Below are 60,948 nucleotides of genomic sequence, written 5' to 3'. Positions count from 1 at the left end.
GACCTGCATCACCACGTCGCCCAAGCAACGCCGCCACAACCTGCATCACAACTGACCAAAACCATCCCCGATCCAGGAAACCCATCGGTGGGGATCGTACTACCGGCCGGTGCAGCCTGACCACCACCATCTGAACCATCCCAGCCAAACCAACTGAAAAGCCAGAGCGCATTCTTCCGACGAAATCACCATAGGCCGTAGTTCTCCCGTCCGGAAGCAACCCCATGATGGCAGGAGGCTAGAGGCCATCCCAACATTCGGGCGCCGCCGGACGAGAACAAGAATCGAACGGCGTAGGCCTTAGGGTTTCTGAGGTGAGAGAGAAACCTAGAGGAGAAAAAATATTATATGAGTGAGGTTATTTGAGGAACTTGAGTGAGATTTAGTGAGTAAATTTAGAATTTGAAATTTTGATAGGAGATGTAAAAAGCATAGGAGGTCAAGTGAGAGAAAAACTCCTACAAATTTTGATTCTAATCATGGTCACTAAAACTAAACTTCTTCAACCATCTGAAAACATCTAAAACCCCAAGGCGCCGCCCACCTTGTGTCGCCTTCAAGCTCCGGCATCGAAGCCTCAAACTGCCATCTATGTTGCAAGGCAAGATTATAGTCTGGAACTGTAGAGGAATAGTAAACACTGAAACCCAATGTGCCTTGATTAACTTGTTACAAGCCCGCAAACCATCCGTGATCTTCCTGTCAGAAACCCTTGCCAAAAAAGACCTCATTGATCATCTTACCAGGAGTTTGGATTTCAAGGACAACATCTGCTTCCCACATCAATTTGAATATCAGGGTTTGGCACTACTCTAGAATGAAGACACACATGTTGAATTGCCATCAAAATCATCGCACCATATTGACGTGGTAATAGGTAAACCTGATTAACCAATTAAGTGGAGGTTTACAGGAATCTATGGACTGGAAGCAAGAAGAGATCGGACTCAAATGTGGTCTCTGATACAAACACTAGCCGAGGAAGCTTGCAATCTACCCTGGTTGATGGCTGAAGATTTCAACGAGATCATGTCGCAAGCTAACAAATCAGGTAGACCTTCTAGATCCCAAGCACCAATGACAACTTTCAGACAAACAATGGCAAGCTATGGTTTCATTGACTTGGGCTATGTGGGCAGTAGATTCACTTGGAGTAATAAGTTCACCAAAGAATGTTTGGATTGGGGTTTTCAAAACTCTCAATGGTATAGTTGGTTCCCATACAGTAGGGTTATAACCGTTGATCGCTTAGAGTCGAACCACTAGCCTTTACTTATTGAGGTAAATGCTGAGAAACTCAGGCATAGAAAGTCCAAGAAACTATTCCGTTTTGAGGAAATATAGCATGAGAACCCTTAGTGTAGAAGTATCATATAGAAAAGACTGGCACAGCCCTTGACCGGCAGAAAATAAAGGTCATAGGTCAAGACCTAATGCAGTGGCACATTCAAGCGTTTGACAAGCAAAAAAATGAATTGCGTGTCATCCAAGAGAAGTTGAATCACATCATGAAAGCTCCCTATCCGCCGGAGCATTATGAAGAGCAGAGACAGCTGCATATCAGGCATAGTCAACTCTTAACTCAACAGGAATAATACTTTAGACAAAGATCTCGGGCTACTTGGCTAAAGGATGATGATCGTAATTTAACTTACTTTCATCGTCATGCTAGTAATAGAAGAAGCAAAAACATGATAAAAGGTTTGAATGATGCACTCGGTTAGTGGACTGCTGAACTTGCTTATGTAAATGTTAAAAGGCTGTTGCTAACCTATTTTAGGGGTGTTTTCAACTCTAAGGGCTATGACAATACAGCCATACAAACCATTATACTAGCCATATCACCAAAATTCACAGTAGCAATGAATAAATTTCTCATGCAACCTTACTCCAAGGAAGAGTTCAAAATGGCACTCCGTCAAATGCATCCATCACAAAGCCCGGGCCCTGATGGTATGTCTCTTTTTTTTTTTTTACCAAACATATTAGAATGTGGTTGGTTTTGATGTCTATAATGCAATGAGAAGCTCCTTAGAGAAAAGGGAGTTCTAGGATCAATCCAACTTCATCTACCTATGTCTCATACCAAAATAAAATATCCAAAGGAAGCAGCTCACTTCATACCTATTGCCCTCTACTATGTGATTTGTATAATTAGTTCAAAAGTTGTTGGAAACTGGTTAAAACAGTGTTTACCTGACATCAACTCCCCCTTACAAAGTGCATATATGCCTGGAAAATTAATTTCTGATAATACGTTGGTTGCTACAGAAGTTGCACACTTTATGCATAAGTTAAGACATCAGGAGACAGGTTTCTTTTCTCTTAAGTTGGATATCAGTAAAGCTTATGATCGGCTTGAGTGGCCTTTCATTCAAGCCATGTAGACAAAGTTGGGTTTTTGTACGCAATGGATTGAGATGATTATGAAATGTGTCACCAGTGTGAGCTATGCTATTCTCTTCCAAGGAGAGCCTACCTCTAGAATTATGCCTACTCGTGGAATTAGGCAAGGTGACCCATTGTCACCATACTTATACATTTTGTGTGCTGAAAGTCTTTCAGCACTGATCACAAATGTCTTACATAATAATGTAATCACAGGACTTGCTATATGTCCTCAGGCCTCCACTCTCTATCACTCATTCTTCGCTGATGATAGTCTTTTATTTAGCACAACCAACACAGAGGAAAGCATGTTTAATATATGGACTTAATTAACGAAGACACAAGGGAGTGGATTCCAGCCTCCGTTAATGCTCTTTTTCCGCCACATATTGCTGCCAAGATACTGAGCATATCTTTGAGTAGGAGAACTGGTCTGGATAGACATATCTGGAGCTTGGAAAAGAGAGGATTTTCTTCTACAAAGTCAGCCTATTGGATAGCTAGATAACAAGTCCTTCAAAATGTTTTAACCTCCACTTCAAATGGAAACCCTTTCCATGAACTTTGGAGAAAATTGTGGAAGGCAAAGGACCCCGGCTAAGTTCAAATCTGCATTTGGCGGGCATGCAATAACCTATTACCAACTAGAGGAAGACTACTTCTCAAGGGTTATCAAGATGATGTGAATTACCTACTTTGCAGCTCCATAGTTGAGTCTGTTTCACACTTATTTTGTAAGTGCTCTCTTACTGAAAGCATTTTGTTTGCTCCTCCTTTCAACCTGCACCACATTATTCTTCCTTTTCTTGATTTTAAAGAATAGATGTTGGAAAGAGCTAGGCAACTTAAACCTGATGTTTTTGCAAAGCTCCTCATGATCATATGGGCGCTATAGAAAAATAGGAACAATACTTTGTCGCAAAACAAAACCCAAATAGCTCAAGATCTTGTTCTAAGCAGTTTTGCTTGGCTGGAAGACTTCCAGAAATTGCATGCTACTAATAAAAAACCACCTGCACCGAAACAGAGAAATTGGAAACCTGCTGCAAAAAAGCGACTGACCTTGAATGTTGATGCAACTTTTCTCCCAAATCATTTTTAGGGAGGCATTGGTAGAGTGCTGCGTGATGTCAATGGACATTTCAAAGCTTGTTTTGTGCGTACTATACCCCATACTACATCTCCAAAGCAGTGCGAATTGCTGGCAATAAGAGAAGGTTTGGACCTGCTCCACTCCCTTCAAGAACATGATGTAATGGTGCACAATGATTGCATTGAAGCCATTTCTAAAATTCAATGTTGAGATCATAGTCTACTGGCAAATGGTGGAATCATAAACGATATACAACAAGTCTGGAGCCAATTGGCAGGAGTACAAATCAGTCATACATCTAGAACCTCTAATTGATAGGAGCATTTTAATGTGATGTTTTAATAATTATTTTCTCATATTTTACTTAATTATTTCCTTAAATAAATCAGTTTTAATTTAGTTTTTATTATCTAGGTACATTGGAATAAATGACAAGGAAATGAGCTGAAATGAAGAAATTGAGTTTTCCTGGTCTGACTAGGAATCCTGATAAGGTTAGGAAACCTGAAGGCATTAGGAGACCACATGGCTTGAAGATGACGTGGGAGATATTATGGGAGATTAAATCTGATTTTTGCAAGGAGAAAATCAAGAAGATTACGTTGAGAAAATCTTGGGAGAGTTTCAAGGGATTGTGCAACAAGAAAAAGCTCAAAACAAGTCCAGATTCATTCCTTAATTCCCTCAAGATATGTTGGCTGAAATTAGAGAATAAAATATGCAATTTTAATGTGAAAATCAAGAGAAAATCAAGGGGAGGATATTAAGGATAATGCCATGAAGAGATTTAAGGGAGAAAAGGTCCAAAACAAGTCCAGATTCATTCATATTTTCACTCAAGACTATTTTGGCCGAAAATTAAGATAAAAATCAGATAAAATCTTGGGAAATCAGCAATAATATATTTGGAAAGATTATGGAATTATTTTGGAGCTTTTTGATTGGTTGAGTGATATCGCAGAGCTGACGTGGCATTAATTCATTGGTTGGAGCTGTGTGGTGCAACCAGAAAATTCCTTAGAAATTAAATTCATGAAGCTTTGCCTTCCCCTATATATACCTGTCTTTACAACATCACCACACCAAACACACCACAAAACCACCACACCACCACAACACCAACACACCATCACACCACCAGACCACAACACACCTCTCTCTATTAGAAAAATTCTCTCCATTCTCTAGTCTTCAGAAGCTCTGCGTCTCAACCAAGGAGGAGAAGAAGTCATGCAATACATCAAGATCCTATCCGCCATCCACCCTTGGGTCGTCCCTAGAAGATTGCTTGCTTTCAAGGATCTTCGAGTTCTTCGTCTCAAGGCCATGTCATCCATCTTTCACGGTGTATTTCATATTTTCTTTCTTTTCCTTTGTTTGATTCGTAGAGTTATAGATTCTAGTTAACATAACGTTAAGGGAAAAGTTTAAAGCCCATTTATATGTTTTGAAATAAAATTGTGATTTTTATACGTTGATTCATATGTTGCTTATGTGAGATTGCTTGATTGATTTTGGATTACAGAAAACTTTTGCATGTTTGTGTTCTTTGGTGGCCAACTTAGGATATATGCATGTAATTGGAGCTAGATTTAAGTAGTAAAGGCTTTGGACAAAAGTAGAAATTAATTAAAGAGGATTGCAAATAGGTGAACTTATTCATAACTAGGTTGTGCACTTTGGTTGACATCCTTTCTCTATGCTTCATGCGTTGAATGTGTTCTTGATTAGCTAGCTTTCTAGACTATGATTGCATGTTCAATAGGATTGATTTATGTGCTTTCACTTAGATTAATTATTCAAGGAAAGTAAAAAATGTGAAATCGTTTGCTTTCTAACGTTTCACATTGTCAACTTCTCTCTCATGACATAGAAGATCAACTATAGGAATTGTGATTGGATTTCTTTCATATGATTGTGGATTTGATCTTTGTTCCTTGCGTTCCACCCTTGTATATGTGTTTTTATATTTTCTTTCTTTTATTTATTTTAATTTTCAAAACTCTAATTCTTAAATCCCCCTTTTATTTAGTTATTTGTATATATTTTGTAAATATTATACTTTGCATTTATTTTAATTCTTTATTTGTTTTACAATGACAGGTGTACCCTCAATCCCCGGTTAGAACGATCCCTATTTACCATATACTAACGATGACATTTTCAGGGTTAAATTATGCGCTTATTTTGAGCGTATCACTAATGGGGCTGCACACTGTTTAGCAGCAATAGGCTTTGAAGCTAATCAAGCTTCTATATGGTTACATCAACCACCAGAGTGCATCACTGATGTATTCCAACATGATTGTACAAGGCTCCTTTGAGTATTTTAATGAAAGCTCTGCTCTTGATTAAAAAAAAATGGTCACTAAAACTTAAGAACAAGACATAAAAAACATTGGCTCGAACTGGAAATAGAAATTATATATATACTAAAGTAAAATGAAGGGTGATACTATCGAATGAATAATGAGATGATTATTTTGCCCTTGAATTTATGCTAATTATAACATTCAATTTGCTTTTTCAGTTTCATAGATTCAGCAACCAACATATGTCATATCTAGGGCCCTTTTCCTGCTACCTTGGTTAAAGTGGTTTGAGCCACAAAATTTTTGGCTGCTAGCCCTGTCAAGGAACTCCTGGAGAAGTGATGAGTTTTAGGTTTATTGAAAGGTTGTTCTCTATGTTTGGCTTTTGGCTAGAATGAGAGATGATTGTTTAAAACATCAGTTGTATATAGCACTGCCCTCTATTTTGTTGTGTCCTAATTTTGACCTATGATATTTATGAAATGTGATGTCGGATTTGTTAGAATTGAGGTGGAGATGGCCAATGAACTTTTGCTTAATATGTAGTTTTTTCTTTTTCTTTTTTGTTAAGAGAAATTGTTGATGTATAATAGTTACCATAGGAACTATCTGTTCAATGGTCTGTCTGACTCTATGCATATAGTTATCATTTATGAATAGAGAGAATAACACAAATGGTCACTCAACTTTTACCTATTCGACACTTTGGTCACTCATCTTTTAAATATATCACTTTGGTCACTTAACTTTAACTATGTTATTCACTTTAGTCACTTTGTTAATTTTTTTCATTAAAAAAAATTATTTTCCACAATATTAATGATATTTTCGTCCAACCAATTGTGAAATATTGAGAAATCTGTATTAGAATGATTGGAAGAAGCGATTAAAGTGAGATAAAATGCCCCCTAGGTGACTAAAGTAATTGACAGAGTAATAGTTGAGTGACCAAAGTGATATATTTGAAAATTGAGTGACCAAAGTGTCGAATAAGTCATAGTTGAGTGACTATTTGTGAAATTCTCCCTTATGAATATGTTCAAATACAAATGAGGGATTACGTTTAAAATTCAAGAAAAAATTAAACCTACAGCATCGCCTAGCCTGATTTGCTAGTAAAACTTAAGAACTCAAAGTTCATATATCTGCTTTTGGAAGAGGAACGTAAAACTCCTAATATCTGAAGTTCTAAATCTAACCGTGACCCTAATCCCAACTCAAAGTCAATGAATATGTTACTGACTTCGTGTTTTCATTTTCAAAATCAAAATTTAGTAGGGTAAAAATATATAACATTAGCTATCACTGAAATTGTTTGGCATCACCAGAAATGGCTGAGGGTGATAATGAGGTTGTGACATTGAAATGAAAGTGAATTTCGAAAAATGAAGGTGAATTTTTAGAGTATATAGAATTTATCTTAAAACATTCACAGTTGAAAGAAGGAAATTCGGGGACGAAGTTTATCGAATGACATATATTCATGTAGCAGCTCTTGGTTGAAGCTTGTTTTGCATTGGAAAGTGAAATTTACACTTTTTTTTATCAAACACCCCAAAAAAAATATTTTTTAATGGGTAAGTAATAGTAGTTAAAGGAGGAGGAGGAGACCCGCGCGCGGGGGGTGGTTGGTTTGTAAAATAAGGGCGGTGAGGGCAGCGTTGGGCATGGGATTTGGATGAACCTTCTTTCGATTGGTTTTGTTCGAGTGGGTTATATACTTATATTATTTATTTATTTATTTTGGTACATTGGGGGCCAAAGGCCCAAAAAGAAAAGCAAAAAGGAGCCTAGCTCAGACTACTAGAAAACATTCTAGGGTGAGCTACAACAGCAATGTCATCAAGTAAGGTACCTGTAACCATAACAGGAGATCTTCGGAGGAGACAAATTCTAGGAGAATTAGAGACACTGGCCTTGGCAAGAATATCAACTACCATATTTCTTTCTCTATGAACATGTTGGACTTGAGAGTAGTTGAAATATTTGAGAGTGCATGTGGTGGTGGTGGGTAGGCCTGGGATCGGTTTGGCTTGGCTAGGGAACAGGCCGATACCGATACCGATACCGAGTTTATTCTCGGCTCTGTTCGGTTCGGGATGCCGGAATCTCATCTGCAATACCGATTAATCCCTAAACCGATCGGTTCGGTATCAATTTGTACCAATATGTCTGAACTGCTTTGAATATCAAAATTTCCAGAAACCTGAAAAAATGCAGCATTGTAAATTTGCAAACCTTTCTAATTAGTTCTCCAATGAACTTCATGCACATTTCTGTCCAAAATGCAAATCAAAGCAGAACTTGGAACTACAAAAGTACAAATAACTAAATAAGTGGTTAACCAATCACATAATAAAATCAGAACTTAGAAGTGCATAACTGCATATAGTTCCCAGTTCCTACTATTCTAAGCCTATCGGCTTAATATTACATGAAAATGCCCACAAACTAGTGAAACCACAGTAGCTCAATTGTTCATGAAAATATGAAACAATCAAGTTTAAAAATGAAAACTGAAAGAGTCTATCCTTGGCTCCATGCAGCATAAACCAAAAAGTCAGAAACTGATCACATCAAGGCATCAACTGTTTTCTGAATGATCAGACACCATTTCTTCAGAATCATCTTCACTGAGTTGAACAACTTCATCATCAGTTCCAATACCATTCTTTCCCTTAGCTTTTGGAGAAGGACAAGAGGTTGAAGAGGCTGAGGTTACATGATCTACATACCAAAGTACAAAACACAAGAAACTATAGTCATAACGTAAAAAATAAATGCAAAAACTGAAAAATAAAAAAATAAACACAAAAAGTTAGAAATCTGCACCTTTCCCACACTTTTCATAGAACTCATAATCTTTGATGCATGGTGCATCTTCTATGCAGCTAATATCATTCCCCCTCAACCAACTTTGTAGACAAATCAATGCTTCGACAGATTTAAGAGTCAATGAACTCCTAAAGTTGTCGATTACTCTCCCTCCGGTGCTAAAAGCGGACTCCGATGCAACTGTTGAAACTTGAACAGCCAACACATCTTTGGCTATTGCTTGAAGTATAGAGTACATGCATGGGTCCATTGATCTTCCACCATAACAGAATCGGGAACTCGAACCCTTCCTTCTCATTTGTGAATCCAAAAGGGTCCAGCAAGTTGACTTGATACACATTTACACAAGCATACGTATCATTGTCAAGATAGGGAAATATTGTGCCCAAGATTATCGTACCACGGGGATTAGTGGCTAACCCACAATCCTTGGATAGTCGGAACTAAAGTCACTAAGCAAACAAAAGAAAAAGAAAAAGAAAATAAATAAATAAATATGTTATTCTAAGGCACCAAGTCTTAGCAATGCTCGGCTTTGATTTTCACCAAACCCTAATCAAAACTAAGAGCCTAGTGGTGGATATGCACAAATGAGTCGAAAATTGTAGGAAGTTTTGAATTGTGAATTTACTAAATTAAACGTAACCAAGAAGTAAACTAAACAACTGATTAACGAACTAGAAAATTAAATTTGGGTTTTCAAATTAATGGAAACATGGGAGTGTTGGATGATTCACACTAACTATCTTGTAAACATCGATGCCAATTTCACAAATGCTTGCATTTCCTAAATGTGTCGAGTCCCGTATCTAGTACCGGTTAAGGCTACTAAACTAATTATCCTTTCGGTGTATTAATTATGCCGGTTAAGACCACAATCAACTCTCTAATTTGGGCATTACACCGGTTAAGGCCGCAATATCCAAAATTAGAGGCCTAGAGAGCAAGATAATAGAGACACAAGCAAGCTTAGCTACAATTAAGCTAGCTAATGGTCACCACACTTAAATCCTAGATGCCACAAGACTAATAAGTTGTCAATTTATCAATCTATTCATCACAATTGCCCACAACATAATTTCAAAGGGTGACAAAGCCTAGAAACATGCTTCTAAGAACCAATAAATTCGGATTTAAAGTATACACAATGGAAATTGCATTTATTAAAATTAAAGCATCAATATTTATACAAGATGAGTTAGGGCTTCACAACCCTAACTCCCAAAATTGAACTACTCACTATCCATAGTCAAATATATCATCAATAGCAAACAAAATTATAAAATAGATAATAAGGATGAGAGGGGAGAGTTAGCTTGGTCACTTCTAGCTATGAGCTAGTATGAACCAAGTAATTTATTCACCCAACTACCCAAAATAAAAGTGTGGTGCTCTTGATGATGATTCCTTGAGGGTTGAGTGAGTCCTTTAAATTCCTAAAATAAAACTAGAGAAAATGTAGAAAATGGAGGAGGAGGAGAGGGAAGAGAGCAGCCCAAATGGGCTACCTCTATTTTGTGGTGCGGCTCTGTACTTCTGTAGGGTTCTTGGGAGAGGGGTCGAATCAATATATATGTGGTCTCCTCCTTTTAATTGTGGTTGTCGACTGTTGGAAGAGGTAGAGGAGAGATAAAGTGATGGGTGAACTGTCAGCAGATGATTCAAAGAAGAGAAAGAATAGTCTGCCGTTCATGAAGAATGAGATAATAGTAAGGTCATGGACTGCCACTTGTCATCATGTAATTGGCTACCTTAATTAAATAATTTTGTTTAATGGCTGCACTTTGGCAAGTGATGATGGCTCTGATGGTGAACTTCAATTAATCATTATTCAATGATTAATTAATGAAACCAATGATTAATTAACAAAAATTCTTCTTTTCTTCATTTCTCAATTATTTGCTCTGATTTCACGTTATTTTATCTCGTTTTCACATTTCCGCTTATTTCCTACACAATAAATAAAAATGGATTAATTACATAATAATTGACTTAAGAATTAACTTATTCATAGTATTTTAGATACAATTACATGCATATAAATGCGCGTAATCACAAGTATTTGTCTACTTCATGTGAAACCATAGCCTCATCAAGCTCAGAAACTACTTTCCTCCAATCATTGATGTAAGATTGTCTTCCTCTGCTGCCAGTACTTGTTACAGTGCTTTGTGAAGATGAGCTTTCAACCTCTGTTTGACCTCTCTTCTTTGCAGGGGCCTCCTTTGGTGCATACTCTTCATCTAAGGACATCAACACATTACGTAACTCCCTCGTTTTATTCTGCACATCTTCCAATTCAAACCCTTCATTTGTCAAAAGATGAGTTACATGCCTTAGCTTGAATCTAGGATCAAGGATCAACCCCATAAACACCAAAGGATTCAAATCCCGAAAGCCACCATAATACTTGATGAATTTGGACCTCATATTTGCTGCCATATCACTCAAAACCTTCTCAATGTCTGAACCTATTGCAATTTCAGGTTTTATGAAGAGCTTGCTAATCTTCGATTCGATTGACAACACATCATGAAAAGTGGTATGGATTGTGGGCCTATTACTTGCACTAACTCTTAGAGTTATTTCATAGAACACCCTAAGAAACTGCACAAACACTTCCACCTTATCCCATTCTTCCTCGGATGGAGACCCCACTCTAGGCCTCTTGGTTTTACTTGGAACCAAATTTCCTTCCTCATCATACTCTTCCTCAGGCTTTTTGAAATAGGCTGAAAAGTTGCTGTCCGGTTGCTCCTCCATCCTTGCAAAGGCTGCTTTGAACTTCAAGGCAGCTTCCAACATTAAGAATGTTGAATTCCACCTCGTGGGAACATCCATAACAACCAAGCCTATGCAAGGGATCTGTTCTTGTTCCACACATGCCTTAAAACTATCCAACCTTGCTAGTGAAGACCTAACATACTTCACCCCATTTCTAATGGCCAGCACTGCTCTATTTAGTCTCTTCAGCCCACTACCAACAATCAAATTACAAATATGGGTAGTACACCTAAGATGCATATACTGACCCTCTAAGATTGATTGTGGTTTTTCTCTTTTGTAAATTTTGGACCTAACAAACTCAATAGAACACTTATTGGCTGCTGCATTTTCTACTGTGATGGTTAAAGCCTTGCTAATCCCCCACTGAAGCAAATAAGACTCAATCAAAAGACCTATGGAATTCCCACTATGATTAGAAATAGTGCAGAAATTAATTATCCTCTTATGCATTTCCCACTTATCATCGATCAAGTGTGCTGTTAGCACCATGTAGTTGAAATTTTGAACACTTGTCCAAGTATCAGTGGTTAGGCAGACCCTATAGTGTGCTAAATCAGTTTTCAACTTCTTCTTCGTCTTATCATACAACGTAAGAAAATGTTTCACCAAAGTTTTCCTACAAAGGACCTTAAATATTGGCACTGCAACATGACAAAAATGCCTAAACCCTTGCTTTTCAACGAAGCTAAAAGGAAGCTCATCAACTACTACCATTTCAACACATGCTTTCATAACTTCATCAAGATTAAATGCTACCATTTACATAGAATTACCCTTACTTTTATCACCAGCAAGCACTTTCTGATTTTTATCTATCGCTCTCTTTCCGGGATAATACTTAATTACATGATTTGTTTATGTGCCTAATCATCCCTTGAGTCTCATTTTTTTAAGAATCACAAGCATAGTCTCCCACAGAACCTTAGGACAATATATACACTTAGCCCTCCTAAATTCTTCTACAATATCTTCTTGACCCTTTACTTTAGTGACTTTTACATCTTTATATTCCTTAAAGTGCTCCCACACCCAACTACGTTTTCTATCAGCTCGAGGATTGTTACTAACCTTGTCAGACGAGGAAGATGGAGCTCTTGCTTGAGTGACATCTTCTTCAGCTCTCTCAGGGATTGAGGGAGAGGTACCAGTTGAAGAAACAACTAGCCTAGAATCTACTTCTTTTTGTCCTTGAGATCTCTTCTTACTGTTTTTAAACTGAAACAAGTAAATTACACAACAGTCAGATTAGTGTTAGTGGATTACATATAAACATGCAAATGCAATGCAGCTTATGAAGTTATGAACATGAAAATGAAAAATGAAATGTAGTATGAACATTTATACATAGTATTAACAAATCTAATTACAAACAACTCTATAGCAGACAACCATGGTGCTTGTTTCAGTTGTTTCCAACTTTCCAACATATCCACAAATCAAAAGCCTCCAGCCTAAATCACTTCAAATTTAAAACTCATTTGATCCCATAAGTCCACAACCACACACTGCCCACTGCCCAGCACATCAACAAAAGTTCACTCAATCAGTCAATTACATCTTATCATTATGTGTATATATATAACTACGAAAGAGGCATAATCAAATAATCAATAACAAAGACCGTCTTATCATTGTCAATTTCTTTTTTTCAACTAGTACTTAACTACTTAGCATTATAATTTTCACAAGCACTCTTTAATATTAGTACCTTAACAACAACTCTACCTACATAGGATTGCAGATTTGCAGGGTCTGCTATAAACAACACAAACACCAACTGCTATAAAATCTCTTTGCATATAAAGAACTAAAATTTCACTACTGAAACCTCACAGATCCAACCACTAATCAACCCCAAATTCAATCATGCTACTACAATGTACATAGCATGAATGAAAACAGAAAAATCTGAGAAAGTGAGAAACTTACCCGCAGTTTTCACATCGATTCAGAGTGGGAGGCTTGAAGAATCGAGTTTAGTCAAATCGAGGCTCTTAAGTCTTAACTTCTTCACTCTTGAACTCTGATTTGGTCTCTGTGAGAGGACTGAGAGGAGTGACTGCGTGAGAGCCTTCAATTCTTCAATGGAGGGGAGAGAGGAGTGAGAGCCTTTGATTCTTCAATGGAGGGCAGAGAGGAGTGAGAGCCTTCGAATTCGAATCTCCTCTCTGAGCTTTCGAATCTTCGAAGGAGGGCAGAGAGGGCTCAGAGGAGAGGCTCAGTTTAGGACTTTAGGGTTTGTGTGAGTTGAGAACGGTAGAACGCGAAATGAATTGGGAGTTTTAGGGCTGACATTTATGACAAGTCGTGCTTCCTATTTAAAAGATTAGAAAATCGGGTCGGGTCGGACAATACGGTATCTATTTGACTCATTCCGATGCCTACCCGTTTACATCCTTTTCGGTACGATTCGGTTCGGTAATATGTGGAACTGATTTTGCAAACCGACCCGATCGGCATCGGCTTGGATCAGACGGTTTCGGTCTCAGTTTGTCGGTTTGGAATTCCCAAGCCTAGTGGTGGGGCTCTGAGGTTGTGTTTTGTTGGGCTCAGATTCTTTTCTTCTTCTTTTTTTTTTGGGGGGGGGGGGGGGGGGTTGTAGCGGTGCTTATTAGAGGCTTCGATTCACACCCATTTTTGTTTTGGGTCTTTTTTAGATTCGGATATGGGATTCAGGTTGATCTTTATTTTTTGGATTGGTGTCTCCATTGGCTCTGGGCTGCAGCCCACTATGGATTTAAGATTTTGGATCCAGGTTTAGGGATTTATTGTTCTTCTGCTAACATCCAAGTTTTTTATATCCTTGGTCGTTTTTTTATCTCTTGAAAGCTTTGTAGTTTAGTCGAGGTATCCAATTTAACAAAAAAAGTCTTTTGCCAAAAGTCTGGTTATTCCCTGTGCTCTCTTAAAGCCTTGAACTTGAAGTGAGTCACTTCCTGCTACTGCGGAGAAACCTTAAAGCACAGAAAGAGAGAAATGGCGGCAACGAAGGGCAAGGTGGTTTACAACATTTACAGAGCTTTGAGCCATGGCCTGTCTCCATTTCTCTACCTCCACCTTCACTTGCGTAAACTCCGAGGCCTCGAGCACCCTCTCCGCTGGCCGGAACGCCTCGGCCGCCCCTCCCTCCCTCGCCCGCCGGGCCCACTCCTCTGGTTCCACGCCGTCTCATTAGGTATCAACAAATCCCATTCCTTTAATTTCATTTCATTTGAGGAAAAAACCCAATTGCTTTTCTGATGAAAATTGTGAGCAGGTGAAGGAATGTCTGCGATTCCTGTCATCAAAGAATGCATTCAGCGGAGGCCTGATTTAACCATTCTGATGACCACTACGACGTCGTCTGCATTGTAAGACCCATGTCTGCATTTCCTCTTGCACTCCCAAGTCCCAACTCAACATTTTGTCAAGTTTGCATTTTTCTTTTCTTTCTTTTTTTAAATTTGCTCTCTTTATTATGTGCAGTGAAGTAATAAGGAAGCGTCTTCCAACTAGTGTGATTCATCAGGTACTTTTACTCTTATGTTACAAATGTATTAGTCTTGGTCTCTGTGGCATGACTGAATGTAAAGACAGAATATTTCTGGTTGTGATGTACTCAAACCTTGTGATTGAACTAGTTTGCGCCGATTGATACCCCTTCTGCTATGGACACATTCCTTGGTCACTGGAAGCCAAATGCAATTGTGATAATGGAGAGTGAACTGTGGCCGAATTTGATCATCGGTGCTTCAGAAAAGGGTGTAAGTATTACATCTCAAAAATGTGCTTTCCTGATTTATGTCTAACATACAGCAGTAAGTGAAACTTAGTATAGCTCCAGTATGGCTATTCAAGTTTACTCCAAAGGGCTGTTTGATTCCCTCCAAAGGTTGCACCTTTCAATGCTGATCAGCCTGTTTTGATGTTATGTGTATATATTGTGGTATAACTATAATTTTGGTGTACTTATGTCATGTTTCTGATTTCAGATGACCCTTATATGATCCACTTTCTCTTCAGATCATGCTGGTGTTGTTAAATGCACGGGTATCTACTAAATCTTTTAAACGTTGGTCGGGACCAGTGCTTCTTCCACTTATTTCGTTGATGCTCTCAAAGTTTTCATTGATTGCTCCATTGGTATGTGCTGCTATACATTATGTTGCAGTAATCTGTGTCTTCTGTTGTTGTTGCTCTGATTGATTTCATTGCACGATACAGAGCACTATGCAAGCAATCCACTTTCAGCTACTGCATGCCCCACCTTTTGTCATCAACTTTTCAGGTGACCTGAAATATGGTATGCTTCAGAATGAGAACTTATAATGTTTGCTTGGCTTAACATGTGGAATGCAAATGAAGCTTATGATTAATTCTATTACCTTTTTGAGAGTTTAAATAATATGTTTTAGGTCTTGATTCTTGTCATGACTATATATTCTGAAGAAGGTGATCATCTATCTTAAATCCTGATCCAGATGTTTCTTTCTTCTTCTTTTTTTTCGTTCAGTCGTTGAAGAATTTGACATGTGTGAGGGAGAGATCAGAAGTATAGAAGATTTGACGGTACACCTTGCCCACAGGCAGGTTTGGATGGCTTCTTCCATACATAAGGGGGAAGAAGAAGGTGACTTCCTGCTACCTAGCCTTAATTTCTGTACTGTATATATGGTGTCATACACTTACATGCATGCTAGAGTTTCATTAGGGACCTCACTTGTATCATGCAAGGTCATCCTCATTATCAGAAGTTGGTTTCTTTTTCATACACTCTTCTTGATTGTATCTTGCAATGCAATGGCACATAATCCTAGTTCAGTGCTTTTTTTCATCTGGTTAGTTCATGTTATGATCCATTTGTCTATGTATTAGCTTTCTTGTAGTGAAATTCAGCTAAAGTAATTGTCACTTCCTTTATGTCTTCCCTGAGTATGAGAGTGAAGGAATGTGTTTGTGACATTGCCATTTGAGCAGATATATTGGTGATACAGTAGGAAATCATACATAGTTTGTGATTTTGATAAAAATAAACTTCCGGTGGGTTGGGTTCTTCTTATGGATCGTTATTTACTTCTTTCTGGTTAATTTTCTTTACAATCATTTAACAGTAATCTACTGCGAGTTGATTCATGTTGGTTGAAAAACTCACAAATACTTTCTGCAGTAATACTAGGCATTCACAAAGTGCTCATGCAAGAATATCCCGATCTGTTCACAATTATTGTGCCTCGACATCCACAGCATGGAAAAGAGATTGCTGATGTATGACCACATGCAATTTTATTGGCATTTAATTCTTAATGATCTACTTTTGTCTTCGTTGAGATTTACTACCTGAAATTAATTATTTAGTGTTACATTTATTAATCGTATTTTATACTATTTTCTTAAGTGGTGCAGAAATTGTGGAGAGAAGGGCATGGCGTAGCTTTGAGGTCTCAGCATGATAAACTTGTCGGAGGAACTAATATATTGGTGGTGGACACATTAGGTTAGCATATTTTGAAATCTTCTACCCACTTGAGTCTCAGATAAATCCTATGAAAACATAGAGCTTTCATAGTTAAATTCTCCTACAATTGCTTTAGGAAAATTATGCTTGTAATTATATGTTTTCCCTTGATTTATAGGTGAACTGAGACACTTGTATAGGTTAACTCCAGTAGCTGTAATTGGAGGTTCCTTCTTTCCTAGTCTTTCTGGTCACAACATATCAGAAGCTGCTGCAGCTGGCTGTGCCATTTTGACTGGTGAATATTTACTACTAAATCAGATGTTGATTCTGAACATAAAACACACTGATATATGCTTTTTTATTCTGCCTTTTCAGGTCCACATGTTGGGCATTTTTCATCCATGGTACTGGAAATGCAACGACTAAATCCTCTGTCAGTCCTACAGGTGTGAATGACCTCTATCCTCTATCCTTCAAATATCATTTGTTGAGACTGTTCAAGATTTAGCTCCAAAACTTACAAATGCTTCATAAATTTACATGTAGTGTAATCACTTAGCACGTCTCATCAAAACATTTGCGCAAATCTAGTATAACAAGTTTTAAAATTTATCATTTTCTAGTAGTTTGAACTTAATTCTTTTGAATTCTCAGCCTATTTTCTCATATGTAGTTGGCGGACCGCATTGAAGATAATTCTTTGATTTGCTAGTCATAAGTTCATAAGAAAGCAAACTCTACATGCAGAATCTACCTTTTTATACAGTTGACTTGAATTCAGATTTTTTTTTTTTTTTTTTTTTTGTCTTGCCAAATGTAGGATCCTGACCCTGGAATTTGGAAGTGGTCAGTTCTACCTGAAAACTGTTACGTATATGATCATTTGTATAGGCTCTAGATCAGAGGTTGATAAGATGTCATGTATTCTGTACTCTGTTAATCTGGTTGGTTGAAGGCTTGAAGCTATAAGGCAGACGTGTCAAAGAAGTCATTTACTACTGGGTAGAATGGGCATTATTCGGGTTCATTTAGAGTTGATTTCTTGAAGCATATTTCTGGTGTGTTAGCTCCATTTGCTGTTTTTTTTAGTCTTAATAAGTACACTGTTACACCTGTATTGCCTCTGCTTTTGGGGGGAATATAATTTTTGTAGTGGTGTTTGTACTCGCTGTCATGGATTGTTTAAAGTTTCTACATGGGTATATCATCATCTAAACCGGGGACATGATCAACTATAGCTCGATCTTTGCTCATTTAAAGGACTTGTCAAATGTCAGCTACTTGGGAAGAATAGAAAACACATGTCTTTGATATCTGTGGCATTCTGTGTCAATGGTCGTGCAGGTTTCTGGTGGATTGGAACTTGAAGAAGCTCTCAGAAAGTTATTGAGTGATGTTAAAATTCTAGAAGAACATCGATTAGCAGCAAAACAAGTGTATCACGCTCTGTCAAGTGGAATTGTTGGGAATGTCTGGAAGCTACTAGATTTTCATATTCTCCAACGTGATTTGAATTTAAAAGGAAATAAAGATAGTAAATTAGGGTAAAGTTCATTTTACTACTCATTTGTATGCCTTAAATTTAGTTAGCCTGGGTATTGCTATCAAATTTTGTTCTTTCTTGGGGATTTCTGGTTGTGGGCGTTATTTTGTATTTGTGTCCCCGCTCATTAGGTCTCCTTAGGTATAACATTATGATTTTTTTTTTTTCCTTACAAGGCAAAAAGAACGTTGACAATGAAGAGAGTGGTTTTGTAAACAGGTATGTGGCCTGTATGTCAACTTTTGTAAAACATAAAACAATGGAAGGATAAATGTAAAACAATATACTGTTATCTCCCATGTGTTGGTTACCCACCTTGATTTCTAGAATCCATGAATTGATTCAACTTATTGATACAAGTCTGGAACACATTTCATGCATCCTGGTTCTATTGCTGCTTGACAATTACTCTTTTGAGTAAGAAGAACAAAGCTATTTGGATTTACTAATATCCTGGTTGGGATTGTGACAAGTAAATGTAATACAAATAGCTACTGTTGCTGCTTCTTCTTCTAGGACGGCTGCAATAATCAAATCAAGCATGATGATCATTTCTCAAAAGCCATGAGGGGCAAGAGAATTGGTTGGTTCTTGTACCACCTCTAAGAGAGTGTACTATATCTTCAAAGAGAGACTCATCACAAGGTAAAGATAAAGGACCAGGGTTAGCATGACCATACTCTTCATATGCTTGGTCTAGCAGCTGCCGTAAAACTGGGTGGTTCAGTAAATCCGTCCTCACAACAAACCGTCTCCTCGATTTCCCTACTACCATGGCCAAGTGACCACGGGGGACATCGTGGGGTGGTTTATTTTCACCACCCCGGGAAAGCTTCCGCCTCACCTGCAACCTGTTCAGCTTCACAATGCTGCAGACGTCACCTCTAGAATATTGCTCTCTGGGAGGAGCCTCATCCTTATGAAGTAAGGTTTCAGACATTTTTGTTGTAAGCAGTTCAGAGTGGAGGCAGGTATTTATAGTAGGGGGCTAGGGGCAACATCAAAATGCAGGTATCTTATAACTATTAACTAACTACAAATTGCATTATGTGGATGAGATTTTTTGACTGATCTGGGTATTATTTCGTTAGGTTCTTTACCTCACTAGCTCTTCTTGGTTCTCTGGAATGAAAGTGACCGGTCCAAGTTCAAGCGAGGCAAGTGCATGCCTAATACATATTCTTTTTGTAACATGCCAGTTTAAAAATTTTCCCAACATCTATAGTGGAGGCTATGTTACAAAAATAATTTGTTGCGTTTAAGAGGGACCCGATCCAAAACTCTTGCTAATCCGGAGGGTTTGTTGGTTTGTAGTTTCGTTACAATCAGTTACTGAAAATTGACCATTGTTGGTGGTTCCAGATTTCCAGCAAATATAGCAGCTCCTGCAGACATTAACAGGCTAGGCGTTAGCTTTAGGTAGCTTTTCATCAACAAAACCAGAAAGAATCACCGAGTCCTAGTCCTAGGATGAGCTTTTGTTCTCCTAGTCCAAAGTTTTTACAGGTTCCGAATGTTATGTTGGTCTAAACTCTAATGCCTCAAAATTCAGGCTATAAATGGCCAACTAAGCTGAAATGTGTGACAGAAAAGAGAATGGAGTCTCTATTTTGGGCATTGTCCTGATTAATCACTCTCATCGTCCTTGTCTGTACCAGAAAGACTAAATGAAAGTAGAAATGAACATGGGCATTCTACAAGAGTTCATTGTTTTGCTTTGTCCTCTCTAGTTTTCTATTTATTGGAACATGGAACTGTAGAGTCGTTTCTTTGCCGATTCACGTTACTCGGTGATGCGGATAAGAAGGTTGGCTTCCATGTATCTATGTTTGGGGAAAAATTGACATGTTGCACCTGAATTATCATCAAATGCATTTTTTTGTACTTAAAAATGTTTAGAGAGCGTAGTGATATCCGTACTATCTATCTGTTAGCTCATTTAATACTTCAGTTCATTATTCTATTAAAAATGCCTACATGGCGGCCATGTGGCACTCATAAGAAAAATATCAAGGGTAAAATAGTCTTTTTATTCATTTGGAATTATAGTATTTGATATATTTTGCATCTATGATTTAAAGAATATTTTAACACATAAGGACTTTATGATGACTTTTAAATCAACAGTTGGATGATATGTGTTGTAGAATTAATATTTTAACTAAAATTAGGATCACTCGTCCAACCGTTGATTTGAAAGTTTTCTCCTTTGTATAATATATTTTAAGTAGAAATGTTAATATAACTGATAATATAAGGATGTATAACAACTAATCTGTAAGTTGAACTCATGACCTTCCATTTACAAAATAAACATTAATATAACTAGACCAAATGGTACTGGCTATGTTTTCTTCTATAAAATAGAGTAAAATAAGGTTTGATAAGACTGAAAATGGCTCAACCCTCATTACGGATATGAGATAAGGGTTCTACCCTACTGCCATATGAGCGCTATCAATCTCAACTTTATTGAAAGGAGTCTTTCTCTTATGGGTTTTGCCCAAACCCTATTTCTAAAAATCAAAGGTACGAATTAGATAAAATAAAAGAAAGGAGGTCGAATTTGACAATTTTTCTGTTCTGGGCAATTTAATTATATACTATTGAGTATTAGTCTTAAAAACTCTATTAGGGTTTTGGTGAAGTACATTCTTCAGTGTCTCAAATTGAAGTGATGGCTGCAACTTTGGTTTTCAAGTTGCGTTGAATGATTCTACGGTGGTCTATCTCACGATTCTAGGGAGTTGCTAATATCTCTCATGTTTTTCTCTCTCTCGCTGTTCATTAAAGGTTAAGAATTTTTAGAGTTCAATGAGAAGAGTTTAATGCGCTCGCGGTGACATATAAATCATGAAGGTTTTTCACTTTTTCCTGATTGTTTCATAACACGTTTTACATTGACGATGGTACACAGTAACGTGCTGCCTGGTAGACTATACCGTTTGGACAATGCCCAAGTGGTGGTGGCGAAGTATGATGGTGTTTCAGACCCTTCTCGTGTCAATGTTAAGTATTCAGGTTTGGGTCCAATTTCAAAACCTCCCGTCGACTGAAATCGGAAAAGATTGCTAGAGCATTGGTGTTATACTTGAGACGGTTCTAGTGGTGAATAGGTGCAACATGATGCCTCTCTCATCAATGTTCGATCAGATATGTGCCAGATGGCGGTTACTAGCAAGATCTGGAGGGTGTGCAAGATCCAATTGTGAAAACTAGTTGGAGTATTTTACTCCTGATTGCGAGTTGAATAATCTTATGAGATTTGCGCAAGGCATGTAGATCACGAACAAGTAAGAACAAACTCCACAAGTGGTACATATGGTGTAACCTAGATACGGTTCACATCTAGCCTCTTCAGTGGTGAAGGTGGCTAGGGTTCCGACCCCTCCTCCATCGATTTTCTAGACAAACAAGAGAGCCTCTTTTCGGTTGGAGTGGGCTGATGATGGAGTCTAGGTTGTGGATAGTCTGGGCTTGAATCTAAGTTCCTTGGTGTTTAGGGCCCAAATTCCTTAAACTTGAAGCTAACTGGCCAGGGGTTATTGTCCCATCTTTCAACTGCTTGGAAAGTAGGGCACGACCCAATTTTTGAAGTACGTCATAAACTACCTACCTCAATTAAAGAGTAGATGAAATTATGAAGTTGTAACTTTTTCTGACTAATAAAATTACGGTCTTTCTAAAAAAAGATATTCACAATAGAAGTACAGTACAGGCTAGTTCACGCGCCTGAGAGAAAAACTGGTTTCTTTCTTCCTGTCCGGTGGCGAGCCCTTCATCCATCATCAGACAGGCCTTTGTCGGCCCCATGTGGGTATGCAGTAAGCCGGAGTCCTCGATAGATGTCTAGATCGGATCGAGGAGATTACGGTGGCAGTTCCTGTGGGGAGGAAAGGGGAGATCGTGGTGGCTGTCGGGATTTGTTGTGTCCCTTGGTGGTCTGGTCGGCAGTATGGCTTGGTGGAGCGAGGTCGGCGCTTGTTGGGTGGCGCTGTGGTTGTGATGGTGTGGCTCAGGTCTGATCAGATCAGTCCGATCTGGATTAGTTTTTTTTCGATTTGATCTGGGGATAGGATTTATTTGGCAGAGGCCTGGCGTTGATCATGGCGTCGCAGATCAGGTCTGATCAGATCAATCTGGTCTGGTTTGACAGGGCCGGCGCGGTTCCCTAGCACGGTTGGGAGGGTAGAATTATGATAGCTGCTGTCCGGCGACTCCAACGGCGCGGTGCAGTTGGTGGTATGTCAGTGGAGACCATCGTGGTGGTTGGCCAGGCTCAGCTGGCAGCATGGATCTCCCTGTTTTCCTTGGTAGAGGCTTGGGCTTAGGCCCTCCCTTTTAGGTCCGGCCTGGGTTGGTTGTTTTATTTATATTATTAATTTTAGTTGGTTAGTATTGTCTCAGCTTTGTCGTGTAATAAGTCCCTACATAAATTTTGTAGGGTTAGTCGGGCTAAATGCCTGTGTGTGCACTCTAAGTGTCTTGTCTAGCCTAGCGAAGTGATGATCAATTGTTAAATGGTTTCAACCTCCTAGTGACAGAATGAAACTAAGTGTCGTCAAAATTATTTTTCGGCGGCAACATAGTGGGAAAGCAATAATTTCAGTAATTATGCTTCGTTGTACTCAAGTTATCTTTCCGTTATATCACATCTATGTCAAAGCAAATGAAGTAGCCAGTAGTGCACTCTTTGCTAATTGGTGCTTGTTAGAATACATGGATTTTGTAGAGACTCCTGATATTATTTCGGGACATTCTCTAGATGTTTATTGTAATCAGGGGTTTAGGCTCCATGTCCCCCCCCCCCCCTCTTGTATTGGACACTTTCATTAATCAAGGCTTGACGACAGCCGCACCAGCCCTTTATTCAAAATAAAAATTACGGTCTTTCCATCAAAAGAAAATACACACACACACACACACGCACGCGCGCACACACACACACATATATATACACAAGCCCATTCTAGTGCAGATGTCGATGCTTCTGCAGCAATCAGGCCCCGAAGGCGGCACGAATCTTGCCGAACGGAGGCCAGAGGCATCCCAGACCTCTTCTGGGCAGCGAATCGAGGTGGAAGGTTCTGGGCAGCGACCTCACCCGAAACTTCAAGGTTTTGGGCAGCGATTGCAAACTGGTAGCCGGCGAGTCCACCAGCAAGAAGAAAGTCAAGATCGACCCCTAGCCTCCTTTCGGCAAGTCCCGCCGCGCCGTCGCCGCCTGAATAGAGCAGAAGCATCGACGTCCGCACTTGATCCTATATATATATATATATATATATATATATATACACACAGTCCGTCTCAGGTGCGGACGGTACGGATTTCCTGTTTTCGACCACTTTACGGCCACATTTTTACATCTTAACCGTTCAGTTTTTAGGTCCTAGTGTGTAGATCACCTCTGCAAAATTTCAGCCAATTTGGTGATCGTTAAGGCATCCAAAACTGCAATTTACCATTATAAATACGAACGGTTCCGGTTCGACAGATTCATTCCGTTCGTGTAAAATGCAGTTTTGGATGCCTTAACGATCACCAAATTGGCTGAAATTTTGTAGAGATGATCTACACACTAGGACCTAAAAACTGAACGGTTAAGATGTAAAAATGTGGCCGGAAAGTGGTCGAAAACAGGAAATCCGTACCTAAAATTTCTCAGGTGCGGACGTCCGTACAGAATTTTAGGTACGGATTTCCTGTTTTCGACCACTTTCCGGCCACATTTTTACATCTTAACCGTTCAGTTTTTAGGTCCTAGTGTGTAGATCATCTCTACAAAATTTCAGCCAATTTGGTGATCGTTAAGGCATCCAAAACTGCATTTTACACGAACGGAATGAATCTGTCGAACCGGAACCGTTCGTATTTATAATGGTAAATTGCAGTTTTGGATGCCTTAACGATCACCAAATTGGCTGAAATTTTGCAGAGGTGATCTACACACTAAGACCTAAAAACTGAACGGTTAAGATGTAAAAATGTGGCCGGAAAGTGGTCGAAAACAGGAAATCCGTACCGTCCGCACCTGAGACGGACTGTGTGTGTGTATATATATATATATATATATATTTATATAGATTAAATTTTGTTTAGTCCATGTACTCTGCCTCTCTCATCGTTTCAGTCCCTGACATTCTAATTTCATTCAAAATGTCCCTAAGGTCACAATTTCAATCTAATAGGTCCTCACCGTTAAGATTCCGTCAAATTGGGCTGTTAAGTTGCTGATGTGGCAAACCAAGCCACGCCAACTCAGCTCGATAATGGTGAAATGTCCAATATGACCCTATGATCTTTCTCCCTTCCTTTTTTTATTTTTAATTTCTTTTATTCCATTTTTTTCCTCTTTTCTTCCCACCTTCTTCTTCTTCAAACCCAAACCACCACAACCACCACCACCGAGCTCTCTCTCGAGCTCAACCACCAATCCCATTGCCATCATATATCAGCAAATTCCAAGAACTATAACTGCATAACCAACATATCCAACATCTGATTGACCTATGCGGGGGACATAAAGTTGACCGAGACGGAACACCAGCAGTGGAAGCACCACCAGCAGCGCTGTTAGCAAAAGACCCAGAACCTACATTCTCAACTGCAGAATTTGTAGCTAAATCTGCCCATGAAAACACTTTCAATTCAATCAGTGAGTTTCACTACTATTAGTGACAATCATTGGGCAAAGACAGCTACTTGATTCTTAAAACAGTCTAGTAAATTTAGGGATTATTTACAAGTTCAAAATTTCAAAACTTTTCACAGGATCAATATCAATCTATCGAGACCATTCCCCCCAATTCAATGATACACAATAGTCTAATCACAGAAATTACAATCGCAATGAAAAAAAAAGGATGAGACCAAAGTGAGAATCGAGCTTGGTTTACTTGACAACCATAACCGAAATTTGAAAGTTGCGAGTACGAATCCAATTCCAGGGAGAGAAGAATCGGTCGAAATGTAGAATTTGAATGGGTGAAAGGAAATGAAGAATGAAATGAGACCACCATCATCAAAATGGGTCTTACCCGGCCAGTGATCACCAACTTCAAGTTGCAAAATTCAATTTCATAGAAATCTTAATCAAAATCAAGGTTTAATTTAGAAACCCAATTTGTGAATAATCAATCACAACACAAACCCCATTTCCAAATCAAATTTCTCTTCCTTTAGGAACCAAGAAGACCCCAAAATCCTCACCGGAAAAGAGGATAAGGCCCCAGAAAGCTGAAGAAAAACGAAGCGCCATCTACTACAGAGCAGTAAGAGCTCGAAGTCGCTGGAGCTCTATAATTGTGGACTCCTTCGCACAAAGATCTGGTTGCTCAGGCCCACAATGGTTTGGGAAGACGACTTGTTTCGTCCTTGGTATGCTCAGCCATGCTATTTCAATGGAGGTTGAAGAAGAACCAGCAAAGTCATGTGGGAGCAAATGCCATCTCGGTCGGTGTTCGGTGATTTTGGTTCAGTCATTCAGATTGGGTGTGGTATGAACGAGGAAGAATGTAAAGAGAAGGATTAAATATTTGTTACTCCTCAAACTTTTGTCTGAAAAACAGTTTAGTCCCTCGCCTTTCAAATTAAACTGGATAGTCCTTATTCTCTCTAATTCTCACACAACAGGTCTAAAATGACTATTCTACCCCCAAGATCCTTTTTTTACTTTTTTCTCTCTCTCTCTTTTTTTTTTAATTTTTCTGCTTCTCTCTCTCCCTCGCCACAGTATTTAACAAGTATTTTCAGTCCTCACTACTCTCTATAATTTCCCATCTCTTTTGTTTTTGCTGGTGTGGTCCCACCCCTTACACACTCGTGATTACATTCTCATCTTCATCTTCTTCTTCAACTCTCTAGAACCCACCACTAAATGGGTCTTCGTCTTCCTCGCTACTACTAACAATGTCCTAACGGATTCGCTCCATCATCTTTACTACTGCACTCCAACTTTACCTTTGCTTTTCCAACTTCCTCATTATGTTAGCAATAACAGAATTCGACTTCGGAACCCTCACCCTCAGCAGCCTCAAGCTCCTCGGCGACGTCCACTTGAATAATGGCAGCGTACGTCTCACTCGCGACCTTGCCGTCCCCAACTTTGGCGCCGGCAGAGTGCTGTACTCGAAGCCCGTCCGCTTCAAGCAACCCTCCACTCCATTTCCGGCTAGCTTCTCCACATTCTTCACGTTCTCCGTCAACAATTTGAACCCATCCTCGATCTGCGGCGGGCTGGCTTTTATCATCTCGCCGAACGATGAGGTCGTCGGAGACGCCGACGGGTTCTTGGGGCTCCAGAGCGTGGAGGACCCGGGTTCGGGTTCTGGGTCGAGCTTCGTGGCGGTGGAGTTTGACACGCTCATGGATGTGGAGTTCAAGGACATTAATAGCAACCACGTAGGCCTAGATCTCAACTCCATGGTTTCATCACAGGTCAGCGATCTTGGCGCTACGGATATTGATCTCAAGAGCGGGGACCTCGTGAATTGCTGGATCGAATTCAGCGGATCGATCTGTGGAGAGGGAGAGAGAGCTAGAAAAGCAGAAAAAATAAATAAAAAAGAGAGAGAAATTAAAAAAAGACAGAGAAAAAAATATAAAAAGGGATCTTGGGGTAGAATAGTCATTTTAGACCTGTTTTGGACCTGTTGTGTGAGAATTAGAGAGAATAAGGATTATCCAGTTTAATTTGAAAGGCGAGGGGCTAAACTGTTTTTCAGGCAAAAGTTTGAGGAGTAACAAGTATTTAATCCTAAAGTGAAAAGATAAAAATAAAAATAAAAGAAATTAAAAAGAAAAAAGGAATGGAAAAATAACACAAGGCTATATTGGACATTTCTCTATTTACCTCGCTTACATGGCTCTGAGTTGGCATCTAATTGTGTGCCACGTCAGCTTGTTAACAAAGCTATTGGACAGAGTGTACCAATCAGACAGAAATTGTGAGGTTAGGGAGTTTTTGGATTAAATTGGAATGTCAAGAACTGAAATGAAAAAAGGATCATAGTACAGAGACTAAACATAATTTAATCCTATATATATTTATCCAGAGCGAACCTTTGCTTTCGAATTAAAGTGCACATTTAGAGTTTAGGGTCACTTTTCGGTCGCATATCCACATTTCGACCGTTCAGTTTTTAGGTACTAATGTATAGATCATCTCTATAAATTTTCAGCCAAATTGATGATCATTAAGAGCAAATGCACCCCAAGAGTTGGCAAAAGGCAAGGTTTTGCCTCCCATTTGTGCACTATTCACTAATATTGCATTTGCCTCCTAATTTTTTCATGCACCCCAAATAGGCAAGGTCAATGCCTCTCAATCATTCACTATTTAATCTAATGATTCTTATTTTTCTAGATGTAATCCATTGGTTCCATGTGATCCAATCATTCACTAGTATTCCACCATGTTTAACTACAAGACAAAAATTATCAAAAGTAATTATCTTACATCAACTTCCATGTGAAGCCCGTGTGCCATATTGGTCGACTCAAAGTCCAAGACTTGCCATTGGACTTGGTTAGGAAGGCCACTAGTCGTCCAACAAGTTTGGGGTGCATGCAGCTTTTTTTATTTTTTGCCATTTTGACTGGTGTTGGACATCCAAGATGTATGGGGTGCATTTGCTCTAAGGTATCTAACTCATTTAAACCAATGGACAAATTGAATTTGTCCAACCTGAACCATGTTAGCTTTAAGGCAGTTATCAATGCCTTAACGATCATCAATTTGGCTGAAAATTTGTAGAGATGATCTATACATTAGTAAAAAACTGAACGGGCGAGATGTGTGTGTGTGTATTATTCAAATATATTAAGCCTCATCTCCACTACTCTTGAAAGGCTAGCTTGAACAAATGTTACATCATATGTCATTGGATTTATTTCACGGTTTAAAAGTTGAGCGCATCATGTATTGTTTAGAACGACCGCAATGCTACCCTCTATTTTTTGAACAAATTACAAATTTGTTCAAAAAATTAAGAGATTGTTTTAGGGAGTCTTACAAATGTTGCTCTAACCATCTTGGTAACCATAAATATTATTTTCGTCTGAAAACAATATTTATCAAGAAAAAATCATATAATACGTTATGAACCCTTATAAGTCACCTTCTCTCTCCTAAGATTTAGGAGCTCCTAAATCCTAATGATTTCCTTGTTTAACAACTTAGTCTTGGAGAGTTTTTCTTTTAGCTTCCAACCAAAATTTTCTTAAACAATTCAAATTAAATGAACTTATGAATGGAACCGATAACCAATGAAAAGAAAGTAGGAAAAAGAAAAGAAGAAGGAAAAAAAAAAGGAGTACTAGAGGCTCTTATTTTTATTCATGCATGTATAATAATCAATCTCATGATCTCTTGGATTTGGAATAACTGAGCACTCTAACTGTCTTTCACTCTTTCATATGGAAAGAGAAAAACCAAGAAAACAGTGCAGGTCAGTTAAATCTTCTAATTTGGCTTTATGTCAATACTGAAACTTCTTAGACATAAAATAACACTGCACTTTGTCTCCTTTTTCCAAAAACTCCACCATAATTCGAAAAATTACACTGCCAAGCTTTTGCTCACTTTTGATGTTGTTGGCTAGTCCAGCTTTTGTCTGCTGTTGGATGATTCAGCAAAGCAGTTTGGCTGAGGCAAATTAGAACGCCAATCGCGCCATCAGTCTCTCCCTTTGGTTCTTTTGCATGTGTCATAATTAAAAATCATAACCAACAAGCAAGAAAAGAATAATATAGAGAGGGAAAGAGACTGTAATCTAGGTAAGCAGATCGTTCCCTTTTGGAGACACCATGAGCTGCATGACTTTAGTCCAAAGATGATGATCGCTGACAACTGGGAAGATAAGTTTGTACCTAAATGAACATTCGATTAGATCGGTCACTAATTCTCTACTGAAAAAAAGAAGATAATGATACACTGATAATCTTGTTATGAGACATAGTTAGGATCAGTTAGTTGTTATTTGTACATCAGGTTAAACTCTTGAACGGGTTGTAATTGTCTACTGCAAGGCTCATACCAATAATCGATATGACAAAATTAATGTTAGTATCAGTCGTTTACATAATTATATAGTTGTCAATTGGTATAGTTTTTATAGTAGATCATGAAATAATATCTTCAAATGGTATCTAGACAATTACGAATTATAATATTTATACTCTCTCAAGGGAGTCTCATAGTACCTAGATTATTACACCATTAGCTATGAAAGTGCCTCTGTCCTCTCTTTCATCAAACGAGTCGTTCTTCGTCACTCATTTTGCTGGGTACGTAATAGTGTATCTCTCTTTTTTCTCACCATTTGTGCATTCAGATACTTGTACGCAACTGTTGCATAGAATTTGATTGATCCGATTTTAAGGTCCTATATATAGAGAGAGGGAAAAACAGCTCGATGACTGTTAAGGTTGTCTTTTTGGTGCTAATCATCATATAAGGTTGTTGGGCAAAGACTAATTAACTTTGCTTTCCTAAGACTCTAAGTGGTAATAAGCAACAACAGGCAGAGTTAATCATGCACCTCCTTTATGTAAAAGCCTGTGAAAGTAGTCCAAGGCCAGCAAAGATAATAAATCATTATTTTGGGTTAAATTTTGATTGCTAGCTAGCTAGGTTAAAATAGCAGATGAGATTATTAGAGTCAGAGTCGACTATTTCAATATCTATTGCCCTAGGCAAAGGGTCATCTATATATACAAGTATCATATATACATGACAAAAGTTGTAAGAAGCCATTTGATTCTTACACAGAGAAAAGATAGATATTTGGATCTGAGAAGTAGGCGATTCCTATAAATGAATATGTATGTATATATGACAGGAACCCAATTATGAGGCTGAGAAGGGATTAGCTATTGAAGACAAAATTGATGTGAGGAATTTGAATTTGAATTTGAATTTGAATAGTTGGTTCAGCCTAGTTTCTTGATGTTGGTCTTTGGCTTAAATTAAGCCAATATGGATTGGTCAAAATGACTTCCAAGTACAAGTAAATGAAAATGAAATGCTGCATATGCCTCCTTCCTTTTTATAAAGAATTAAGTGGCCATAATCACCGAAATATGTTTTGATTGCTGCATTAGATTTCATCAAACTAGGTAGAAGTATGTGAGTATGTCAATGTCAGTGCTATGAGTGTTATGACTAATGAGTGCGCACATATGAGAAGGAGTGGAGAATTTAGAAGATATAGGGTTTAAAGAGATTTATTATTTAAATCTTATTTCCTAACCTACCATCCATTTATTTACGAGACATTGAGAATATTAACAAAATATTGCAAAGTATAATGAGACTTTGTAGGAATACTTATGTTATGTAGCACTTTCACTAGAAACAATTTTACTATAAGCACTTGACATGTGTTTCCTAAAGCGTTTCTAACTTCAGAAATCACGAAGAGATGCTTCTATACTTCAAAATATGTTTTTGACTCTGTTCACCAAACATTACCCAAATCGATCGTATTTTAGAAGCAAATGCCAACCAAGCATGTAAACTGACTAAAAGGACTGCGCACAAAAGCGCTTCTGCTGTAAGTCGGTAACAATGTCAAAGCCAATTTACCAACTTGTGTAGTGTACCATGCCAGGGACCATGGTCCTTGAGTCCTCCCATTCACCTTTGCCTTTGGTCAAGAAAAAGTGACAAAGATGTACCCTTCTCTCAAAACCCTTTACTCATTCCATACGAAAGGAGTGGAAAACATCAATCATTCCCACAACCATACCATGCTCCTATTCTCCCTCTTTAATCATACCCCTCTCCCCAAAAGCACACCATATGCCCCATAATCATAACATTCCTCAATATAAAATATAAAAATAAAAGGTAAATAAAGCAAAAAAAAAAACCTTAACTTTTTCTTTTTCCCCACTTATTATCATCTCTCTCTCTCTCTCACTCTTTTAGTCTCTCATATATGTTTTTTGAAAAATAAGAGCTTGTTCGTTTCCTTCTCTTCCCGCCTACGCTCACAGCCATGAAGAAGAAGGCTTATCCTTTCGCCTTAGCCTTCCTACTCCTACTCACCTCGGCTAAACTCTCACTCTCCTCTTCGCCGCCGAACGACACGTCAGCTCTCACCGACTTCCGCCTCAAAACCGACACCCACGGCTACCTCCGGTCCAACTGGACCGGACCCGACCCTTGCGCCGCTGCATGGGTCGGAGTCCGATGCTCCAATAACAACCTCCGAGTCGTCGGTCTCTCCCTTCCTTCCCTCAACCTGCGCGGCCCGCTCGACTCTCTGGCTCAGCTGGACCAACTTCGCCTTCTTGACCTCCACAACAACCGTCTCAACGGCACCGTTTTGCCCTTAGCCAACTGCACCAACCTCAAGCTGCTCTACCTCGCCGGGAACGACCTCTCCGGCGAGATCCCGCAGGAATTCGCCTCCCTCCGGCGGCTTCTCCGTCTCGACCTCTCCGACAACAACATCCGCGGCGCCGTCCCCGACGGCCTCTCCCGCCTGAGCCGGCTCCTCACGCTCCGGCTCCAGAACAACCTCCTCACCGGCAAGATCCCCGACCTCTCCGGCTCCCTCTCCGATCTGAAGGAGCTTAACCTGACCAACAACGAGCTCTATGGAAAATTGCCGGAGGGTTTGCTCAGAAAATTCGGCGAGGAAAGCTTTTCCGGCAACGAAGGGCTCTGCGGCTCGTCTCCGTTACCGGCTTGCTCCTTCACCGGAGCTAACCCACCCTCGGCGGCTTCGACCGAAACGGTGCCTTCTAACCCCAGCTCGTTGCCGCAGACAAGCATCATAAACGACGAGCCGAGGGTCAAAAACTCGAGAAAGGGATTGAGTCCTGGAGCAATTGTTGCAATTGTGATAGCGAATTGCGTAGCCATTCTCGTTATCATTTCGTTCATTGTGGCTCACTACTGCGCCAGAGACCGAAGCTCGAACTCGATCGGGGGAAGCGAAGCCGGGAAGAGGAAGAGTGGGAGTAGCTATGGAGGTGAAAAGAGGGTGTATGCTAACAATGGGGGTGGTGACAGTGATGGGACTAATGCTACTGACCGGAGTAAGCTGGTGTTTTTCGACAGGAGAAAGCAGTTTGAGCTCGAGGACTTGCTCCGGGCGTCGGCGGAGATGTTGGGGAAAGGGAGCTTGGGGACGGTGTACAAGGCGGTGCTTGATGATGGTTGTACAATGGCGGTGAAGAGGCTCAAGGATGCGAACCCTTGTGCGAGGAAAGAGTTTGAGCAGTACATGGATTTGATTGGGAAGATTAAGCACCCTAATGTGGTGAGGCTTAGTGCTTATTACTATGCTAAGGAGGAGAAGCTTCTTGTGTATGACTATCTGCCTAATGGGAGCTTGCACTCACTTCTTCATGGTAATTGGTATTTTACATTGTCAAAATTGTTGAACATAAATGGCTATACTTTTGTGCTTAACTGTTGAAGTTGTTGTTGTTGATGTAACCAGAGAATCGCGGTCCGGGCAGAATTCCTTTGGATTGGACTACAAGGATCAGCTTGGTGTTGGGAGCTGCTCGCGGCCTAGCTCGGATTCATGAAGAGTTTAGCGCTGCAAAAGTACCACATGGGAATGTGAAGTCTTCCAACGTGCTGCTTGACAAGAACGGTGTGGCTTGCATTTCTGACTTCGGACTGTCCCTGCTTCTGAACCCGGTTCACGCCATTGCGAGGTTGGGAGGATACAGAGCTCCTGAACAGGCAGAGACCAAGAGGCTATCGCAGACAGCAGATGTGTACAGCTTCGGGGTCTTGTTGTTAGAGGTTCTCACAGGGAGAGCTCCTTCCCTGTACCCTTCTCCTACTCGCCCACGCATGGATGAGGAGGAGCAGGCAGTGGACCTGCCGAAATGGGTGAGGTCTGTGGTGAAGGAAGAGTGGACTGGAGAGGTGTTTGATCAGGAACTTCTGAGGTACAAGAACATCGAGGAGGAGCTTGTGTCAATGCTTCATGTGGGACTGGCATGCGTGGTGCCTCAGCCAGAAAAGAGGCCTACTATGGTTGAAGTGGCTAAGATGGTTGAGGACATAAGAGTGGAGAGATCTCCTCTTGGGGAAGACTATGATGATTCCCGCAATTCGCTTTCTCCTTCCATTCCCACCACCGAAGATGGGCTAGCCTGATCATCCTTGCTGATTCTCCCTGTTGCTTATTTATTGCCTGCGCCATAACTCTCAGTGTGTAGTATCATCCTCAGTTTCATTTGCATTGTCTCGCTGCGAATTGCTGCTACTGGTGGCTCGTTCTCAAGCCTTATTCTTGTTCAGTTGTGGTCTCTGTAATGTAATATCTGTAAGTCCTTGTATTTTCAAATTGTTGCAGGTGAGGGGATTGATCATCTTACCGGGTAGTTTTAATTAGTTGCTATTATGTAATGTAGCTTGTAATAATATGCTTATTATTATTCTTGATCAAGTTAAAACTTCAAAGAGTTGTAGTCGAAGCAGCTTTATCTGCACCATGGTTCATCCACACAAGCTTTTGGCACAGATACTTCTTACATTTTCATTACCGTGGTTCATCAACATACCAGTACATCAACTCATCAAAAAAAAAAAAAAAAAACATACCAGGACATCAAATTTGCTTCTGGTGAAATAGAGGCCAGAGGCTGATGACTCGATTTTTCATTTTTTAGGGCACAATGTATTCAATGCAAACAGTTTTCTACTATATGATCCGTTTCCTACAATAGCCACCGGGTTTATCACCATTTACAGCCAACAGTTCAATAAGAAAAGCAAAAGAAATATCAAATCCCACCTCATCACGAATCTTTATTGACCTCCAGTTCAAATATCATTGCTGCAGCATTTAACACTAGCCTGGATTGACAATTTTCAAGCATCAAACTTGATAGAACTGATTATACAATGCAATATAAGGCAATCTAGGAGTTCCAAGATGCATTTATAGGATTTAAAGTTTACACAGAAGTACAACAATAATTTCAGTCTTTCATGAATCATAACTTCGAACCATATGTAGCCGTTTACATACCAAATGTACCAATAAAGAAGCTATCCTCATCTGCATCAACAATCTTCTCCAAGTAATATCATCACCAAGTTCATACCATTTACAGAACAATAAACACTAGCACCACCTTAAATTGCATAACTTAAACATGATCACTAATCAAGTAATCATCAATTACTAGCTAATGTTACAATAGTTAGAATCTATACTCTACCTCTGCATGTAGTCAGGTGACCAATCGTTTTGCCAAGGATCTCAGCAAGTAGCCCAGCAACCACGAATACTCCTAACTTGACAACTACCTAGGGCTACTGACCTAACGATACAACAGCTCTGAGTTTTATAAACATTAACTCATACTTCCAACCTGATCAATCAGGGTACCAACTTGTTCTCCACGAAGTGCTTTTGATATATTTCCAGTCTCTAGTAGATTAAAGATCACAACTGCACAGTAAACATAAATTGCTTAAATGTAATGTACATGAACAAAGGTACTACTTGAATAATTTAAATACTCTTCACAGTTTCTTAGATTCATACTTGCTTGATCACAAAATGTGGACAGTTGGATGACTCAATACTCATTATTATTCCAAGTAACAGAACTAACCCTCTACATCTCTATTTTGATGCATTCATGTACTAACAATGGGAAATGCCTGCACCAAGGTAAAGCACAAGCCTGGAGCTAATTACATATAAAATCATAATGTACTCACCTGGAATCCTGTTGTCCTCACATAAGGTTAGTGCCATTGTGTCCATGTTGTGCTCACCTCTGGTGACCAACTCCCTAAAAGAGATGTGCTGGAACGTAAAATTATTGTCTTGAGAATTGCGGTCATACACACCATCAACATTGGTACCCTTGAGTACTGCCTCTGCATGGACTGAAAATTAAGATCGTCAAACTTTTATTGAAAATCAAAGAGATTGAGGGTGTGAGGATCCATGCATGTATCATGTGAGTGTGTGTCTAAGAGCTGAAGTAGAACAGTAGTTCAAAATGTGATGTAATTTATTTGAAAGCGTGAAAGGTACAGAGACATACTTTCTGAAGCTCTAAGTGCCGCAGCTGTGTCAGTCGTAAAGAGTGGATTTCCAGTGCCAGCACCAATTCCAGCAAATATTACAACCCTGCCTTTTTCAAGATGCCGGATGGCCCGTTGCCTATTGTATGGTTCAGCAAGCTCTGGCAGAGAAAATGCACTTTGAACACGAGTCTGGATTGCCATCTTCTCAAATGCTGACTGGAGCAATATCGAATTCATTACAGTGGTCATCATGCTGGTAGACATCAGAGAATCAACTTGTTTAGGTCATGCAATGTGTGGGCACAAATTTGAGCATCATAAACACTATCAGGCAATTTCTGATAAGCATAGCAATAAGTAGTTGAAGATAGGACACAAACCCAATGTTCTTCCTCAATCACAATATTTCTATGACATCCCTCACACATTACACTTAATTTCCTCCCCAATTCAGGCAATTAGTCACATGATACAAGTGTACAGCAGATGCAGGCATGTTTTGACTGAAAACACATAAGGATATGAAATCATACATCCTCCAGGGGTAACACTACTAAGATAGTTGATTTATGAGACCACTGAGAAGTCACCCATACAAGTCATGATGACAAGTAGCACTAGATCAGAATAAATAAACGAACATATTGCAATTACCTTTTCGCGAGCAGTGTTTTAGGGTGTCGGTCTTATTATAGTTCCTTATTGAAAAGTAAAGCGGGGAGTCAGATAACATCTAACTTACAGGCCCAGGTGAAAAAGGAAAAAGAAAAGGATTGATTCCATACAATTAAGAAAAAAAAGAATGGCCCAAACTTCTTTTGATATTCTTTACTTAGAATATGAAATGATCGTGATAATATTCCAAGGCTACTGAGGATACCCAGTCGGCGTATACCCAGGTTGGGATACAGTAGTGCTATTTAAACCTTTTAAAGATACCATAATCCTAAATAATAGGTGGTATGATCCAAAGAACACAAGGACAATGTTAAAATGCAAGATGAGCAATAAAACTTACCCAGTTTGGTATGCAGTACTTCTGTCTAAACCTGTTTCATTCACCCACGTATTTCCGCAAAAGAAGTTGCGACCACCAACAACAATTGCCACCTATTTCACCAAGCAACATTTTAAGAAGTAAAAAACAAGGTTGAGCACATAAGCTCGCAGATGACAATCACAGACATCAGCAGTACCTCCACCCCACTGCGGCAGGCCATTGCAACTTCTCTCGCAATCAGCATTGTTATCTGCGCAATCACAAAACACATATCGAAACTCGTTCAACGGAAGTAACTCAACAAAACAGACCATTATCAATATTTCGCTCAAAGAATTAATGGTAGTGCAAACAACCTTTGGGTCAATGTTGTTAGCAGCAGTGCCAGCTAGAGCAGCACCACTGACTTTGAACACCACTCTTCGCCATTTAAGACTGAATTTCGGCTGCTTGTTTATCTGAGTCACAGGACTAGTAATTGCACTTGCATTTCTGCCAAAAACAAACAGATAGTCACCAACTGTACTACACCACCAACCAAACAGAATCCACCAAAAAAAAAAAATCGAACCTCTTTGATTTCTGAGGCGTGGGACCCGAGGAAGTAACGCCTCTGTCATCATCAGAGGTGGCCTTCGCCGGAAGCGAATTGCCGACGATCTGCTCCATTCTCTTGAACCAAGGCCAATGACTCGGCGAATTTCCAGAATTGGTCATCCTGTGCCTCTCGAGCTTGTACCTCTTCTTCAAATTATCGACCTTGTTCTTACACTGTTCGACGCTCTTGGTTTGCCTCTCGGACCTCTGGCTCACGATCACGGCCACCTCCTCCCAATCCCGGCCTCTCAGATTTCCCCGATTCAGCTGCGTGAACTTGTCCATGTACGCATCGAGAAGGCAAGCGATCGCGCCGTCGCTCCACTCCTCGCGATCCTTCCGGTACTCTCCGGCGGCCACGGCCGAGGATTTCGATCTCCTGATGATGGTGTACGAACCTCCTCCGCCACCGCCGCCGGCTCCGTCGCTGAGCTCATCGGACTGGTCCTTCCTCTTCGACGCGACGTCGTTCTGATCCGTGCCGCTGTCGAAGGGGTTGGAACAGAACGCGGCGGCGTCTCCGTAGTCCTCGCCGTCGTCCTGATCTTCTCCGGCGTTGGCCTTGTCGCCGCTTGAGACGGTGACCACGGGCGGGGTAGTTCGGGTGGCGAAGCGAGGCGCGTAGGGCTGGGGAATGCGGTGGGAGTTGGGAGGCGCATGAGGGTTGCGGTGGTTAGGGTTTGAGTCGTTACTGCCGAGGAGAGAGAAGTCGTCGTCACAGGAGGCCATTAGAGAGAGAGAGAAGGAGCGGACGTTACGGTTACCGGGGGTTGAAGGGAACGACGACGTTAGAGAAGGAGGGGAGGGGCGAGACAGAGAGACCAGGCGTTTAGACGGAACAGGTCAGGGCCGCCGTGACGTCTTTGTGACGGTCCCGTTAAGTATGAGTAAGAGTATAATAGTTGTTTCATGGAATTGGAACGTGGGTGGGACCTCGTTTTCATGTTTTTTGCGTTTTGGGAAATGGTTCGTGAGGTTTTGGGTGGGTCGGGACCAGGCGACCAGCTGATCTACGTGCTTTGTGCTGGTTTGCTGACAATACCTGATTTTTTAAACCTTTCATCAATTTTTATTACAGTTAAGAGCAAGTGCACCCGTAGTCAAGAAAAGACAAAGTCGAGAAGTCAAGAATTCGACCGGTCAAGTTACTATTCACTGCCACTGGACATGGGTTTGCACCCGTTGTTTTCTTGCCCGGTCAACACTGTTCACTCCTTTTCACTGTTCACATTTACTGTTCACATAATCCACTGTTCACCTAGTGGATTTAACTGTTCTGACTTAGTGTTCCGTTTTACTGTTCATGTCTACTGTTCACCGTTTTACTGTTCATTTTTTACTGTACTGGACGTGGCAGCACACCATTCGCCCGTGCTCTTCACGCTGTCTCTCTGTCGCGTCTCCTTCTGCGCAGCCATTGTGATGTCAGCCATGTTCTGCTGCAGGCCAAGGTGGCAGCAAGCCAAGCCTGGGCAAAGAAAAAGGCATGGGCTTGACATTTTTCTTGCCCTTGGTCAAACAAAGGCAAATCCTGCCCAGGCAAAACAGGCCCGGTGGAGAGGAAAAATGGAGCTTGCCCAGTCAAAATCATGGAATGCTGAGGTGGTGCCCGGGCAAAAGAGCACCGGTGCACTTGCTCTAATAATTGAAAGGTTACATTTTTCCAATTGGGAAAAAAAAAAATTTCCTTGTTTAGTTTCGCGATTAAGGTTCAAAATGAAACTCTAATTGAGAGTGAAAGCATGACCTTGTTTTTGAATAGATGATAGTTTCATCGATAAGACTCATGTTAAGAAGGTCATTGTATACTCTCTCGCTATCTCACAAGGGACAGAACAAGAATTCGTGATAAAGACCACAATGATATATAGGGATAAACCAATTTATTCAAACTTATATAGGGATAAACCAACTTATTCAAACCTATATTCAAACTTATTGCTCACAAATTTAAAGCGAGCATATAACTATGACATAATCTAATACATAGTTAAGAAACATAAAAGAAAATACATCTTCTCCTTGCCTTTCAAGCTAGGGCTAGGAGGTTTTCCTGAGTACAACATGCTCAAAACTTCATCAGCATGTACCTTTTTAGATTTAGGCAAGCTTGACTGCAATGGAGGGCCACCGTGCAATTATTGGGAGTGCTAATGTGCTGCATCTCCACTGTAGAGCCGACTGCTAGTAGCGCCGCCCAAACAGCGACACCAATCACCAAAATTGATTGAAATCAGATTGACGAGGAGAGCCTTGTTTTGGGGATGATCTTTCTTGATCGGCGCGCCTTCAGCGACACCAAGTATACAAAATTCAGACCAAAGCATCGTCGCTGGAGCAATCGAAGGCTTGGAAATAGTATTTTGAGAGAGGTTGTCTTGCTCCATAGAGGATATGCTATTGATGATGGAGAACTAAAGGAATGGAAGCGATAGCTGGAGATGGACATCGTGATGGGGGAGATGGACATCGCGATAGGGGAGATGGACGGAAGCTAAAGCCGTTGTCGCCTCTTAGATGAAAAAGAGGTTGATGGCTAGGAAACCCTAGCAGACGCATACTTTTTTAATGAATTGTGGTGCCTTGGTGTGAAAGCATGACATAATTAACATAAAAATAAGAATATATGAAACTTATAATACGATCAAGCAGTATTTGATTTTCGATCAATACTACTTAAGAGGGAGGGAAAATGATGATTCTTTTTTTTTTTCCTTCATCTTTTACCATAAATTTGAACCGGCCGATGTATGCAGCTATTAAATAATGTCATATGAAGATTAATCTTAATCGATTCAACCCCTAGATATAGTTGAGTGGCTACTTAGATTTTGAATTAATATATATACTTCATCCATATGAATTATTCATGGTAAATAAAAAATTTAGAGGAAGATAATTCATGCAACAAAGTAGACATCGTACCATAGCTTTAAACATTAGAGGGTTAGAATCGTGTTTTATATTTTTTATGAGTCAATTACATTATCAAAAATGCTTGAGATCTCAAATAATTATACCAAATATCAATACCAAATGATGTGGCAGGTGCCATATCATCAAACTATTTTTAGCATGTATTCTTATATTTTATTTTTATTCTTTAAAATGGAAAGATCAATAATTAAAGTTATTGTTGTCTAATTAGAAAATAAATGTATATGATAAACAACAACAAAAGGAATGAAGAACCCTAAACCAAGCCCTTAAATCATGGAGACTTTAACATGCAATTATAGGAAAATGCCATCAACCAAAACAGAGTAAATAGAATACAAAGTTGTGTGTGGCTTAATTCATTAGTTCATTGGCAATTGAATAATGATCTATTATATACTGCTAGTGGTGGTGGGTTTCATTCTGCTGGAAATAGAGATATGTAGTGATGAAGTAAATGAGAAATTCTGATTTTCAATTGATTGCCAGATCCATCTCTACTGGGTTTCAAATGAGTTTCAAATGAATTTAATATGAATTCTCATATTGTTAGACGGAGAAAGAAATAGTTGTACTATTATACATACAGTCTCCCAGATTTGATGTAATTTCTTTGCACTATTCTCTAGATTTCTTTGCTCTTTTAATTCTACAGATGTGGTTGTTTTGTTTGAGGAAGGGCGGTAGCAGATTTGGTTGTTTGGTGAATCATATTCTTCTTTTTTGCTGATTAATTAGTTTTCTAGATAAAATCAATGAAATTTGCTGAAAATTATTAAATTGAATGTCATGACTAGGGCTATCAATTTCGACACGACCCGATAACACGACTCGAAACCCGCACGAAAGCGCACAATTAAAAAGCGGGTCAGCCATGAGTCAACCCGCTATGACCCATTTAATAAATGGGTCGGCCACGGGTCAACCCGCCAACACGAAATTAACCCGTATAACCCGATTATACTATACTTCTTCTTGAAATTTTGGACGTTGGGAGTATTTGATCATAAGATTAGACAATTTGAAATATTTTTCTTTATAATTATTGGATTTAATTATTTATGAATATATATATATATATATTTATATTCTTCGTCTTGTGGAGTTTTTAGTGAATTTAATCAATTTATGCATTTTTTAGTTAAATGGGTCACATTGTTAACCCTTAAATGAGTTATTTTGTCTAACACGACATGACATATTTGTTAAATGGGTTAAGCGGGTTGGAAACGGGTAACCCGTTTAATAAATAGGTTGGGTTTGGGTTTAAATTTTTGACACGATTATTAAATTGGTTGGGTTTGGGTTTGTATCTTGCGATACGACAAATACCTTGACCCAACACGACCCATTGACAGCCTTACTCATGACACGTAAGACGCCAACTCAAACGCCATGTCATTTGGTATTACTTTTTGGTATAATTTTTTGGTGTCTGTAGCACTGCTCTTAAATTATTCATCTAACCACTTAAATAAATTTCTCTCTCCACCACTACGACGTGATTTATCCAGAAAAAAATAAATTTGTCCAAAAAGTACAACGCCGTACAAACACAAAAATCATGTCATTACCTTTTCTTGATGTAAATACAATGGCTGAAATGATCATGCAGTCTCCAATAAAGAACAAACACTTGATGGTTATAATGTAGACTGGGCTTTACATATGGTTATAATGTAGACCCTATTAATAAGGCTAATGGTCTTTCTCTGTGGTGGAAATCTGAGTTTACGATTGAGATTATTGATTTCTCAAAGTACTTCATTGATACTCTGATCACTTTTCCTAGTACTTAGATACTAAGGTCTGGGTAACCTAGATGTATGGAACTCCGTATGCTATAGAAAAGGATGACTTCTGGAATAGCTGGAATAGCCAAAGGTGGGCAGCAAATATCCCTTGGCTTGTTATTGGGGATCTGAATGAGATTATTAGTCAGCACGAAAGAGAAGGGGGAGCTCCCTAGAACCCAAATCGCAGCCACCATCTACACTCCTTCATTAACTCCAATTTCCTACTTGATATTGGTTTTAAAGGTCAGCGTTTTACTTGGGCACGTAAGGAGGGAGATATTATTGTCCTGCAAGAGAGGCTTGATCGGTGTTTGATTGATGAGAATTGGTTGTTGGGCTGGCCTGATACATGCTTAACCCACCTTACTAGAATAGGGTCTGATCACAACCCTATTCTTCTAAGTACCAACCCAAGTTTAGTGAGACGCAAGGCTAATTTTAAATTTGAAGCGTTCTGGGCGGACGAAGCTGATTGTGCTCCTATTATTGAGGACAGTTGGTTGACGGACTCTTCTGTCCCAAATGTTACTAACTGGTCAAATAATCTTAAGAGATGTAGAGTCCGCCGACGGAACTGGAGCAAGCAAAAGTTTCCAAAGTGCAACAAATTGGAAATTAAGAAGTGTTTGGAAGATTTGGAAGAGTGTCAACTTAATCACCCCTTTGATAGTGCGGAGCAGCAAATGATGATCTTTGCTAAGTTTGGGGAGTTTTGGCTTAGGGAAGAGAAATTTTGGCATCAAAGGTCTATAGTTAAATGGTTGAACTCTGGGGACTCAAATTCAAGGTTCTTTCATCTCTCTACCTTACATAGAAGACAAAGGAACAGAATCCTTAGAGTTCAGAATGATAGGGGTGAGTGGGTAGTAGGGGAGAAAGCTATCCGGTTTGAATTTGAATCCCTTTCAACGCATTTTTAGCATTGCTGGAAGACAACCCTAGGGAGCAGCTTTTACAGGGGTATCTACTATGGTTACTGATGAGATGAATGATGCCCTCATGGCACCTGTTTCTCTACTGGAAATTAGAGACATTAGTCACCGATTGGGAGCTCTAAAATCTCCAGGGCCAGATGGCTTCCCGAGCTTATTCTACCAAAAGTATTAGGGCATTGTGAAGAAGGTGATTTGGGAGACATCAAAGGATTTCCAAAGTGGAACAATGTGCTGAAAGGGCTCAATATGACACATATAGTACTCATCCTTAAAATCCCAAACCTGAAACGTACCTCTCAGCTCCGGCCTATCAGTCTCTGTAATAACTCATACAAGATTTTGTCAAAGCCTCTGGCAAATCGCCTTATGCAATTTCTCTGTAAGCTAATTTCTCAGAACCAGAATGCTTTTGTTCTTGATAGGCAGATACAGGATAACATCTTTTTATCCCATGAGTCGTACTACTACTTCAAATTGAAGCGTGATGGAGGTAATTGTGAATTTGGTTTAAAGCTAGATATGAATGAAGCGTATGATTGAGTGGAATGAGATTTTATAGAGGCTGCTCTAATTCGGTTTGGTTTTGATAGAGGCTGGGTGAACTTGGTTATGGCTTGTGTCACATCAATCTCCTTCTCTATTGTCTTAAGTGGAAATTCAGGCAAATTCTTTTTTCCTAGTAGAGGCCTAAGACAAGGGGACCCCCTGTCCCCTTATCTCTTTATACTGGTCAGTGAGGTGCTCTCTTTGAGATTGACGAAAGCAGTTCAAGACAAGACTATTATGGGAATCAATTTGAGTAGGGGCTACCCAACCTTATCCTATCTATTTTTTGTAGATGATGGCTTATTCTTCATGAAGGCAACTCTGAACAATTGCTCGCACCTCAAACAAATTTTCATTGAGTATTGTACGGCCTCGGGGGAACTGATAAAAAATTAAAAATCGAGTTTATTCTTCACCCTTAACACCCCTCCTCAAATGGCTTTGTTAATGTGTGAGCTGCTTGATTTTGTTAAGGTGGAGAACTCAGGGACATATTTAGGCCTTCCTGCAGTTTGGGGCAGATCAAAGAAGGAGGCCTTAGCCTATCTGAAGGACCAAGTAAATAGAAAGGTCGAAGGTTGGAAGCAGAAGTCTCTATCACTAGCTGGGAAGGAAGTTCTTATAAAGGCAATAGCTCTGGCCATTCTAGCTTACCCTATAGCGTGTTTCAAATTTCCCAAAGGAGTTTGTAATTAGATTAACTCTGTTTTGGGGAGATTTTGGTGGGGCTCAAACTAGGAAAATTAGAAATATATTGGAAAAAGCTGGGATTATCTGGGAAACTCCAAATCTATAGGAGGAATGGGTTTTAGGGATCTCTAACATTTCAACCTAGCTCTACTTGCCAAATAATGTTGGAGATTAATCCAGGACCCTACTTCTCTCTAGGCTCAAGCTATTAAGGCCAAGTATTTCCCAGACTGCAACTTCTTGAATGTTGTAAAAGGTCATCGAGCCTCGTGGGGTTAGGCTAGCCTTTTGAAGGCTAGAAACAAATTGATTAATGGTTGCTACTGGCAAGTCATCAATGGTTGTTCTATAGATAATTGGAATGATAGATGGATCCCTCCTCCAAATAGGGGTGTTTTGATCATAACCGGACTGCCCCAGGCTAGTTATCAGGGTTTGGTTTCTTCGCTAATCAATTGGGATACCAGATCTTGGCAACTCGATAGAATCTTGCATCTGCTATAGCCTAGTGAGGTAAACAAAACTCTATCTATCTCTATTGGTTTTGAAGATGGTTGTGATAGGTTGGTTTGGCCTATGAGTAAAAATGGAATCTACTCGGTGAGATCTGGTTATTATTAGCTCCATAATGAGCATTCCTTCCCCCCACCCCCAAGAGTTGGCCCCTCCCACTTAGTTGATAACCAAGTTTGGAAAATTCTTTAGAAAATCAATACCTTGCCAAAGATAAAGTTATTCCTATGGCGGGTTCTAAATGGAGCTATTCAACCTGTTCAAAAGAAAATTGGCAAATACCCCTGTGTGTCCTATATGCGGAGAGGCCCTTGAAACAATTAAACACATACTCCTACTGTGTTCTTGGGTGGATACGGTCTGGTTTGGTTCTTTTCTCGGTATCAAAATCATCAAGCATCAGATTAAGACCTTTGATATTTGGTTCCAACAATTGTTAACAACATGCACTACCAGGAGTGAAAAGAAAAGACTACTAACCATTTTAAGTTTCATCTACTGGGATATATGGAAGTCCAGGTGTGCCTTCATCTATCAAAAGAAGCCCCTTCACCCTCTCCACATTGTCAAATCCATCTCAGACCAGGTATCGGAATTTGTTGAAGCTTGTTCTCCTAAGCTGCCTGCCTCAACTTAGAAACCCGTCATCGATCCCACTCAGCATGTTTGGATGGCTCCTCCATGGCCTCTTGTGAAAGTGAATTGTGATGCGGCCTGGACAGCTCCCCACTATGTCGGGTTGGGTGTAAGTACAAGATTTTGTACATGTTGTTTGTTGGCATTCCCATACAAAGTTAGTGAAGTATATCATGACAATTCATCACTGAAGAAGTTAGAAAATGGCCTCAATAGTGATCTCAGATTCGTTACAAGTAAATGCATTTCATGTGTTTGCATATGCACTGGGAAAAGGGCCTCAATACTGATCCCCCAGTCTGTCCTGATTTTTCTGGTCATCCGTTTTGAAAAGTATCTTTCCATAATTCAAATATTATTTCGCAAAGATATTTTCCACTTGTTTAATTGATTTAGGATTGGTTTATTTTAATTGACTATCTTTTATTAAAAGATTTTTCCTAATATGAGTCAATCAGGGTTAGATACATTGATTAAATAGGAATCATTTTCCTCCATACATTCTGAAAATATGCGGTCAAGCATGTAGAGCTTTTCATCGAGATTTTTGTGCATATCATAGTTGTGAGAAAGAGCTTTCATTGCAAATCGAGTCATTCTTGGTTGCATCTCTGAATCACTTGTTCCTTGTTAAGTGATTCATTGTTCATACACTTGCATAATTCTCTCGAGATCAGTGGGGAAGTCCGTGGTGCAAGAAGATTGAAGGTCGTGGTCAAAACCTTCCATTCAAGTGAAAAGGCTCTCAAGTGAAGAAGATAGAAGAGATTCAAGTCAAACGCATCATCTGGAAAGACTAGTGATTGTAGTTGTGGTTAGAGCTACTTTTGTTTGTGAAGAAACTCTTTCTTCACCACTAGTGGATTGTCTTTTCATTTGGGCTTTCAAGAGTTAAAGCTCACGCAGTGTTTTTAACCTCAATTTGAGGTTTTCACTAGGTAAACAAATCTGTGTTTTTTGTCTGATTTTTGATTATCAGTACAGTAGGGATTGCAACACAGTTATCAATCCCCCGATACCCAGAAACACATTTCGTCCTAGTATTTTCAGTGATCATCCGAGATAGTGCAAACTCAGTTAGTTCTGGGCGGGACTGCATCCCGAGCTTTATGTGCCTCGGTTCCCATTGCGGAAGCTGAAGCAACATCAACTAGAATCGAATTAGCTATCTCCATGAACCTGAAAAAGAGTGATTATTGAATTAGACTCCAAATTAATCATTTCTTATCTGAAAAACCTATCTGCAAGCAGGGACTGGCAAACCTTTCTGATTTTATATCGGATTAGGAATCGTTGCTCCTTCTTTGATCAAATTAGTTGGGAATGGGTTCCCCGTGAAGCGAATCAAGTTGCCCACTGTGTAGCCTCGCTTGCCAATAGGACGGTGGATCCATTGCGATGGGCGTCACAGCCACCACCATCCTTGACTCTAATTTTGAGAAGGGAAAATTTCATGAATAGTACCCGAAGTAAGGCCCACTATTAATTTCAATACACCAAGTTCCAAAACATAAACTTTGGTACATCAAATATGAAGCCCGACCCAATATACATACACGATGTAGGGCTGTCACTCAATCGGTTCAAATCGGTTATAGGTATTACCAACTTCAAAATCAAAGCTTTCAGTTTCAAAATTGAGCTACCAATTACCAACCAAAATTTTTAGTTTTTAATCATATCCATCAAATTCGTTATTTCGGTTTTCGGTATTACCAACTTTAAAACAACTAATTCTTTGTTATAACAAAATTAGGTTTTTCAATTTTATAACCGTAAACTTCGTATTCATCTACTAATCATAGCTTTCTTTTGTATATATGACATCAAATTTTAGCCATTTTCAATAAAACTAGGTTATTTAACCATCTTGGACTAGGTTACTCAAAATACACGTACTATTAATTAATGTACTATATTGAGTAATGTTCATACTATTATGAAAACTTTTATGTTTATTTCTTAATATACATGTATGTGTATTGAAAACCATAGTATATAAAGTTAATATTTAGATAATCGGTAGATTCGGTATTTACCAAAACCAAACCAAATTTTTAGGTAATTTTCGATTTCGGTTTTATCGATCTCGGTTACCAAAAAATATCGGTTGGTATTCAGTCGGTTTGGTAATTACCAAACCAAGTGGCAGCCCTAACACGATGTCAATGACTCTGTCGGTTCACATGCCATTACACACATAATGAAGGGCAAAATTGGTTTTTCATTTTTTAGCCCCCTCTCTTTCTCCTTTCTTCTCCCTCCCTCACTCCCCCCAGCTGTTCCTCGTCTCATACATTATCCCCAGGCGTCATTTATTCATCACCATCCAAACTCTAACTCTCTCCCTCTCAAAGAAGATCATATGGCTTTGTGTATCCACATATATCCATACAACTTCTCTGATTTACATCTTTTTACATAGAGCTTTGGGATGGGGAAAGAAGGAAGAAGATTAATTGATGAGAAGGGAAGGTTTTTGGAAGACCTCAAAAAATTGTTATTAATTCCTAAATGTTTCCTGGGATTAATAAAGTGTTCTTTTGTACGATTTCGTGGTTCGAGGGTGGAGTGAAATTATTTTCCGACGAATAATTATTCGAAGTGCACATTTTAGGGGGTTACGAAGTTTGACTTTTTATACATTAGGATTCTGTGGAAACTTCCTTCACGGAAATCGTAGAGCGTGTTGATACAAGTTCGTGGATATGCGGAAAGCGGAAATCAGAGTTCGTATGAAGAAGTTATTGCATTCGGAAAAAGTTTCCTTTTTGGTATATATAGTATTTTTCCGGAAAAATATCGGAAAAAATCAGAGTTTCCATTTTGGGAAACTTTTCTCTCTCTTCGGTCCCGACCCCGATTCGCCCCCTCACCTTCGCCGGCGTCGTTCTTCCTCCTCCGGCCACCTTTTGCTTCGATTCCAAAGGGAATCCTGCTCTCCTCAGTCCCCTCTACAAGTTTGTGGTGGTGATTCATCGTGGGAAGCACTGACGCTACAAGGCCGAGAAGTTTGGCGGCGGCGATGCTTTCCGGCCACCATAGCCGGTGTTTCTTAAGGGCTTTTGGAGCCCAGAGGACGTAGATGCTTCTCCCAAGGTGGCTTGCAACAATTCAACCTGTGGAGCTCGAATTTGGAAGATTGGGAATCTAGGGTTTATCAGTTTTCAAAACTTGCGAGGTAAATTCCTGCCAAATGGCTTTGATTCAGACTTTTTGCTAGTTATGAAAGTTTTAATTGGAGTTGAGATGAAGAACTTTGGTGTTGGAAGTTTTGCCAAATTCCGACTTTGGGCCGGTGGCAGTGCCGCCACTGTGGTGGTGTTTTCCGGCGGTTTCTGGCCACCTCAGGGATGGTTTCTGTTCCTGATTTCGATTTACTTGTCGATACGAGCATTTCGATATACAATACGTAATTTTTGGAGATCGTATGAGCATGTTAGGGTTTTTGTGATTTCGATAGTTTCGGTTATCGATCCGTGAGGATTCGGCCGTTCGATCGGCTTGTAGTTTTGTTTTATTGATCGTAGAAGTGTTCTGAGGTTGTTGGATGGTCTTGGATGAGGATTCAACTGTTGGATCGTCGTATAATTGTGTTTTTCTTGTGCTTGTTAAGTTATCGCGTTTCGGATTTGAATTTATTTATTCAAAATTCGGGGCGTGACAGTTTTACTTTAATAGTAAATCATCAACGTAGCGATGAAATGAGTTTCTGCTACTGGATTCTGGAGCCATGAAGCAACAAAAAATGGTTCAGCAGCAAGATGAGCTCAAAGAAATGCCTCATGGCCCTGTTCCAGTCGAAGCTTCAAGTAAACCCAATTGAAGTTATAGTTGATTTTGAACAATTAAAGGGCTTCCCGATCTGGGTTACTGATCAATTTGATTATAATGGGATTTCTTGTTGGGATTCGTATGTTTGATTCAAGATTGAAGGAAGGGGTTTTCTTTTTCTTTCAATTGGGGGTTTTTGTTTGTGTTGAATCTTGCGCAAGACTGTATTTTTTTATATGGGTTTTGCATTTGGTTTGGATGTTGCAGCATCGGCGGCCAGCGTCATGATATTCCCGGCAGACCTGACATTCACGGCGGAGCTAACAACCGGTGGTCATGTTCGCGATCAGTTGTGAAGGTAGAGCAGTGGTCTTAAAGGGGTGGGTTGAGTTCTATTAGGGGTTGGGGAAACTGATGATGAAAGGGTGGTGGTGCTACATTGTGCAAGCAGGTGAGAGAGAGAGAGAGAGAGAGAGAGAGAGAGAGAGAGAGAGAGAGAGAGAGAGAGAGAGAGAGAGAGAGAGAGAGAGAGAGAGGTGGGTGCCCAAAGTAAGGGAAATGACAGAACTAGGTGAGAGAGAGAAGATACAGAACTGGGTGCCCAGAGTAAGAGAAAAGACAGAACTAGGTGCCCACAGTAAGAGAAGAGTGAGAAATGGGTGCTCTGAGCAAAAAGTTTGAAGAGAGCAAATTACCCTTCATATTATGACACATGTCACTACAATTAACGGCGTCATTGACGTCGTGTATGTTTACTGAGTCGGGTTTGGAATCTGATGTACTAAAGTTTATGTTTTGAAACTTGGTGTACTGAAATTAATAGTGGGCCTTATTTCGGATACTATTCATGAATTTTTCCATTTTGAGAAACAACGGGTTGCCCTACCCTCACACGGCAGAGCTGTGAAACCAGGCGGTGGCCTTTTGCTTTTATTTCTGTTTCTGGGTTTTCTTTCCTATTTCTATTTCCTGTTTTGGATTTAGAAGGAAGTCACCTTCCCTTTTAGTTGTACCTGGGCCTCAGCGTTTTGCTGGGTCTCTGTATGGCCATGCCCTTAATGAAAGTCCTTCATTCCAAAAACAAAAAAAACACTTGACAAGACGTTCCTGAAAACACCTTCATTTATACAACACAAAATATCAAACCTAGCCCACACTGGTCATTCATATTAATGCCCCTGTGGCCCTGTGACACAACACCTTCTCCAACGTCGTGCCTCCTCAACAAGTCAACGATGACACTATTAGAATTTTTCGCCAACCAAAAATAAATCAGCGGATCTGGGTGTGTGACAGAACCAGCCGGACCAAGGCCCGACTCCACGACCCACACCCCACAAGTAGACGACTTTCCCCGGCAAAACAGTATGCCTAGTGCTGTTGATTTAATGGTTTTTTTTAACTTTTTATATAACAAAACAACTTTCCGCATATCCCCCCAATTGAAGTTGGCTTTCGACGACCGTACTCACCTCATAAAACGACAGCCCATAGAAATTGACCGAATACCTTTCACAAAACCAGTGCGTTTAATAACCCCCCTTCTCCTCTGTTGTTTGGCTTTCCTTGTGCGGCCGCCGCAAGTAAGAGTAGTAGGTAGCACTGTACCCCCGCCCCACACTTTTAAAATAACCAAACCGCTTCCTCATCAAACCACGTGCACATTTCCTCGCCTAAACCAAACCCCCACGCACCCCACGCGCAAGCATATTCGCGTGCGGCCTACGCTTCCCCCACGAAAGCCACCACCTTCTGAGTGCCGCCACGTGTAAATCGTAGTTTCACTTTAAATCGAAAGTGTAGAAGAGTGAGAGTGTTTTTGGAGGAAGGCAGAAAATAAACTAGAGAGCATATTCTGATATTTTGAGGGGTCAAGTTTATACACCTCTCTCTTCTTCTTCTCCACGCAAACCTTGAAAGCTTTGCTGTTCCGAATCACTCTCTCTCTCTGTGTGAGTGTTTCAGTAGGAATCGAAAATGCATTCGAATCATCTGCTTCTGGAGGAACCGATAAGGATGGCTTCGATACTGGAGCCGTCGAAGGCGGTGCGATTCTCAATCCCTAATTTGATTTTGGCGGTGGATCTATTGCTGGAACCGATTCGATTCGATTTGTGTGTGTGTTTTTTTTTTTGCAGAGTTTTTTCCCTGCAATGACGAAGATTGTGGGGACGCTGGGGCCGAAATCCCGATCTGCGGAGGTCATCTCTTCTTGCCTCAATGCTGGAATGTCTGGTATGGAATTTTCGAATGCTTTTGTGTGGTTTGGATGAGTGATTGGGGGGTTTTGATGGATTGAATATGTGTGGATTGCAGTGGCCCGATTCGATTTCTCGTGGGGCAACCCGGAGTATCACCAGGAGACTTTGGACAATCTCAAGGCGGCTGTTAAGAGTACCAAGAAGCTTTGCGCGGTATGAATTTCATGCATGCTTTTGTTTTTGCTTTTGCTTTTGAAAGTGTCAAGAACAGAAAGAAGAAAAATCTGAGAACGAGGGCATTCGTTTTTGTCTGCGTATTCCCTTTTTTACTGAAACAAGATACTGGGGCAATCTTCTCTGTCTCTCTCTTTCTTTCTTTTTTAGATTTTGAGTGTCTTCCAGGTGTTGTTTGATTGATTACCAAAAGAAACAAAGTTGTGTTGTTTGATCAGCATTTTGGATTTAGCCTTGTTGCGTACTACCTTCACCTTTGAGAATCTTTCTATCTGTTTTCCTAGTGGGATGAATAAACGGAAGGTGGGGAACTGATTGCATGGTGTTCTTTGGCTATTCTGTTTCAGGTTATGTTGGACACTGTAGGTCCCGAATTGCAGGTTGTAAACAGAGGCGAGAAGATCATTGAACTCAAGGGAGATGGCTTGGTTATTCTTACCCCTGATCAGGGACAAGAACCATCTTCGGAGCTTTTGCCCATCAATTTTGATGGATTGTCAAAGGTGCGGCAAGACCTTTTGTTTTATCATCATGTCTATAGTTTTGTGTTTAATTTTAACTAGATGGACTTATTGAAATACTGGGCATGTTCATAAGCTGTTTATGTATATGTTCTCCAGATGTGACTCCATAACCTGTTGTTGTGCAATTATGTTTTAAGATACTTGAAATCATGCTTTTTACTGTTTTCAGTTTTATACTCCGATGTCTTTTAGTAGTTATCTTCTCTTTAAGATACATGGGATTGTGCTTTTCACCTCTTAGTTTGGATGAATACTGCAAATATTACTTTTGTCCTTACGAAAATCAGATCTACTTAACAAGTCGATCTTCAAATGGTTTCAGGCAGTGACAAAGGGAGATACCGTTTTCATAGGCCAGTACCTGTTCACTGGAAGTGAAACTACTTCTGCATGGTTGGAGGTAAAACAAAATTAAATTTAGAGATTACACTTGTTAAAAGTCACTTTGTTTTCTTCCATAAAATCCCCCACCCCAAAACTGAAAAATTCCTGCTCCTTGAAACAAACCTAAGTTAGGGTATATAACAGTTTACTGAAGTTTTTGTCTAATATACTAGCCTTTCTGCGCACTCTCTTGCCTGTAAGCAAAGAGCTTTTCTACTGTCATTTTATCATATAAATATCTGAATCAGTAATACTGTTTGTCCATGAGTTTAATTGTACGCAAAATAATTTAATAGTTTTTAAAAGAAATGTTTTGGCCCGATCATTCTACCGTCATTAACTAATAAATAATAATATTTCCTTAAAGTTTTCTCAATGAAAGTTATTTGAAGACTTCAAAATGTTTCACCCAAGCTCATGTTCCAGGCCTCTGGCTTTATATAGCACTATAGATGAAGAAAACGTTTCTATACAAGCATTCGCAGTATATAGCACTTTAGATATGGAAAACCTTTCTACACAAGCATTTGCAAAAATTCATAGGTCATGCCTGACTGATAACTTCTGCATTGATGATCAGGTGTCTGAAGTGAAAGGAGATGATGTTGTTTGTGTGGTAAAGAATTCTGCAACATTGGCCGGTTCTTTGTTCACTTTGCATATCTCTCAAGTTCATATTGACTTGCCTACTCTCTCTGATAAAGATAAGCAGGTAAGCTCTTTTCAAATTGGGGAATTTTAAGTTGTTGAGCATGACTCAAGGCTCTCGTAGTTATTTTGGCTTGCTACCTTGGCTTATTTTCTGACTGTTTGAATCTATTGGCCCTCCAGGTTATCAGTAGTTGGGGACTTAAAAACAAAATTGATTTCCTCTCACTGTCATATACACGACATGCAGAAGATGTTCGCCAAGTAAGTCTCTTTCCTAGTGCCCTGCCCTGTGTTTAGTCTCAAAACATGATGCCTTATATTCTTTTAGCTCTTGAATATATTGGTTAACCTGGCTTATTCATGTTTTAATGCAGGCCCGCGAGTTCCTTTCTAAGTTGGGTGACCTCAGTCAGACACAAATTTTCGCTAAGATTGAAAATATGGAGGTGAAGATTCATCTATTTTCAGTTTACATTCTCTTCTGCATAATACATAGATATTTATATGACAATTTCTTCTTTACAATAGGGATTAACCCATTTTGACGAGATTCTACAAGAAGCTGACGGTATTATCCTATCCCGTGGAAATTTGGGCATTGACCTGCCACCTGAGAAGGTTAGTATCCTTCACTGGCGAGTAGTAAATGTTATGTTATCTTTTTATTTGTAATAAGTCATTAATTTTTCTGTCCTTTGCAGGTGTTTTTATTTCAAAAGGCTGCCCTTTACAAGTGTAACATGGCTGGAAAGCCTGCTGTGGTTACTCGTGTTGTGGATAGTATGACCGACAACTTGAGGCCAACTCGTGCAGAAGCAACTGATGTTGCAAATGCTGTATTAGACGGTGAGTTACTATTTTGACTCAATCTTTGCCTTAGGGATTCCTAGTTGAGGCCCATTAAATGATTTTAAATGTTTTATACTACCTGGTTTTATGTATAGTTGTTGCTAGTGTCATAGATTTTTTTTGCAGTTTTTTTTGTGTCTAGTTTTGCAAAAGTATTCCATTGACAGGAAAGTTTTGTTAATATGTTTGATTAACCTACTATTTTGTGGGTGCAGGAAGCGATGCAATTCTTCTCGGTGCTGAGACTCTTCGTGGGTTATACCCTGTTGATACCATCTCTACTGTTGGCAAAATTTGTGCTGAGGCTAGTATTTTCTTTATTTTTCTCATTTCTTTTTCTCTACTTTGATTTAGTATTACTGATTATCACTTAAAATTGAGGATACTATCATGACTCATAAGTAGCTGTGAAAGACCTATCACAACTCATAAGTAGCATGGTCCTAGATACAATAGATTGCATATAATAACAATTCTTATCCTTGCAGGCAGAGAAGGTTTTTAACCAGGACTTGTATTTCAAGAGGACAGTCAAATATGTTGGAGAGCCAATGACACACTTGGAATCTATTGCATCCTCTGCGGTATTGACTTTATAAGCTGCTCCTATGATAGTTTTCCTCTTATGACTGTTCCTTGTTTTCTCCCATTTGTTAGTTTGGTATCTTGAATAGCGAATGTCAAAATTGTCCAGGTTCGGGCAGCCATTAAGGTGAAGGCATCTGTTATTATTTGCTTCACTTCTTCAGGACGGGCTGCAAGGTATGTACACTGAATAAAAGCTCCTGTTTGGGGAATCTAGGGTTCTTCTATGTTGTAAATTCAGGGTTGATGAGAACAGTAAGAATTTCAAGAAAACAACAGAAGAAATTGAAAAGAAAAAGGATATTATCTAGAAACTTCACACCAGTAGGGTTCTAGGCATCACTTCCAAAGGCCTTGGCTGTCACACTCCTGGAGAGAAACAGAAGCTTTTCAATTTCTTTTCAATCGTCCAGTCCACCTTACAAAGATGTAATCTAGTCTGGAAAAAAAAAAAAAAAACCCTAGTGAATAGAAGTACTCAGATACCCCTAATAAAAATTAACTAGACATGTAGCAGTGACAACTTAAGCAGATAATGTTTAAAACAAATCCTAGCTGCCATTATTATGCTACCACTTAGTCTTTCGTCATTGTTCTCCTTTTTTTTCTTCTTGTGCGAGCTAGGGTTCTTTGGCTTCAATAAGATAATCGAGTTATGCTTCTATGTATTTGTTAATGTTCACAAGTATCCTAAAATATTCTGTATTGTGCAGATTGATTGCTAAGTACCGACCCACAATGCCAGTTCTTTCAGTCGTCATCCCCCGGCTCAAGACAAATCAGCTTAAGTGGAGCTTTACTGGAGCCTTTGAGGTTTGCCCTTGACTATGACCTCTAGCTCTACTAAAAGCTGTGAAGTTCATCACAATGCAATTTAAATAATTACATTTTCTTAATTTATTTCTCGTCTGCATGTTAATATGCAAAGTTTGATGAGAATGCTTTTCAATTCTTACAAGAAATGATTCGTCTTCATTTTTAGCACCTAATTATAATAAAAACAAGAAAAACAAGATGATACCAGTTAAGTGATGACATTGCTGCAGGAAGCTCATGAAAATTCTAGGTCTCTTGCAGATTTTAACGTTGACGTTAATGCTCAGGTTTATTTTTGTTATCTCAGCATGCATCAACTATTCCCATATATGGGAAACAAATTTTTGAAATCCGGAAGTGTAGTTTTGATGAATCAAATTTGACTTAATGTGAAGCATGCACGACTTCCAGTATTTTCAGACATGGGCAAAACTTGATGCTTTTGACTGTTACTTTGCTGTAGAATGTTGAAACTTTTTCCCAGAAGTTTGCATTGCTTTTACTTGCGTTATTTTGTGTGACCTTTTCCCCTTTTGTAAAACCCAATGTGCAGGCAAGGCAATCACTCTTAGTCAGGGGTCTTTACCCTATGCTTGCTGATCCTCGACACCCTGTAAGTATTTTCTGCATTGACTTGATACTTTCTTCATTTTCTCTATTGGTGGGCTTGAATGTAAATTTGTTATCTGTGTTTCCTGCTATTTAAGTCTTAACTAGTCTTAAATTGTACGTATATTTCAGCCATTTCTGACTACATTGGAAGGGCAACTCTTGCTAGTCTTTTCCTATATTGTTTGATGCATCAGTGCATCACATAGATTAGAGTATTATTTTAAAGTCAGAACCTAGCATGTTTCCACTCACCTGGCTTAATCACTGTGCGTCAACATAGGGTATTGTTTCATAGTAATTGGAGCCTCTGTAGCCAAGTTTTGCGGTTTATTATGAGTTTCTCTTTTTTGGCACCATAGGGTTCTTAGCTCAATAATATCCAGTTATGTGATTGCCCAGCCTTGATCGTACATTGCCTTGGCTCTCGGCCTGGAGACCAAGTATCTTCACTTTTGTGCATATGATGGGTTTAACTGTCACAGCCTATAGTTACCCATAGGTGGAATGTTACCTTGAGAGTAATTTCTGTTTGTCTGTGGGCCTTACAGTATTTCTGCTTTGGTTTTGTGTTGCTTCTTTTCTCTCCTCTCAGGTTGTATCTTCCTATTTGGTTTCTAATTTGTTGTCCACTGTATACAATTTTTCAGGCCGAGTCCACCAGTTCAACAAACGAATCAGTTCTAAAGGTTGCTCTTGATCATGGAAAGGCATCAGGAGTTGTAAAGTCGCACGACCGAGTAGTTGTTTGCCAGAAAGTTGGTGATGCCTCTGTTGTCAAGATTATTGAGCTTGAAGATTAGAATTCTTCTTACCCTATAATTTCCCTTTTTTAACTATTGGGGCATGGACCGATCCCCTGTTACCTGGGAGGTTTATATCCCCAGGTTTTGGAGACTTGCTCGTTGATTCGACTTCTATGAAGGGTTATACACTGAGGCAATTATAGTCTTTTATTAAAAGTCTATGATGTCCATGACCCCATTTTGTGTTTACATATCAGTCATTCAAGTCTCCAATAAAGACGATGCTTTTTCTGATCTGAGTTTGTCACTATTTTGGTTTTTGTAAGATTCCAGCCTAAATTTTAACTGTGGTCGCAGCTCCAGTTAAAACAAGGCTTGTTAGCTTTTGTCGAAAGTTCCTGGTTCCAGGGAGCAAGTTGAGAGAATTTCCTAAAATTGTTGAGTAAACTGGTTTTGGCTGATTTTCTTATCAACTTAACAATGCTCCAGTAAACCCATTTATAGAAAAATTGCAACTGGTAATGACGACGAAGCATATTTAACGTAACTAAATCACGTGATTACCTCATGTTACTTATAACCCTCCTGCCTCAGCCTCGTCAACACTTTGATGTGCGCTGGGTGCGCATGCAAATGATGATACATTTGCAACTATGGGTGCGCACACTAATGATATACTTGTTTAGAGTAGAGAGATGAAATCATGGAACTGTTCAACGTAAACCATGCAATTTGAGTGGTATTCTGGGGGCTAGAGAAAAGCTTCTCTTAGTGAACCGATAACACGATATTAGAATAATAACATCCTCCACAGACAATTAGAATTTGTATAATATAATATCGCAGTTGTACGAATCCAAAAGTGGGAAGGTCTACACAAAACCCAACTAATAAGAATGGACTTGTACTATTGCAGGCAGCCGGCGTTGTTTCCTTGGGTTGGCCAACACTGCCCTAATAGGGTCGTCAAACAACACATATATTCTTGGCTTCAATTTCAGAAATATGTTTCTTTGCTTTTAAAAGATGCAGATACATAAGATAATTTGAATCAACAAATATGGGAAATTCTTCATTCTCATGTATCTGATCTAGGCCCCTATATATACATATTATCCGGTGAGGTCGCTTCTCTTGTTTGAAGAATTTTGTTGCTGATGTTGTTGCTGCTGCTGGTGATGCAGATCAAGCAATTCGAGCTCCTTCTGCCTAACAAGCAATAGCATTCTCTCGTTCTCAAGCCTTCTTCTCTCATTCCCAAGCTTAGCTCTTTCCATATCCCTTTCCTTTTTGCTACTATACTTAACCCACTTGAGCCTCTGCTTTTCGAGCTCGAAAGATTGGTATTGGTAGTTCACTTGTTGCTGCTCCAATTGTATCAGCCTTGCTTTCATCCACTGCTTCTTCTCCCATGGACTCTTGGACACATCTTGGATCACACCACTTACTTCACTGCTCAATTGCTGCATCAACATTTTATGTGAGGACCCAGAAAAACAGCTTCCCTTTCTTGGCCTTTTAGCTCTTTCATGATCATTCTCATCCTCATCCTCATGTCCATGCCCAATTTGACCCCTCGAAACGCCTTCAACAACCCCTTCTTCCTCCTCCTCATCGTCATCCTCCGAATCATCATCCTCATAGTCTTCATCTTCCTCCTCGCCACCACTCTCTGCTTTAAACATTTTGGATCCCTCCGTCTCTGACCTGCCCGAATTGGCAACGACATGAGCATTTTCCGATACATGAAAGCACCTTTGCTGCTGGGGCTGCTGCTGCTGCTGCTGCAATTGAACCTCCGAAGGGTCTTCCGGGGATGAGTTATGCACACCGCTAGCTCCAGCAGCACCAACAGTGCCATGGCCGCAACTGTTGTGATAAGCACACATTTCCCTAAAGAACAAGTGCTTGGAATTCAGCAATTTTTTAACCTCGTCCTTCATCTTGGACGACAATTCCATCTTCTCCAATAACCCTTGATTCTCCACGACCTTGCAAGCAGTTCCCTTGCCAAGTATGTCATTCACCCTCTTGTACCTCTTGTTCAAATCATTGAACTTGTCCTCACATTGCTGAGGAGAGACATAGAAACCCTTCTCCATCATAGCCCGCGACACCGATTTCCATTTCCCTTTCTTCTGCAGCAATCCTCCACCACTCTTCTTCTTCCCTGTGGGATCAGGGCCTTCAGAGCCACCCTCATCCCCAATGTAAAACACAGCCATGATTAGAAGCCTGACCATGGTGTCAGTCCACTTCATTCTCTGCCATGGTGAGATTTTCCTCTTGTTTTCACCAGCGCTGTCGTCAGCACCAAACCCAGGTTCATCTTCATCACTGAGGGTGATCTGTTTGGGCTTTGTGGCATATGGGTACCCATGTTTTGCAGATTGGTGAGCTTGTGGGTGATGATTGTGATCAGCTTCATGGTGGGCATAGCTGACCATTTGGGGTTGGTGCATATGGTGGTGTGGGTTCTGAGGATTTGGGGGGTTTTGTGTTTGGTGCAGAGGCATTTCTAGGCCTAACATTCCAGACCTCATCTCTGGAAACAAACCACCCCCTAGACCATTGGGTTCCATACAAACTCAAAAAGAAAGAAAGTAAATAATTAAAACAAGGCTTCTCTACTTCACAAACACTTGAGAACCCAAAATTAAAAACCAAATGTCATAGTCTAATCTCTGCACATTTCTATATCGGATTTTGCTTGCTTAATTTTGAGAAGAAGTAATAAAAAAAAAGTGAAACAAAAAGATACCCGAGAATTTAAATGAATTTTGGAACAAAACCAGTAAAGCAAACAGTTCAAAAGCAACAAACTTCAAAAACTTGTAATCGACTATCTCTTTTCAGCTTTTTGCATATGCTTGGCAGAACCAGTACACAAGCATTGAGAGGTGGAAATAGAAAGAAAGGGGGTTTGTTGTGCACGGGATTGTGAGACAAGGACCAAGTACAGAAGCGGTAAATACTATATACAGAGAGAGGAGCAGCCTGTTTTAGTGTTGGAGGTTTTGGGAGTGGAGAAGAAGGAAAACTTAAACTGCCCATGGTTTTGGTTGTCCGCGGCTTTGGACTGAAAAACCCACAGGTTTTGTATTTGCTAAAACTAGCGAAGGAAAGGAGGCGTCTTTAAAACTAAAAATCTCACGCACCCTTCGTCTTGTGTGCCGTATTAGCCATTAGGATATCTTTTGTTTTGCTCACACATGGCCATGCCACGTAAATGGAAAGGTTCTTTATTACTCTTTCTATTTAATAAAGAGATCTGTTCGATATATTATAAAAACTCGTTAGATAAATGTTCGATAAATTTCTAGTCGAAAAAACAAAATGTTTGATAAATTAATATTTTTAATTCAATAATAGAATCTTTCGGTTTTGACTCGGATGAAGTATCGAGTTACCATATTTCTTGTTGCCTATTAGTTGCGATCACGAATCGTTGGCTGCCTTCTAGGTCCTTTGTTGGCCTGGTTATCATTATTCCTCTCTTTGTAGGCTTGCTAGCTATTTATTACAAAAATTTTGCTTGCTCCATTCTGGTGATTCGTTATGTCTGTGGGCTCCGGTCTAAGCGGGGTCATTTCAAAGCAAGTAGTGTGACTACGATTACTACTTTTAGGCCATCTCCGATCGTCAAGATCTAAAATAGATCATGATCTAAATTTTTAGATCTTTGGAATATACTATTTATCTAAATAGTAAGGTCTATAATTTTTCCAACTCCAATTGTTTGAGGTCTTCAAAAAAATAATTATAGATTTGTTTAAGGAAAACTGAAATTGGAAGAGAATTGAGTCGTACTTTCATTGATAACAGGGGCCTCTTTATATAGAGGATTACAAGTATAGAGATAGAGTTGTACATGGAAACATAATCGTACATTGATTGGATATCTCCTAAGATTCTCCAAGAATATCTCTAATATAAACCCTATTTCAACTAGAGCAAGTAACCTCGAGTTTGGGCCAGACGCATATTCTAGATTTACTTGAACACCCCCCTTTGTGTCGCTCAAACGTGGTGTTCCTCTCATTGCCTCATTTAAAACCTTGCCGAGTAACAAAAACCCCGTGGGACAAAAATAACCTCGGTCGAAGGGGAAAAAGAGCACAAGACACCCTTCACATTTCGAGACCATACATGTAGACATCTCCCCCTGATGTCTGCATCTCACCCTGATGACAACGGTCATGGAAATTCGGATAACTTTTCACAAAAGATACTACCAACATGTTTCTCGAAAGTGGAATTTAGGCCATGACTTAGTGAGCAAGTCTGCCACACTGTCCTCAGATCGAACCTAGTTCACTTTGATCTTGAGGAGAGTCTGTTGTTGCGGATTATGCTTGGTGTTGTCGCTTTTGATATAGCCTTTGCTTCTTTATTCAAAACAAGCAGCATTATCTTAAATGCTCGTAGGCTCATCTGTGGTAGACTTCAAACCACAATTGTTCGAACATGCGTAATTATGGATCAAATCCATATACATTCACGAACT

General features: G+C 39.7%; 7 protein-coding genes across 10 annotated transcripts; 3 read left to right on the top strand and 4 right to left on the bottom strand.

Annotated features, from left to right (window-relative positions):
- Positions 1–10,680: 10,680 nt before the first annotated feature.
- LOC112194209 (zinc finger BED domain-containing protein RICESLEEPER 2-like) lies at positions 10,681–12,174 on the bottom strand. The gene has a single exon (XM_024334454.1). It carries the CDS (start codon positions 12,172–12,174, stop codon positions 10,681–10,683), a length of 1,494 nt encoding a protein of 497 aa, XP_024190222.1.
- A 2,070-nt stretch (positions 12,175–14,244) lies between these two features.
- On the top strand, positions 14,245–18,687 carry LOC112191791 (probable 3-deoxy-D-manno-octulosonic acid transferase, mitochondrial). 3 transcript variants are annotated; one of them, XM_024331202.2, is made up of 12 exons: positions 14,245–14,590; positions 14,672–14,765; positions 14,881–14,923; positions 15,036–15,158; positions 15,418–15,537; positions 15,619–15,682; positions 15,908–16,024; positions 16,562–16,659; positions 16,798–16,888; positions 17,028–17,147; positions 17,228–17,298; positions 18,197–18,687. In XM_024331202.2, exons 1-12 carry the CDS (start codon positions 14,392–14,394, stop codon positions 18,398–18,400), a joined length of 1,344 nt encoding a protein of 447 aa, XP_024186970.1. In that variant the 5' UTR covers positions 14,245–14,391; the 3' UTR covers positions 18,401–18,687. The 3 variants fall into 3 exon arrangements, with proteins under 3 accessions (XP_024186970.1, XP_040372056.1, XP_024186969.1); XM_024331201.2 differs by having other exon boundaries at positions 14,247–14,590; positions 15,619–15,697; XM_040516122.1 differs by lacking the exon at positions 16,562–16,659 and having other exon boundaries at positions 14,246–14,590; positions 15,619–15,697; positions 16,790–16,888.
- Positions 18,688–18,702: 15 nt separating this feature from the next.
- LOC112191792 (auxin-responsive protein SAUR71) lies at positions 18,703–19,351 on the bottom strand. The gene has a single exon (XM_024331204.2). It carries the CDS (start codon positions 19,333–19,335, stop codon positions 18,931–18,933), a length of 405 nt encoding a protein of 134 aa, XP_024186972.1. The 5' UTR covers positions 19,336–19,351; the 3' UTR covers positions 18,703–18,930.
- Positions 19,352–31,328: 11,977 nt separating this feature from the next.
- LOC112191788 (leucine-rich repeat receptor-like protein kinase PXC1) lies at positions 31,329–33,857 on the top strand. Its single transcript, XM_024331199.2, has 2 exons — positions 31,329–32,759; positions 32,852–33,857. Exons 1-2 carry the CDS (start codon positions 31,397–31,399, stop codon positions 33,523–33,525), a joined length of 2,037 nt encoding a protein of 678 aa, XP_024186967.1. The 5' UTR covers positions 31,329–31,396; the 3' UTR covers positions 33,526–33,857.
- Positions 33,858–34,283: 426 nt separating this feature from the next.
- Positions 34,284–43,204, bottom strand: LOC112191789. Its single transcript, XM_024331200.2, has 8 exons — positions 42,977–43,204; positions 36,990–39,561; positions 36,775–36,910; positions 36,615–36,668; positions 36,437–36,528; positions 35,436–35,671; positions 35,104–35,274; positions 34,284–34,828 (listed from the first exon to the last, which is right to left on the bottom strand). Exons 2-8 carry the CDS (start codon positions 37,742–37,744, stop codon positions 34,731–34,733), a joined length of 1,542 nt encoding a protein of 513 aa, XP_024186968.1. The 5' UTR covers positions 37,745–39,561; positions 42,977–43,204; the 3' UTR covers positions 34,284–34,730.
- A 7,446-nt stretch (positions 43,205–50,650) lies between these two features.
- On the top strand, positions 50,651–56,738 carry LOC112191786 (pyruvate kinase 1, cytosolic). 2 transcript variants are annotated; one of them, XM_024331197.2, is made up of 16 exons: positions 50,652–50,888; positions 50,981–51,077; positions 51,159–51,256; positions 51,625–51,780; positions 52,124–52,201; positions 52,766–52,897; positions 53,017–53,097; positions 53,211–53,282; positions 53,365–53,454; positions 53,538–53,682; positions 53,901–53,989; positions 54,174–54,269; positions 54,380–54,447; positions 54,984–55,083; positions 55,640–55,699; positions 56,346–56,738. In XM_024331197.2, the coding sequence occupies exons 1-16, from the start codon at positions 50,820–50,822 to the stop codon at positions 56,496–56,498; spliced, it is 1,584 nt and encodes a 527-aa protein (XP_024186965.1). In that variant the 5' UTR covers positions 50,652–50,819; the 3' UTR covers positions 56,499–56,738. The 2 variants fall into 2 exon arrangements, with proteins under 2 accessions (XP_040372055.1, XP_024186965.1); XM_040516121.1 differs by lacking the exons at positions 55,640–55,699; positions 56,346–56,738 and adding an exon at positions 55,317–55,565 and having other exon boundaries at positions 50,651–50,888.
- Positions 56,739–57,407: 669 nt separating this feature from the next.
- On the bottom strand, positions 57,408–59,569 carry LOC112191787 (trihelix transcription factor DF1). The gene has a single exon (XM_024331198.2). It carries the CDS (start codon positions 59,021–59,023, stop codon positions 57,554–57,556), a length of 1,470 nt encoding a protein of 489 aa, XP_024186966.1. The 5' UTR covers positions 59,024–59,569; the 3' UTR covers positions 57,408–57,553.
- Between the last annotated feature and the right edge of the window lie 1,379 nt (positions 59,570–60,948).

The sequence above is a fragment of the Rosa chinensis genome, chromosome 3, assembly GCF_002994745.2.
Source record: "Rosa chinensis cultivar Old Blush chromosome 3, RchiOBHm-V2, whole genome shotgun sequence".
Lineage (NCBI taxonomy): Eukaryota > Viridiplantae > Streptophyta > Magnoliopsida > Rosales > Rosaceae > Rosa > Rosa chinensis.
This window is presented reverse-complemented; position numbering and strand designations above follow the sequence as displayed.

Bases quoted from the DNA above. Each gene is read 5' to 3' on its own strand.
- LOC112194209 (XM_024334454.1), bottom strand. From the start codon at position 12,174: ATGGTAGCATTTAATCTTGATGAAGTTATGAAAGCATGTGTTGAAATG.
- LOC112191791 (XM_024331201.2), top strand. From the start codon at position 14,392: ATGGCGGCAACGAAGGGCAAGGTGGTTTACAACATTTACAGAGCTTTG. The intron at 16,025-16,561 runs GTGACTTCCTGC...TACTTTCTGCAG, and splicing joins ACATAAGGGGGAAGAAGAAG to TAATACTAGGCATTCACAAA. The intron at 16,889-17,027 runs GTTAGCATATTT...CTTGATTTATAG, and splicing joins ATTGGTGGTGGACACATTAG to GTGAACTGAGACACTTGTAT.
- LOC112191792 (XM_024331204.2), bottom strand. From the start codon at position 19,335: ATGTCTGAAACCTTACTTCATAAGGATGAGGCTCCTCCCAGAGAGCAA.
- LOC112191788 (XM_024331199.2), top strand. From the start codon at position 31,397: ATGAAGAAGAAGGCTTATCCTTTCGCCTTAGCCTTCCTACTCCTACTC. The intron at 32,760-32,851 runs GTAATTGGTATT...TGATGTAACCAG, and splicing joins CTTGCACTCACTTCTTCATG to AGAATCGCGGTCCGGGCAGA.
- LOC112191789 (XM_024331200.2), bottom strand. From the start codon at position 37,744: ATGGCCTCCTGTGACGACGACTTCTCTCTCCTCGGCAGTAACGACTCA. The intron at 36,529-36,614 runs GTACTGCTGATG...TTGGTGAAATAG, and splicing joins CCTGCCGCAGTGGGGTGGAG to GTGGCAATTGTTGTTGGTGG. The intron at 34,829-35,103 runs GTGAGTACATTA...TTTACTGTGCAG, and splicing joins TGAGGACAACAGGATTCCAG to TTGTGATCTTTAATCTACTA.
- LOC112191786 (XM_024331197.2), top strand. From the start codon at position 50,820: ATGCATTCGAATCATCTGCTTCTGGAGGAACCGATAAGGATGGCTTCG. The intron at 50,889-50,980 runs GTGCGATTCTCA...TTTTTTTTGCAG, and splicing joins TACTGGAGCCGTCGAAGGCG to AGTTTTTTCCCTGCAATGAC. The intron at 54,270-54,379 runs GTATTGACTTTA...AAAATTGTCCAG, and splicing joins AATCTATTGCATCCTCTGCG to GTTCGGGCAGCCATTAAGGT.
- LOC112191787 (XM_024331198.2), bottom strand. From the start codon at position 59,023: ATGGAACCCAATGGTCTAGGGGGTGGTTTGTTTCCAGAGATGAGGTCT.